This window comes from Cnephaeus nilssonii (genome assembly GCF_951640355.1).
Source record: "Cnephaeus nilssonii genome assembly, chromosome: 8".
Taxonomy (NCBI): Eukaryota; Metazoa; Chordata; class Mammalia; order Chiroptera; family Vespertilionidae; genus Cnephaeus; species Cnephaeus nilssonii.
In genome coordinates this window covers 16,018,655-16,079,602 of record NC_137079.1, presented here as the reverse complement: position 1 = coordinate 16,079,602, position 60,948 = coordinate 16,018,655, and the positions used below count along the sequence as shown (strand labels likewise).

General features: G+C 45.3%; 2 protein-coding genes across 2 annotated transcripts in view; one reads left to right on the top strand and one right to left on the bottom strand.

Annotated features, from left to right (window-relative positions):
• Nucleotides 1-4,381: 4,381 nt before the first annotated feature.
• On the top strand, nucleotides 4,382-49,124 carry LOC307104478 (low-density lipoprotein receptor-related protein 2-like; the record flags this gene model as incomplete). Its single annotated transcript, XM_079779370.1, has 33 exons — nucleotides 4,382-4,463; nucleotides 7,386-7,499; nucleotides 9,621-9,740; nucleotides 10,186-10,383; nucleotides 11,214-11,327; nucleotides 12,310-12,429; nucleotides 15,122-15,247; nucleotides 15,989-16,192; nucleotides 17,073-17,241; nucleotides 17,814-17,982; nucleotides 18,803-19,028; nucleotides 20,352-20,477; nucleotides 21,835-22,059; nucleotides 25,812-26,123; nucleotides 26,787-26,999; nucleotides 28,510-28,704; nucleotides 29,895-30,110; nucleotides 31,686-31,924; nucleotides 32,764-32,893; nucleotides 33,063-33,247; nucleotides 35,056-35,242; nucleotides 35,813-36,031; nucleotides 36,414-36,597; nucleotides 39,083-39,284; nucleotides 39,373-39,537; nucleotides 39,717-39,917; nucleotides 40,687-41,236; nucleotides 41,656-41,781; nucleotides 42,897-43,011; nucleotides 44,464-44,696; nucleotides 46,143-46,614; nucleotides 48,164-48,272; nucleotides 49,095-49,124. 33 exons carry the CDS (start codon nucleotides 4,382-4,384, stop codon nucleotides 49,122-49,124), a joined length of 6,276 nt encoding a protein of 2,091 aa, XP_079635496.1.
• Nucleotides 49,125-58,980: 9,856 nt separating this feature from the next.
• The window catches only part of CLDN23 (claudin 23), a 2,844-nt gene continuing 876 nt past the window's right edge, over nucleotides 58,981-60,948 (bottom strand). The window contains exon 1 of the mRNA XM_079779328.1: nucleotides 58,981-60,948. This exon is cut by the window's right edge and continues 876 nt beyond it. Within this exon, the coding sequence (XP_079635454.1) occupies nucleotides 60,290-60,948 (659 nt within the window). The 3' untranslated portion in view covers nucleotides 58,981-60,289.

Below are 60,948 nucleotides of genomic sequence, written 5' to 3'. Positions count from 1 at the left end.
TCTACCTACCTATGTCTGTCTATCTATTTATCTATCTATCTATCTATCTATCTATCATCTATCTAGTGTATTGGCATGGACTCATTAATCTGAATTTCAGTGATTTGTAATTCAGTACTGTACTTAATGATTTGGTACTTAAATTGTCCCAGATTTGACAGTGAAAGTCATTTTTGTGTATCCCTCCTTCCACAGTGAAAACTTGGTTCCCAGCAATATCAACATGTTTAGCTATTGCTCAATCCTTTAATAAACCTAAAATCGGTTCCAAGTTACTTTTCTATGCTGCTAAAATAAGCAAACCACTAAAAAGGGTTCAGGACTTATTTTCAATCTCCACCACTCCCCCGCCGCCAGCCCCAATGGTCCTTACTTTTCTCAAAAGATCTGAAAGAGGACCAATGTCCACCTTCCAATTTTATATATAAAGTCCAGAGAGGCTATAAAGCTTAATGAATGTTATAGAGCTAATAAGTTGGAAGGCAAGAAAAGTAACTCAGGTCTCCTCATTTCTAGACCCCTGCTTGCTTTCTCCACTTCACGGCTTAGATCTTCCAGGGCAGTGGTTTTTGTTATTGCTCTGTCAACAAATGAATACTGATCTTCAAGCATTACCAGGACAAACCTAAACCAGAACTAAATCAAAACAACAAAAATGACCACCACAAAAAATAAAGAAAAGAAAAGAAGTGGGGTAGTGGGGATGGAGGGAAAAAAAATGTGGTAAATAAATGTTCAAACCATACTTTCCAAACACGTATAAAGTCAGACAGCTCTATCTTTTTCTTAGTCACAATTTTGCAGCATTTGGTAAAAAGAATCAGAGAAAGAAAGCTGCCAAGTAAACCAACATCTATCCTTAATTGGGTGAAGTGGAATATAAGCCGACTTGTGACACATCTGAGACCAGCTACAGAGAAATAAATGGCTCACAAACCTTTTGGCGCTGAGCACAGACACTGAGCACAGACTGCTGAGGCGGGTGTGTGAGAGGCAATGAGGCCGGCGCTGGGGCGGGGCAGCGGGCAGAGCGGGAGGGGCGATGCGAGGGAGAGAAAGCAGGTAGAAGGCGGGATTACAGGTGAGCGTCCTACTGAACAAAGGATTCCGCGGTTAGTGCAGTTCAGAGGACACTCCCTAAGAGCTGTTTTCCTTGTTAGACACTGAATATGTAAATACAACACTCGGACACAGGCGCTGTCCCACACGTTTGGCTGTGGCTCTGAAGTCTTTCTAGGTCTGCCCCACGTGTGGCCCCTAGTTGTGATGATTTCATGCTGACATTTGCCGCTGCTCTTTTAAAAGTCAAGGCTAACACTGCCACACACGAAACACTGATAAGGTGCTGACTATTTTTCCTGCTCTATAACTTCACCATCTTTTACTCTGAAGCTCGGGTGAAGTTCCTGGGACACACTCTTGGGAGAAACACACCGAAAGGAGGTAGGATGACTCGTTTTTACCCGTGACAATAACTTTTTAATGGCTCTTGAGAAATGGAAAGTGCAATGTTTAAATTGAAATCATAAATGACACAGATTTGGGCAGGGAGTGAAAGCAAATGGGTCCATGGAATGGAGAGTCCCCCAGACACATGGCTAGTCATTGGGGAAGAAGGGGGCTGTCACTCAGGATGGGACGGGCACAGCAGTTTCCCGAACGTCTCCTGTCGCACCAGATTACATGAGCAATCTGTTCGTCAGGTGGCACAGACGGCCACCCGCAAGCAGGGCTGGGAAAAGGTGATTTTCTGGTATTTATGTTCAAACAGATGGATTTTTTCAGCACGATTCAGGTGGCCACATTGTCAAAGCAACAGCTAAGAAAATTAACAGACTTGACTTGCTACATAAATGACCTTCTGCAGCGTTTTTCTTTTTTCTAATTGCTGCCTGCATTTTACCTCTTCTGTGAAATATTTCCCGGATAATATCTCTTGGCATATCACCATTCAGCGTTTATTCCCTGCAGCTCTTCGATACACACATGGACACCCACACAGTTCTCTGCTATCTGCCCGAGAGAGAATAAGGTGTTGGTGAATCAACTCACTAATGGAGACGCACATCCATAAATTAGCAAATTTTACAGAGTAAGAAAATAAAATGCATATAGTACCAAAAAAATAATTTTAATATCTATCATTGATATAAAGCTTTATAGCAATTTACCCCATCATTTGTTATTAGCTTACTTATTATGAATTGAACACTTTGGAATTTCTGCCTGCCCACAGCATTCACAAGATCACAGTGTTCATTAGATTACTGTTTAGATGTATGTGCTGTGCTAACTACACGCTCATGTTCTCACGAGTCAATTTTCGTGTGTATTCCATTAACCATGCTCTATTTTTTAGTACAAATTTATGTGTATGACCAAGTGGGATGGATGTATCTCAGGAATGCCAGGTTGGCTGTATCATAAACTCCTGACAATTAACTTTTTTGATTGTAAGTGCCTGACATTGAGCTTTTGGTTGCTGAGGTATCCACGTCAAAGACATTTATCTAGAAAAAACCACCAACAACAGGAATTTCAAGAAAACTTCAGAGCATATGGCATTCTGCCGCCTTCAGAGGGTGGTTGGATGGGACCGGCAGTGCAATGAAGAGGAGGCATGATTTAAAAGGAAGCTGTTGGAGTAGTGTGTTGCAAATAAAATCTAAGCAGGCACTTTGCAATTCACTTCTCTGTTTCTATTTTTTCCTGGTGCTGTATTGCTGCCTTTCATTCCCAAACACTATAAATGTTCCTTGCCAGCTTTACATTCCAAATCCTAACGCCATCGTGTTCTCTCCAAGAATCTGACACCTACTTCTCCTGGTGCATGGGAAAGAAGGTAAGTGAGCGGGTGGGAGGGTGGCCTGCACCTGTGCAAATGTGTCACACACTCGCATTTTTATCCATCATCTCATCCCTAAATGGCAGCACTGGGATCAAATGACCTCTACATCCTTCCGGTCCTTACTGCGATTGCGTTTGGCTCTGGTTTGGATCCATCAGGTTCGACCCATGTCCATGTCCAATTGTTGATTAAAGCATCCCAGTCCAGGCAGTGATTCCGACTGAAACCGGACAACAGATGGATCAGGGCTGCCTGTCACTACTTGTGCCCGCCCATTAAGCAGAGACAGGGTTGAGTCACATATGAGAGTTTATTGCAATACTGCCAGCAGTATGGGAGAGCAGCAGGTCACCCACAAAAATCTGCTCAACCCCCTGCCCCCTACCCCTGACCCCTGGCCCCATAAGCCAGCTACTTACATTGGGTAGAAGGTTACATGGGAAAGTAGGAATTACAGACATGGGAGGTAGGCAAGGCTACATGGGAAAATAGGAATTACAGACATGGGGAAGTAGGCAAGGTGTGATGGCTACAGGTTACAGGCAATGTGGGCCGGGAGTCACAGCAGACGGGCACCTCTGGGACTGGCAACAAGGTTGTAAATCTTTCCAGGATGACAGGCAGTTTTCAGAAAAGGAGACTGGACCGAATTCCGAGGTTACCTCCCATGTCCTGGGGCGTACACCTCCCAGCCAGGTCAGAATGCTCTTTCTCTAATCAGAACAGAACCGCGCGGTTCACAGCATGATGAATATTTGCTATAGCTAGTCCCCACTATTCAGTTTCTGCCCCATCAAAAGGAGACTGTGTGTCTCAGGGCTGTGGTGATGATATCCGTAGTGTGCTGATCACCAAGAGGGCTGATGTCCTAGCGCCGTCCCTGCAGACCCAGCGTCAGGACGGCTGCATTCTGCCTGGGTGGCTGGGAGGACAGGAGGCAGGGGAGTCCCCAGGGGCCCGCCGGCCCAGCGGTGCCCTCGGTCTGGAAGCTATTAAAGCCTGGCTTTTCAAAGGGAGGTCTGAGGACCAGCAACAGAGGCCTCGCCTATGGACCTGTTAGCATCTCAGACCTCCTCTCTCTCCCCCCGATCTGCAGGAGTGGAGCCTGCGTATTAAGAATGAAGATTTCTAGGTGATTCCTGGGCACATAAAAGTTTGAGACGCCTTCAGGTAAGTGTCGCTGACGGGGGCCCTGAATTAGCGGAGAGTTTGCTGTCCCATGGCGGGAGGGACTCGCATCCCTGGCCCTCCCTGCCCCTCCCTGCCACCCGGAGCCTGGGGAGACAGATGGGAGACTCAGCGCGTCCCCGCAGCCCCCGCTCCTTCCCCGCGACGCTCCCCGGGGGCTGCGCGCCAAGCCTCCCAGACCCTCTCCCCGCCCAGCGGCCCCCAGTGAGCGGCGGCAGCGGGAAGGAAGCCCGCCCCGGGCGCCCCCGCGCTCCTCCCGGGCTGGGGTGTCCTCAGACGAGCGCGGCTCCTGCCCCGAGGCAGCGGCGCCCGCGTGGTGCCCCGCGTCCTGTCCCCTCCCCGGCCATGGCCACGGGTCGCCGGGCGCTCCTGCTGCTCCTGCCGCCGGTGCTGGCCGCGCTGGGCGGCCTCGAGGGCTCCCGGGCCGGTGAGTGGGGCCACCGGGAGGGATCGCACCCCGTTCTGAAGGGTGCAGGGTGCAGGGGGCGCGGGTGCGGGGCGCTGCAGGGGCGGAGGTGGAGGGGAATTTGGGGGACCCTCGTTGGATGTGTCCCCCCATGCTCATCTGCTGAGACCTTTATCTGGGGGGAGGGCGAGGCTGGCCGTCGGAGGGGCCGCCAGGTGAGTCATGTGGCCCCGTTTCTAAGCCCTTTACTCCTTTGCACGCCTGCCCGCGGGTGGGAGGCGGGGGCGGGGGACCTAGGGGGGCTCAGGGGACGAATTCGGTGTCGGTGCCGTCCCCTCCTCCGTCCTCAAGCGGAGGGAAAGGGAGCTCACGCACACCCGAGTGGGGGCGCACCCTCGCTCTGCCCGTCCCCAACGTCCAGGCGCAGTGGATTCGCCCTCCGGCCCTGGTCTCCCATGGGTTCGCCCTGGAGGTCTCCCAGGCAGCACCCTGAAACCAGACCGCGAATGAATGGATGGGGGCTGCCTGTCACTACGTGTCCCCAGGTCCCCGGAGGAGGCCGGACCCGGGAAGCGGTGCCTCCCTCCCGGAAACCCCAGGGGGAGGTGTGCTAGAAAGCCCCTTCCTGCGGCACTTGGCACGCAGGTGTAGGCAGAGCCCAATGCAGAGGAGAGCCGAGTCCCAGTCCCAGCGGGACTGCGCACCCACAGTCCCAAAGGTCTGGGCTGGCGGCTTTGGCCGAGTGTAGGAGCTGCCCAGCGTGTGCAGACTCGCCCATCTCTCCTGACAGGTGCTCCTGGGCGGCCCCTGGATGGAAGGAGGAGGTGCCACTGAGCACCCGAGTGGCTTGTTTTCCAGGAGGGGCGCTGGCTAACCATCAGACCTGGGCCCCGCCTGGCGGAGCAGCTCAGCGGTGTCAGGAGCCCTTGCTCTGGGGGGTCTGTGTGCACCCTCCTGAAAAGGGGTTCCATGAGGTGGTGATGACTAGGCGGTGCTTTCCAATGCCTGCCAGCGTGAAGGCATCTTTATCGTGTCTGATTTGGAACCGCACCTGACCACTGTGCTTGGTATACTGACAGACTATGAGAAAGCCACCATAAACTTAATACATCAATTACTATGTCTATAAATAAGTTTGTTGTTTTTTCACAGCAAGCATCTACGTAAATTTGGAAAGTAATATTTGAGAGCCATCTGCAGAGAATGTGTAGAATCTATATGCACATTTGGTTTCCAGACTGCAAGTCACCAGGGCAAGATATTGTTCAAGGCATGACCCACCCAGCAGTGTGAATCTTTGAGGGCTGACTGCAATCCGAATGGGGGTCCTTCTAGAAAGATCTGCGGGAAGAGGGAGCAAAAGAATTGATGCTTTGTCAGTATGTATGTGGTGGATACTGTGCAAGTGGCTTTGTGCCTGTTTAATCCTTGCATCTTCCTTTTAGGAGTACTTACTTACTAGCCTCATTTTACAGACAAGAAAACCGAGGTCCAGAGAGAGGAAGTAACTCACCCAAGTTCCTGGTGTTAGTGGGTGGTCTAACCCCAACCCCAACCTGGGTAGCCTGATGACTGAGCCCGTGCTCCCATATTAGTGGTTGGTAACATCAGCTGCTCTCAGTGTCATGGTCTCGGTCAGGTTAGGTGAGATTGCCTGGGTGATGTGTGACTAGCTGACAAAGTTATCAGCTACCCATTAATAGCCACTACTTCCTGAATCTTCTATTTAAAATGCTTTTTATAAGCTAGCCTTTAAAAAGTCAAACATTGAGTAACTCTGCTAAAAGCACTGTCTTAGAGGGATACATGAAAGACTAAGATGGCCTGTTATCCAAGGAGATATATCTAAGGAATGGCTTCCCATTGTCAATAACCGTGGCATTGCTTTGGGTACCACTTTACATTCCATGTGCATAAAGTATCCCTGGGAGCAGAACTGCTGGGCTTCACTGCATCTTGCAGAGACTCCTACTAGCATGGGGCATGCGGCTTATGTTTTCTGGGGACCAAGGAGTGCCTTTTGCTCTTTGAAAGTTAGGGCAGTGTAGTAAATTAAGTACAGCCAGGCTTTCCTGGGCCTTTCCTCTGAGGACCACATTCTAGACAAGCTTATTTGGACCATTAATCATTCAGGGTTGATAAACATAAATTCATGACTCGAATAAAGCTGATAGTGTAAATCAATCGCAGGCAAATAACTGAAAACTTACTAATTTTGTCACCAGGCTATTAGAGACATTCTTATAAAGATGGTATATAGGACCTAAAACTCTAATCTTATTTTAAGATGTACCTACACATGTCTAGAAGTAAGCTAGACAGTGGAATCTCAGAGGGAATGCAGGGGGAGGAAATGTAGGGGGAGGGGGAGTGAGTGGGAAGTGGTCAACCAAAGAACTTGTATGCATATATGCATAATCCATGGACACAGACAATAGGGTGGTGAAGGCCTGGGGTGGGGGTGGGTTAGAAGGGGTCAATTAGGGGAAAAAGGGGACATATGTAATACTTGCAACAATAAAAATTTAATTTTAAAAAAGGACATATCTGCACAGGTCTAAAAGTAAGTTAGAGTCAAGTACTTTAAGCCTAGACCTCTAAACTTGCAACTATTCATACTCTGAGTCTTTAAGATGGAACCAGAGCTGGAAATATTCGTATCTCTTTAAATAAGTGTAAATCCACCCCAATCTAATAGGAAAACAGGGAGGCAAATGGCAGTACTCAGCAACAACACCAAAACACCAGAAAGCATGGTTCCCAAGGATCAACACTGCTGAACTCGTGTGGGTTTTAGGGCACTGGACCCCCTCTTGTCCTAGGCATTAGCTGAAGGAAGATCTTCCAAAACCTCCTTTGACTGCAGCTGATCATGAAGAGGTGCTCGCTTGTACCCAAGGAAGCCAGGACCTCATGGTGTTGCTTCTTGGTCACCCAATGCAGATGAAGCCCAGTGTAACATGACGAGGCAAGCTGCATGTGGTGACAGATGTATTCCTGTGGCCTGGCTCTGCAACGGAGAGCGAGAGTGCCCCGATGGGACCGATGAGCAGTGTGGTAAGCACCTTCCTCTATTGGGTTACGTACTCGTCCGTGTCTGGCCCTTACTACTACATACCTGGCCAACAGCGACGCTGTCAGTCCTCATAGTTTTACCCTCTTAGGGGTATTTGTAAACATTGGGTATTCTGAGTTGCTGCAGGCTTTCAGTGGGTAAAGCCAGGGATGTCTCTTTAAGTGTTGATACCACTGTTATCAAAATAAATAGGAGGCTAGCTGGGATGGAAAATCCAGCAAAAACCTGGTTCCTTACCTTAAATTCAGGCTTACACAACTATGGCAGTTACTCAAACTGGAAACCCTTGCCCATCCTAGTGTACACAATTACTTCTAAAAATTATTTTTACATTCAGGGTACATTTATTGAAGCTGGGGACAGTGAAACAAGGAAGGGCCTAGGAGAGAAGAAGCTACAGGAGAGAGCCTAGGTGGGGCTGCTTTGGTTCTTTAAAAATGTTATTGGGAAGAAATGACCCTAGGCGGGGCTACCTTAACTCACTGGGAAGTCAGAGAAAAGGGGTTCTTGGGGACAGGTTTGGGGGGTTAGCCTGGGATGAGCTGCCACTGCCCATTGCTCCCCTGGTTGCAAGTCTCATGGGGACCCTTAGCGTTTAGGAGATGCATGGCTGTGGGGGAAGAACAGGGTGGGCATGTTCCCAGGAGGGAGAGCGTCCACAATCACTTTGATATATGGTAAACTAGTTCAACTTTTATGTGCTTAGAAATTTTATACAACTAAAAAACAACTTTGCAAAATAAATACAAAGAAAGCTACAACATCATGGAAGTCCAATTAACCACTTGGTAAATGTCTTGCTGAAATAAGGCCCAAATACTTCTGTGCTGAAAGTGCTCAAAGCCCCAGAAGGGACACATGTGCACCTGTGTACAAGGAGAGCCTCCTAACAGATGCCTCACAACCTGTGCAGTGAATATGGAGGGAGAAAATTCCTCCTTAAAGGAGCAAACCTCCCCACCAAAGTACTTGGTGAGGGTTACATTCCTTTGCTATTCCCCATGCACACATTTCTGGTGGTTACTTACTATAATAATTTAACACAAAACCTTTGATATAAAGATGAGTAATATTACAGGTTAGAATAAAAGTTACACTTGCAGAAATGCTTCACCCAGTTCCCCAAGTTTATATTTATGATAACACACACACACACACACACACACACACACGCACACACACACACACACACACTAGAGGCCTGGTGCACGACATTCATGCACTGGAGGGGGGTCCCTCAGCCCAGCTTGCACCCTCTTGCAGTTTGGGACTCCTTGGGGGATGTCTGACTGCTGGCTTAGGCCCGTTCCCCATGGGGACATCCCCTGAGGGGTCCTTAGGGCTGCTGTCGAGGCAAGAGAGGCTCCCGCCACCACCACTGTGCTTACCAGCCATGAGCCCAGCTTTTGGCTGAGCGGCGCTCCCCCTGTGGGAGTGCACTGACCACCAGGGGGCAGCTTCTGAGTTGAGCGTCTGCCCCCTGGTGGTCAGTGCGCATCATAGCGACCGGTCGTTCCACCTTTGGTCAATTTGCATATTAGCCTTTGTGGACCGGTGCACAAAATTCGTGCACCGGGGCATGTGTCCCTCAGTCCAGCCTGCACCCTCTCCAATCTGGGATCCCTCGGTTTAGGCAATCTGGGACCACTGGCTCCTAACCGCTCACCTGCCTGCCTGCCTGATTGCCCCTAAACACTCTACATTTATTTAAATAAATAAAATAAAATTCAGTTCTTTTGTCGTCCTAGCCAATTTTAAGTGCTCAATAGCCTCATGTGACTAATGGCCATGGTTCTGGACAGCACAGCTATAAAAGGCTTCCATTGTCACAGAAAGTTCTACTGGATACCAGTGTTCTGGGAGAATGATGGGAGAAACGCTTTATTAACTGGCTAGGAGACAGACCCCTGGTGGGGTAAGGGCACAGCGATATCGTCAGGGGTCACATGAAAAGGGCAGGCAAGTTTGGGGTTGACTCCAGTGACAAAGCAGGGATTGATTTTTCCAGCTGATGGGAATAGTTAAGATGAAGCACGGATTTAGTGTCCTGACAAACACCTCTTCTCTCCTGCCTCTTCTTAAACACCTCCTCTGGCCCGCAGAGGAAATATGCCGCGGACATCCCGGAGCCTGGCAGTGTGACGACGGGAAGTGCATTTCTCTCAGCTGGCTTTGTGACGGTGTTGGGGACTGCTTAGATGGCTCCGATGAGGTTGACTGTGGTAGGTGCAACTTAGTCTTACCTTTAGTCATATTCTTTGTTTATTCGCATCATTGATTAACATCCGTAGTGTTGGGTGGAACAAGCAGGTCACTAAATAGCTTTACACCATATGTGCTAAACCCAGGTGTTAATTTGTCTCTGGGGTTACAGGTGACTTTTTACCCACTTCTTCATTTTTCAAAATCACCTGAAATAAAATAAAAAGAGATTATTAGACTTATTGGCTTTTTTGTCTAACTTCTTTGGGGTGTATACAAAGCTGTGGCCAAATCTCCAATGATTAACATCCATTTTGACTCTTGGTTTTCTATAAACAAAATCCATGAGCAAAGCACAAATCCCTAAATAAACAAGGCCGCGGGACAGCAGTGCTGTCTCACAGAGCCAACTCCTGCCTCTAGAGAGATTGACAGCATGTCCAGATCAAAAAGTCCGGTGTCCAGGAAGCTCTGAGTGCCGCGATGCTTGGGAACTCTGTGGTGGCGCTGAGGACTGTGCAGTCGGGTCTGACAAAGCACACTGCCCCCGGGACCATTGCCTGGCCGGGCAGTGGCAGTGCAAGAACAAGGTGTGTGTCATGGAGACCCGGACGTGTGACGGCATCAACGACTGTGGTGACTCCTCGGACGAGGACGTCTGCGGTGAGCCTTGTCCTCCCACTTTTGCTTAAAGGGAAGGTTGTTCTGTGCGGGGGTGGGGGGTGGGGGTGGGGGTGGGGCTGCTTTCTGTAAGTTGTGTTTTAATTCCTGTGACCCAGACTAAAATCCCATATCTAAAAACAGGATGTTTCCTAGCAATAACCTAGATGTAGTTGCCCATAGAAACGTAGAGCCGTACTTGAACAGTAACTCTGCAATGGACACTCAAAGCATTGCCTGGAATGTTTCCACGATTCAGTTATGGCCAATTCCCAGAGCCCCTAACAGGTGCCCCACATCCTGTGTTGTAAATTATGGAAGGGAAAAACCCTCATTAAAGGGGAAAACCCCCAAACCACTTGGCGAGGGCCCTAGTCCTTTTCATAGACCACATGCACAGGGTGGTGGAACCTCTGACTTCTCGGGAAACCTCAATCCCATCCCGTCTTTCCTTTCTAGAGCTAAATCTGCAGTATCAAATATATGCAGATTCTAACATTTCTATAATAAAGTATGGACCTGGTTTCTTAAGATAATATATCTTTTAGGGCTAGTGTTGCCTGGCTTTAATTCCGTTTTAATTAGGAGTGTTTAATACTAGTTCAGTTCAGTTTTAATACTATTTCAATCTGATGCCCAGAGGTCTTAACATCTTTGCTATTGAGTCTTAAGCCCCAATTCCCTGGCAACTTTGCTTTAAAAAAGAAAACTTTCTTTTCTACCTAGACTTGCTTTGGGTTGTAGGCATGTTACCATCTTACCCAGTGTTAGAGGTCTCTATTTCTATTCCCCCACAATGATCAGTGAACAAGAATGCCTCACTTCCTTCACAGCTTCCTGCCCAGAAGGCATGGTTGGCTGTGATAAAGGGAAATGCATCCTGGAATCCCTGGTGTGTGATGGGGAAGCAGACTGTGCTGATGGAACTGATGAGCCCACTACATGTGGTAAGAAACCAATTGCTTGGCTTTATAGGAGAGAGGGGAGATTGAAATGAAGGATCAGTGCCTTAGTCATCATCGGGGTCCACTCTCTGAGAGAATGCTGGGACTGAAACTCCGACACAAGCAATTACCCTTCAGCGATGGATCCCTTGCATTTCACAAATTCCCCTCCTTGGCTTTGGTCTCCTGGTGTGAGCAAATGCTACCTGAGTTACTCCCATGTTTCTCTCTCATTGATGACTTTGCTATTGAGAAGCAAGTCATTTGTTGAAGAAAAATGGCAAATTCTCTAAGGATTTAACAAAGAAAAGACTGGGGAAGGCCCTTTTCAGGGGAGGAGGCTTCTGAGCACGCAGCTCCGGTCTTTAAACCTCTGCTTCTCACTGTAGAAATCACTGTTGCTTTGAGTTGGGCAGAGGGAGCGTGGGCATCAGCCTCCAGGTCACTTTGCCATTTTTTTCATATTCTCCACCCCTTTCCCCAAACCTTGTCTCAGACCTGGACGATGAAGCCTCTTTAGTCCTGTTAAAGGCTACAAATGACGCTTTTTACTAAAGGAACAAAGATACTAAGAACAAAAACAATGGGGCAAATACAGACTTCTGGTCCTGTATAGATATTCACTGGGGTTGGTGCATTTTCATATCACTTCCTAAGGTAAGGGCCTCCAGTTGCCCACAAAGCCTAGAGAAAACAGAGAAGAGGCTGCTGGCCCCTGCGTGGGTGGACAATATACCAACACTTGACCTTGTCCAGCGCATCTGCCTGGAAAGAAACTCTTTGCCCTGCTTCCTGATTCCCAACTTTCCCTTTTCTGCAGTCTTGGCCCGCTGCCTCCGCATTCCTGGGTAAGAGGTCAAGGACAAAAGTTATCCTTAACCGTCTCCAGTCCTCATACACGTAGAGGGTTATGACACATGCGGTTTATAAAATGTTTGCTCTTTACCGTGTTCGGCTGTACTGACCACTGTCCTATCTCCACCAGGTAAAAGCTGCTCTCTGGCCAACGGGGGCTGCGAGGGGCAGTGCAGCGATGCCAGCTGGGGTGTCCGGTGTTCCTGTGGAGCCGGATGGCAACTGCAGCCGGATGGTCAGAGCTGTGGAGGTCAGATTCATTCAGCTCATCTTTTTTTAAAAAAAGTTTTTATTGTTCAAAATACACATAACATAAAATTTATCATTTTAATCATTTTTAAGTGTACAATTCAGTGGCGTCAAGCACACTCACAATGTTGTGCAACCATCCCCAATATCCATTTCCAGAACTTTTCATCATCCCCAGTAGAAACTCTACCCATTAAACAATCACTCCTCAAGCTCCCTTTCCAATCCCCTGATAACCTCAATGGACTTTCTGTCTCTATGAATTTGCTTATATTCTAGCACCACATATAAGTGGAACCATACAGTATTTGTCCTGTTGTGTCTGGCTTATTTCACGCAGCATGTCTTTAAAGTTCATCCATGTTGTAGTATGTATCAGAATACTTTTTTTTTTTTAAGGCCAAATACCCCCTTGTTTGTTTTTATCTCCTCATCTGTTCATCGACTCTTGGGTTGTTTCCACCTGTTGGCTGCTGTGGATAATGCTGCTATGAACATTGGTATACAGGTATCTGTTTGAGTCCCTGCTTTCAAATCTCCTTAGTGTATATCAGAAATGGAACAGCTGGATTATATGCTAAATTCTGGATTTAATTTAACTCTTTGAGGGACTATCCAATTGTTTTCCACAGTGACTGTACTGTTTGACATTCTCACCAGCAATGCACAAGGGTTTCAATTTCTCTATTCTTGCCAATGCTTGTCATCATCCTCTTTTTCTGGGAATTGTTGACAAATAGAAAAACATTGCATTTAGCATCTTTCTTTTATGGGACTTAAGGGTTTTTGCCATAGAATAGATATACTTGTCACTCATGGCCATGCCTAAGGTCTATGGCATGGGCAGCAGGACCGAGTCTGAAGTGAGAGCCCATTTTGTGTTTATCCTTTCTTGTTCCTCCTAGCTGACCTTCTCTAAGTCATCTAGTCCTTCAAGTCTCATTTCCCCGCTTTGTAAAATGGGATTATGATGCCAGAATGACTAAAATAAATGTCATGCATCTTCACAATTCACTAATAATCTGAAAAAGTTATGGCTGTTACTTTGCAGCTCTTGTCCATAAAAATATAGGACAGTATTTTAGGCTAAAATGTGATTAGGAGAGTCGAAGATTTATTGTCTTGATGTTTTGCCTTAAACGGTAGATCAGCCCTGCCACCCTGAACCAGGTCAATGACCCCTGTTCAATAGCTCCCTCTCTCTCCATGGATTCCACCTGCAATCCTACCCACTTAGGTAGAAAAGATGTAAGCGGAAAGGCCCTGGTTTATTAGACAGCATCAGAGTTATATTCAACAATTACTTTTATATTAAGAACTCATCAAGAATTGCAATGAGCCTATTTTAAACAAGACAACTAAATTTATTAATCTCCATTAAAGTATGAATTCTGTATCTGGTCATGACCTTGGAGGGGTCTGGGTTTTACATACACGCCCAGACTACTGCAGCATCCTTCTTGGGTTATAGCTCATTGTAGTGATTGGTTAGCCACTGAGCTTGACTTGTAGTTACATATTGATTATTCTTCCTTGGCCTAGGAAGGCATTATTCTATTTTAGGATCCTGTGGTTTTGGAGGAATAATTTTCCCTATCAATGCCCTCAAGGAACCATATTCCTTCCTGCTTAAAAAAAACATCAAAAACCCTCCTAGTCCTATGACACATACTCTAAAGAGTTCCTGCCATCTGGCTTTGAGGAAATAATTATACCTAATTTAAATTCTGCCAGCTATACCTGTGAGGCTTAAGCCTTTTCCATCATCTTGGATGAGATGTCCCATGGCACAGTAGTTCCCAACACTTGTCATTCTGAATTAAGTTCTGGCTGGCCTGACAAGTGACACATCCCCAACCAAGAATGTTGCTAGGGTAACATAGATCAGTATTCTGTACCAACCAAACATCTAGCTCCCTATATTGATGTTTCTGCTGAATTATATTCATACTAGAAGCCTGGTGCATGGATTTGTGCACTGGTGGGGGTCCCTCAGCCTGGCCTGCGGGGATCGGCCGAAATTGGCAGTCCGACATCCCCTCAGGGATGTAGTAGTGCCAAAGCAGCAGGCAGCCATGGAGGAGCCCAAGCCCAGGCTGGGCGCTGCACTGTGCCGCTCCTGCTCATCCTGGCCCTGCTGCGCCTACTGCCGCCAATGCTAGGTAGGCTTGCTGCCGCTCCCCTGCGGTCTCCGTGCCTGTCCTAGGGCAATACTGGTGCACCCATGACTGAGAAGCGGCCGCAGGCTCATGTCCAGTCAGTCCTGATGCACGTCCTGGTCTAGATGGGGGAGGGGCACACAGGGGGAGTCTCCATGAGAGAGGCTCATGCTGCTGCAGCTGTGCTCGCCAGCCATGAGCCCAGCGTCTGGCACCTGTTCGTCAGCTGAGCAGTGCTCCTGCTGTGGGAGCGCCCTGACCACCAGGGGGGCAGCTCCTGCATTGAGCGTCTTCCCCATGGTGGTCAGTGCACGTCATAGCTACCGGACGACCAGTTGGTCAACTGATCACTTAGGCTTTTATATATATAGATACATGGGAATTCTATAGAGGCAGGGACTGTCTATTCCAGCACCTGGCACAGTGACTTCCACATAATACATGTCCAGTAAGCATCTGAAAAGTGTCCCAAAGGAACAAAAATACTTAAGTGGTTTCATAGGCACTTTCTAACTTTTAGCTCTCTGTCATTAGATGTAGATGAGTGCTCAATGGCATACAGTCCTTGTGACCAGCTGTGTCATAATACACCAGGCTCTTACTCCTGTGGGTGTACTCAAGGTTACCAGCTCTACAATGGCACCCGCTGTCAGGTTATAGGTGAGTTCCAATACGCAAAGCAAAGCCTAGCTTCTGCTCTATTCTCAGCAGTAATGATAAGTAAAAGTGATATAGTCAGTTCACGTTAAGGTTTAGTGTTAGAGATGACTTCATTATTTCTATAAAAAGCTGCTATTATAATATTCCTTGGCCAATTTGAGTGTCAGTTGCTATTAGGTGTCTTTAAAATGACTTATTCCATCAGCTATGCAACTAGGTGCTCCAGAAACCTAATCAATGTAATCTTACTTTGGCCTGTGCTTCTTTAATGATGTGACACTTAATTACTTTGGCTGCTATGTACAAAGATTAGAGAGGACTTCAGTCTAGGTAAGTAGAAGGGCTGAATCTGATTTATTATATTTATTTTTTTTAGAGAGAGATCAATTTGTTGTTCCATTTATTTATGCATTCATTGGTTGCTTTGCTCTGACCTGGGATCAAACCCAGCAAGCTTGGCATATCAGGACAATACTCTAACTGAGCTACCCTACCAGGGTTGAATCTGAAATCAAATAAGGCAGAAAAGTTCCAAAGATTAGTTTTAATGTGCCAGAGTTCAGAGGAGGAGTTGAGACGTATGATGGTCAACTAGATCTCCTTTGGATATACCTTAGTCCAGACTTCAGGGATAAGTAGATGTTGGCATGGGAAATGGGACAGCATCTTCAGTTAAAGAGAATGGTGTGAAAGAAAGGTGCAAAGTAATGTGTCATTACTTCTCTTCTACTTCTATTGCAGATGGTGCTGTGAGAATTCTCATAGCAGCAGATCGAGAGCTTGGTGTCCTGGATCAAAGAACAGGCATCTATGAGACTCTGATACCTATAAAATCGAGACCTACTTCTGTTGCATATGATCTTGAGAGAAGCATGTACTTTTGGGTAGATGAATTCTTAAATGTGTTTGTCCTTGGAAAACCAAAGTCTGTTTCTCTCTATCCAGGTATATTTCTTGATGTTAAGAACCTGAACTTCTTAATGCTACTTAAACATAGTATAAGAGGCATATGCATCCTATCCAGATACCTTCTTCTGTAATTCACTTACCACGAGTCATGATAGTACATAAAATCCCAATTTGGTATAAGACTCTGTAGAGTGTATGTTCTAAAGGAGCTTTGTAGAATTAGACTAAGTTCTGGGACATGGGCTCAGGCCAAGGTTAGTCATAGCTCCCTCTCTAGGTATGTGACCTTGAGTAAGTTGTTAACCCCTTTGAGCCACCCTCCATAAGATGAAGGTAATAGTACATGTCTCACTGTGTAAGCATGGGGATTAAACTAGAGGATGCATGTGAAAAAGAGGTAGAGTTCATGACAATTCACCTGAGACTTCTGATGTAAAAAATGGCTCCAAATTGAAGTCACATTCTCTTGGATTCCTTGGTTATACTTCTGCTAAGGTCTTTCTCTTTCCCTACTACCAAGTGTGTATTGGAAACACCCTTCAGTCACTTCCTGTACCCTAGTTGCCTCATTGTACAGCTTGAAATTAGAAGCTGTAGAAAAGTTATGTCTGAGTCTCTTTTTTAAAGCTAAGATGGGTATCCCTAGCTGGTTTGGCTCAGTGGATAGAGTGTCGGCCTGTGGACTCAATGGTCCTGGGTTCGATTCCGGTCAAGGGCACATGCCCCAGTTGGGGGCTCGGTCCTCAGTGGGGGGCATACAGGAGGCAGCCAATCAATGAGTCTCTCTCATCATTGATGTTTCTAACTCTCTCTCCCTCTCCCTTCCTCTCTAAAATCAATAAAAATATATTTTTTAAAAAAGCTAAGATGGGTATAGAAGAATACAGGAACATAATACTGTCTTCTGTGTCCCCAGAACTCAAAACAGTGAACAGTGTCTCTTTGGACTGGTTCACGGGACAGTTATATTGGGCTAGCAGCTTTGCAAGGGTCATCTGTGCTGGATTAAGTGATGGCAGAGGCTACGTCAGAATCCTGGAAAAGGATCTTGTGCCAGAGCAGCTAATCGTGTTTCCTGTAAAGAAGTAAGTAGTGTTTCTTTGGGAATATATCCAAAATCATTGCTTATCTTAGATATTTAAGTTTACAAGAGAACATTTCTACCTTTTTTTTTTTTTTTACATGATGACAAGAAGAGAATTTAATCTCTCTAATTTTTAAAATATGTTTTTATTGATTTTTAGAGAGAGAGGAAGGGAGATAAAGAGATAGAAACATCTATGAGAGAGAAACATCATGGATCAGCTGCCTGCCACACTCCCCGCTCCCCCTCACCAAGGTCATGTGCCCTGACCAGGAATCGAACTGGTGACCTCTTAGTTCGTGGGTTGATGCTCAACTGTTGAGCCACATTGGCCAGGCCACTTCAACCTTTTCAATCTAGGTTTCATTTTCTCTAAGAAATGAATCAATTTTGAAGTCTAAATTGAATATATGCAGCCAAACTTTTCAAAGTCTAAGAGCAGAAATCTCTAGCGTTCTTAGCAGTGCAATCATATGAGACCTGTATGACAAAGCTGAGGGAGCCGGGCTGTTCAGAATAATGTATGTGCAACTGAGGGGGTTCTCTAACACCCTGTGCTTCTGCTTTTCTCAGGTACCTGTACTGGGTAAACCGAGGTCAGAAAGGCATGTGGACTATTGACACTGCAGGGATGGATGGCTCTGATAGGAAGGTGCTTGCGGTTGTAAACATGGAGGACCCTGTAGGACTGACACTTGACCATGTGACTGGCAGGCTCTACTGGATCAGTGAATATAAAGAGGTATTGTGGAGAGGTCAGGAGGAAGAGGTAAACCCTTTTAGTTGGGACTTGGGATGACTATGGGTAAGTACAAAATTCTCTTAAGTCTCATATCAACTCAGTGAAGCATATTTTGGCCATGAAAACTGAGGAAAACAAGTTATAATTGACCAACATCTTTAGGCAGATCCAGACAGTATCAGCATAGGTTGGGAGATTTAGTGGGACTTTCTTCAACACTCTATAGTCAAACATAGCACTGGAATCTCCTGGTAGTTTAGGTCATGTTCTATGTCATTCCTAGGATACAAAACCTTCAAAGATGACAGACCACTTCTTAAAAGCATACAGTTACTTAGGTACTTCAGTGCCTTGTGCTCATATTTCTAGTTCTTAATGTTGCAGTTCATGTTATTTCATTTTTGGAAGCAAACAGACTAAAAGACATGATGGCTAACGCTTAGGCTTGGGATTCATGTTTTTAAGCCTATTACTTCTGGCTGCGATTTTGCCTAATTATGGTGCCTCATTAACCTCTCTGAAAAGAGATAGAATCCCTACTTCAGAAGGCAGTTGGAGAATGTAGTGAAAAGATGTGGTACAATGTGTGGATGCGGACAGTAAGTTATGGTAGCTTCTTGTACAATATAAATTTGCACAAGAAGCAGTTCAATACACTGGCTTTGACATTCGCCTCTATGAATCTAAGATGAGTTCATCCTTATGATGTTGATATCATGTGAAGATGTTTAATTAGTGTCCAAGAAACTGAGGTGCACTAACATTGTCAGCACCAGTTGCTAATGCTTCCATGCTCTCATGAGACGCTCTAATCCTTCAGTCCATAGAGACGGTGAACGTGGACGGCAGTGGCAGGCACACCTTTCCTGAGATCTTCTTGGAAGATGAAGAACCAGTAGGACTAGCTGTATTTGAGAACTCTTTCATCTGGGCAAATAACATGCAGCTGTTTCATACTTCACCCCACACCCCAAAGGAGAGAGTGGTGCTGCTAAATGCTTCCATATCTGCTCTCTCAGTCCTCCACAAATCCCAACAGCCTAAGAGTAAGTCCAAGGCTTGCTTCTGAAATGCTTATGAACCAGAATGCATACTAAACAGCAAGCAGAAACTACCTAAATTACTATTGTGGTCTGGTGTTGGAACTTGCCATTTTGAGGCAGGGGAAATGTTCTGGGTATGATCCCAGACTTATACAGGACTTCTCATTAAGATGAACTGAACAAAAATGTCTCCTGGGAAACTCATTCCAAGCATGTACCTTGTACTTGTACAGCACAGTGCCAGGTTTTTAATGTCTAAAGCACACAAAACAGGGTAGTAAGCTATAAGTATTTCTCTCTCTTGGACCGTGACCAGCACGGCTAGAGAGCGGACATGAGTCCTAAGTAGGGGGGGCGGGGGATTGAGAAAATGAAAGAGACAGACACAGAGAGAGTAGAGAAAGCTGGGACCGGGTGGGACAGCTGGCCTTCTGATGGAGAGACAGCGACCCAGAGCTGGTACAGCGTGTTTATTTTAAGTTGTATTTTGAACATTCTTTGTATAGTTCAATATCCAATTCCAGAAAGTTTTACTAGTGTTTAAGACAAAAGAAATTATGTGAAATCATGGTTAAAGATCAAGCTGCAATTCTTCATTCTTGTGGCTTCTTTGTAATGATCACTCCTGGCTGAGCCCAGATAATTGCGTCCATTTCTTGCGCGTGGCTGAACTTAGATAATGAAACCCACCCCCTGGCACCTGAGCTAAGGGTTAGGCTGACAACATACCTGCTTCTGGCATGGTATGTTTCTAGGACGTGGCTCTGCCAATGCCAGTGGACTCAGCTGACAATAATTAAAGAAATGCTCATGTGCCTTTTCAGGTGCTCTCTACAGTAAGCTATTCACAGAAGGGCTAGAATAGCTTATTCACTGACAATGTCAACTGATAACAAAAAATTGAACCAAATTTATAAAAAGAAGTCAAATATTCATTGACTAGGAGTTAAAAGCTTTTGTTAATCTGAAATTCTTTTTAATTGGGTCTAAGAAACTAGCCAGAGTAGAGATCCTAGATCACAATTTACTTCTAAACAAGTCTTCCTATAAGCAAGTTAGACAGTCATTTTGTCTTAACACAAGGGAGAAGATGCTGTTTGTTGAAGTTTTATTGGCCTGAGCTTAATATAGATAGGAATTGTCACTATCTGAGAGATAGGAGACCATGGAAGTTCAAAGGTCAGCATACCTAACCTAGATGGTAACAAGCATTTTGGTATTCCTATCATTGTTAAAATGACTGAACTCCCCTTGAGTATTAATTTTTGAACTAGTATGGATAAATAAATCTGAGTTTGTATCTAATCTATTTCTATTTTAAAATAGGCAGATACGGGGCATGTGCTCCAGGTTCTTGTAGCCACTTGTGTCTCCTGTCCCCCGTCCATCCCAAGGGGTATAAGTGTGTCTGTCCAGAGGGAATGTCTCTTTTACCTTCTGGTTCTTGTGGTGGTAAGTATGCTGGATGAAATGGGCTGGGCTCAAGGAGGCATGTTCTATGATAGTCCTGGAAATAATATAGCTTGCATTTTTGTATCAATCACATTTATACCGACAATCTACTTTGGTAATGTTTTGTTATCAAAAGACCTTGCTTAGGTGGGGTTTTTTCTTTGTGCTAAGATATACATAACATAACATTTACCATTTTAACCATTTTAAGTATATAGTTTAGTGGCACCAAGAATATTCTCATATTTGTGCAAACATTACTGCCATTCATTTCCAGAATTTGTCATCTTCCCAAACTGAAATTCTATACCCATTAATTAATAACTCCCATTTATCTCTCCCCTAGCTCCTGGCAACCACCATTTTACTTTCTGTTTCTGAATTTGACTACACTAGGTACTTCATATGAGTGGAATCATATAGTGTTTTTCCTTTTGTGACTGGCTTATTTCACTTAGCATATTGTCCTCAAGGTTCATCTACATTGTAACATGAATTTTTTTTCTTTTTAGGACTGAATAATATTCAATTTTGTTCATTCATTTATCCATTAATGGGTTTGATTAGTTTTCAAACAGGAAAAGAAATAGCTTACACCACTCAGTTTTACATGCAAAACAACAACTAAGTTGGTATAAGAAATAAATCCTCTACGTATAGTCTTATGACTATTATGTGCTCTGACTTACGTTTGTAAAATAGTGTCTACTTCAATATAGTCCTTCATGTTGCTATTCCCACTTTAAATATTAAAGACTACATAATCATTGAACATCTCTATCCAAATTACTTGACTTTTTTCTACAGGACATTGAGATTTTAAGAATAGATAACATAAATGTGTTCATGGTATAATTACCTTTAAGTATCACAATACATAGGTAGCCACAGGATGGAATCCTGGTATAATAAGCTGTTGTGCCAAACTCAAGATTTCAGCTTAAGTTGTATTTTGAACATTCTTTGTATAGTTCAATACCCAATTAACTTTCCTTTACCCGGGCAATAGAGTTTGCAATTCTCTGTGCTGAGACTTGGGTGCTATCAGCAAGGATTTGAGGACATCACCGGATCAAATGGAGCAGGACTCCAGCCCTAATCCTCATGCTTCTTAGTTCACCTTTCAGCAGAAATTCGGAGTCAGTGTCTTGGGAAAGCTGAGGAACACTTTCTTTGCCCAAATGACTCCTTCTCTAAGGAAGATAGGGCAGCCATGTTGCATGTGTGCTTTAGGAGTGAACTTTACTAAGGTCCCTTTCTGGGAATGCCTCAGCTTGAGAGAGGGGCATTGCTCAAGATGGGAGCGTGGGCTTATCTGACATAGGGGGAACAGTAAATCTCTCCTTTTCCCTGGTAGACTTAAAACTAGTGTTTTCCTCTGGCAAACGGCTCTACTTGTTGAAAGTTGGTTTTATGGGAACTGCAATAGAGAGAACCCTAGTTCAAGAGCATCCTAGGAACATCTATCTACTGGATATTGACTGGAAAAGAAACCTCATCTACTGGACAAGTGCCCAGGGACATCTGTTCTGCTCAACTGGCTATTCAGGAAAAAAGCAAGAGATTTGGACAGAGCGTGCAGGTCAGTTGGGATGGCTGTTTGGGATTTGTCCTTTATTATTTTGGCTCTAAAATTACTAAGAACAAAAACAAAAAACAAAACAAAAAAAACCCTACCTGTTTCTGACCTGAATCAACCTTAATGCCAAAGAGTGGTTTTTAACTAATATGAATATTGTGTTTCTGATTTACTCTTCTTCTTATAAGAGGAGTGCAGACTGGTAAAGGCTACCATGGTTTGGGAAGTCCTAGGGTCAGTAATAAGGTTTAAAAAAATTTTTTTTTCTGGCCTTAAGTCTGAGTAGGATAGAAATGAACCTTAAATACTTCAATTTTGCATTACAGATTTTCTTCCACTGATTTAGAAGTAATTTGCAATGCAGATTTCAGAGAGAACTAGCAAGATATTTTCTTAATATGGTAATATATACTTTCTCTCCCCTCCCACACTCCTAAATGCCACTCCCTAACTTTAGCTCCCTGTACTCAGCCTAAATGTAAGCATCTATTTTATAAAGGAAAACTGAGACTTGAACTCTTGGGTGAATCATTTGATCTCTGAATGTGTGTGCTTTTCGTATTCTTCTTTTGTTTTTTGTTTTTCTTTTTTTTCTCTTTGTACTCTTAAGTACCTAGGATATGCTTTAGTGAAAGAAGTGCTGTATTGAACTGCGTGTTACTGTAGAGCAGTAGAGTCTATCCAGAATCCTGTGCGCAGCACAGTGCTGGCACTTAGGAGTTCTAGTACCTGACCCGGAGAACTTTCAGGAGAAACTGAAATGGACAGTAGTCAGTGACACAGCTGATGGCTCTTCGGAAACTCCTATCATGAATTACTTCTTACTTCATTTAAATGCTACCTTCCCTCAGCTGACTAGTCTTTGCTAACTGGTTTTTGTGTTGCAATTATTATATCAAGGAATTGTAAGAGACTAACAATTTCAATTGAGCTCCTCTAGTGTTGAATATTCAGTCTCTGTGGTAGGCAGATGTGAAATTTTACACACACACACACACACACACACTAGAGGCCTGGTGTATGAAATTCGTGCATGAGTGGGGTCCCTAGGCCTGGCCGGCGATCAAGGCCGATCAGGGCCAGGCCAATCAAGGCCTGCTGGCCTGCTGGCCGGGGGGAGAGACACAAGGGGAGGGGCCTTGGGAGGTTTGCTGGCCAGGGGAGATTGGCTGTGGGAGTGCACTGACCAGTAGGGGGCAGCTCCTGTGTTGAGTGCATGTTATAGTGACCAGTCGTTCCAGTCATTCCGGTCATTCTGGTCACTTGGGCTTTTATATATATAGATGTCTCTGCCCCGAGTTTCTGGAACAGAGCTCCTAAGACCTTTTAATTCCTTGAGCCCGTGGTCGGCAAACTGAGGCTCGTGAGCCACATGTGGCTCTTTGGCCCCTTGACTGTGGCTCTTCCACAAAATACCACAGCCTGGGCGAGTCTATTTTGAAGAAGTGGTGTTAGAAGAAGTTTAAATTTAAAAAAGTTGGCTCTCAAAAGAAATTTCAATTGTTGAACTGTTGATATTTGGCTCTGTTGACTAATGAGTTTGCTGTCCACTGCCTTGAGCAATAGAAGCATCTGACACAGAGCTCCCAAATCCCTTGGAATTTGCTGGGAGATAGCATCTTTTGTTATAAGGAGGCAATTTTTGGTGGCTCCTGGATGAGGGTTGGTCATCACAAAGAACAAGCCATGATTAGAAACTTGGAACTTTCAGCCCAGGAAGCAGAAAGAACTTACAGCACATTATGGCCTGTGTGCACTGGCTTCTCTATCATCCATGCCCTGCTACCATGCCTTGCCTATTTGTCAACTTCCTGGTAGTTAACATTTGAATTCTTATTAAACACCCAGGGTGCTCTGGGATATATTTAAAAACTAGCTCTCATGGGGGGAAAAGTGTATGTATATAGACCTACATATGTTTATAATAAAGCTTACCATTAAAAAGAATATGCAATACAACTTACAAATAATGAGATATAGGACATTCTTTATTTTAATTTTTATATAGCCAACTAATTTTCATAGATTGCTTTCTTATTCTGAATTCTGGGATCTTAGCCAATCTCTGGTTGCAGTTCAATCAAAATTTAACAAAATCCAACTATGAATAAAAGCTTGACTTCTGATGCATTATCGAGTGACTGTAGTCTGGATGTGAATGTTGTCTGATACTTGTTTCCAAAAATGAGATGAAAGTGAAACAACGGAGACTTATTGGCATTAGTTCATCAATGACAAGTGACTTATTTGCAGAACTGGATAATAGTTTTCAAATACTAGAAATATATATTTTCTTTTTTTGTGTGGTATGAAAAATGTAATGGCACATATAAATTTAATCTGAAATATTAACATTCTTCTCTGTCATTTTAAGTATAGACCTGGAGTTGTCAACCTATTTCTGTAAAAGGCCACATAGTAAATATTTCAGGCCGGTAGGACACTCCACCATTGTGTCGCCAAAGCAGCCATAGACAGTGTGTGTGTGAATGGCCATGGCCACATTCCACTGAAACATTCAGACAATAAGCTGGTTCAGACAGTAAGGGCCATTGTTCGTTTAGAAAGCAAAACCCAAATCAAACTCCAGTTTGTAGGCTTTGCCAGTTTCTGTGGTATAAAAACTCCCACAATGCCAGATATCACTACGTATGTGACATCACTAAACGTGGAGTTGGGAGGGGATGTGCAGTAGCAGACCTTTCTGTAGTATTTCCACCACACAGATGCAATAGGTGCCAATAACTAAGAGCATAGGTAATCTGTAAGAAAATAATTAAGTGGTGGCTTACATAGTTTAGCTTCAAATATGATTTAATTTACTTTTTAATAGTGGCTGTATTGAACAACAAGCTTACAGAATTCAAGAATTTATCAACTGGCTGTTAAGAGTTTGTGCAAGCTAGTCCCAGCACACTGTTCTAAAAATAATGGACATTATTCTAAGTTTTTCATATGTCTTAACTCTAATTCTCCTAACAGCTTTATGAGAGAAGCACTGTTGCTATCATACATTTGTGGAAACTGAGGCACAAAAATTAACTGATGCCTTATTTTGGAACAGTGTTTCAAACAAGACAGTCTAACTTGCTAGCCTAATACTGAACTTAACCTTTATGCTATCCTGCATCCCATAGTGGTGATATCTAGCTAAGACCCTATTGTACAGCTAGCTGCATTGGGTAGGGTAGGAGTTGGGGAGTGCTTTGCAGATTAGTGCTTAACTCTGTTAGTCATACCTAAAAAGCAACACTTCATAACTTTTATAAACTTGCCCTTATATGATCTGTGCCTTCTAGTTGTAGATGCTCTCCATCCCTTGTACTGATGACCTTCTATACTATTGTTGTGGTGTCACGTTAGCTCAATTTCTACATTCCTATAGCAATTTCAGTCCTAGTCACTTGTCATGTAACTTACTGCTTTTCATAATTAACCTTTGAAGAAGAAGGAATGTGAACGTGAAGTTACAGCTCTGCATTCAAATGCAAGCCTTGCCACTTAGATATCTAACTTATAAAATGCAATGAGCATCTTACCGTGCTAGGTGGTTGTAGGATTAAATGAGCACAGATGACAGACATGGTGCTGGAACCAAAGTAGGCATGATGGGAAGTCATCATGCAAACAAGGTGTGAGGCTTGTTAGAGAATGGTCTTTGCACCTTCCAATGATCTCCCTTCTATCCTTGACCCAAATCTTAAGAAAGGGCATTTGAGTGCCCTTTTTAATTGGGCTTATTTTCCTCCTTACAGTCTGCTCAGCAAATGTGGACATATCAACTGGGAACTTGTTCTGGCTGCCCTGTGACAGAAGTGTTATTCAGAAGACTAGAATTACTGGCCCAGACACACAGACTCTCTACAGAACGAGCAGCATTATACTCCATCTTCTTCTTGATTGGCCAAGGAGGGTGCTCTACTGGGTAGAAAGTGGGAAACACTTGCAAAGTATGACCCTTGATGGCAAAAACAGACAGGAAGTCTGGAGAGGCACCTGGATGGCGGACACTCAAATGACCTTAGACCTCGGCTCATCCAGCATCCTCTGGACCACCAAAGGGCGAGGTAAGCACCACACAACCAGTGCAGTTGGAAGAAGCTGGAGGGGATGAGGGAGAACTTGTGTTTAGTAGAAGTATTCCAGTTATTCTTAGAACTAGGTACACTATAAGCTCAAATTCTGATTTTCATAGTCAAAGGTTGGATACGAGTCACTTACATCAAACTCAGTTCTCATCTGTAAGTTTAGACTTAGGATTTAAAAAAGAAAATTCCATAAATAACATACTTAATAGCTTTTTGCAGTTTTCAAAATTTGTTTCTAGCTCTATAAGAAGTAATGGAACTAAACTTCCATTGCAAATGAAATACAGGTGCTTCAGTAATAACTTGGTAACAGGTACAAGTTACACCATGTAGCCAAATAGAATAGTCTTCCCACTGAAAAGCCATTCGTGAGGCCTGGCAGCTGCGTGCTGATGACCCGTGTTTTAGTGCACACATGGAAGATGGTAAAATCCCATCTGATGTGCCCACATGGCAGACCTACGCTGCTCTCTCTCCTGGAGCTTTAAACACTTTGTTGGACCATCTTTAACTATAAACCAACAAAACTTAATAGGAAGAATCTGTGCTTATTTTGAATTTGGGGTCACCGAACCTCAATCAAATCGTGCCTCACAGGTTATTTGTTCTATATCAGCTTGTAAGAACTTGACTCTTCCCTAGGGTTGCAAAGTCTAAGTCTCCTAAAAAATAGAACATATACTTTGAACAAGACCTGGAGTGACGGCATTATTGCTGCCCATGAGCCTTACCTGGTGACGATGAATGGAGCAGCTCTTGTGCTCTGGAACAGGAAGACACTGGAGCCCTTCTCCATGTCCAAAGAGCCATATGTAAAGAAAATAATCATCCTGGCAGAGAACCAGGAGGTTCCAGGTGAGTCTTCTTATTCTATGAGATCCACTTTACCTGGCTCTTCTTAGTGTTGTGCTTTTTCAAAATATATGTTTATTGAAGGGAGAGGGAGAGAGAGAGAAATATCAATGATGAGAGGAAATCATTGATAGGCTGCCTCCTGCACACCCCCTACTGGGAATCGAGCTCACAAACTGGGCATGTGCCCTGCCCTGGAATCGAACTGTGACTTCCTGGTTCATAAATCAATGCTCAACCACAGAACCATGCCTGCTGGGCCAGAGTGATTTTATAGGATAAAATCCTGGGCATCTTTAGGTTTGTATGGCTGTTGTCCCAACCCCCAATTCAGCAGGCTTTCTCCTTAACTTGTCCATGTCCCAGGAGAGTAAGGATCTAAGATGGTTCTCAAAGTTGCTAAATGACAAAGTCCTGGACAATACTTGGAGAAGTCTGCACACCGCAGCCCCTTCTGAGAATCATCTTGCACATTAGCATATTAGAGCTCTTAGTCTGGCAGTAAAGACAGCCATTGAATTTGCTCTAAAGCAGTTTCCCAAACTGATTTTACTAAGGAACCCCCTCTCTGTATAGGGGTAACATCTTGTGGAGAACCCATGTGAAGCTGCCCTGGGGCTGTGGATACCAACAAAAGCAGCACTCTCTTTCTGTGGAAGCTGCACCTAGTCATTCAGGGTGACCTGAGTAAGGCTGGGTCACCTTTTTTCCCTCATGTAAGCCTTGGACACAGAATCCAAAAGTCTGATCTTGGATCTTGAGGCAGAAGAAGAATTCCTGTCACAGGAGACTGGGGGCCCTGTGGACAGAGCAGCTGGAAGTCCGAAGGAAGAGTAGAAATGAAAAGGGATAGAAGCATTTCCCGTTCATGTATCCAATCCACAAGGTCTCTCATCTCCCTCTTTTGTCTAAACTATTTTACTTTTTGATTCGTTGGTTGGTTTAACCTGATCTTAATAAGAAGCATTAGGCATAGGAACGTATTTCTGAGGTTGTAAAGTGTGTCAATGAACAGTTAACTTTTTGGTAACAAATCCAATTTTGATTAGTCTACTGTGAAATCTGTTGGGTTGCTGTGATAGGTGCTAAAGAGTATGAATTGATCATTTTGCATGGTGTAACTTACACATCTCAACGAGTGTCCACGTTATACTGGCTCCTGTCCTAGACCACAGATGGTATAGCAAGGAACCAAACAGAACAAGTCCCCATCATAGAACTTATTTTATTTTTTGTTCCCAGAATATAGCATTAGGTGGTGAAAAAAATTAAGGTTAAAGTTAATGGACCTGAAAGTGGAAAGTAATTGGTCCAAATTCAAAGCCAATAGATAATGGGCGAATGTCCCACACTTAATCTAAAGATCTAGGCTCAGTTTCACTTTTCTTCCTATGAGGTAGGAAGCTATAGCTACCCAGCCATGACCTGGTTTTCTGGAGGAGGGGACAGCAGAAGCCCATCTCCATTGCTAAAATCTAATAGACTGACTTGCTGAAGCAACTGCTTATTCTAGATCCCGGGGTTGAAGGAGCAGCCACAATCACCCCTCCTACTCTTCCTTCACCACGCCCTCTACTTTGCACCCGATCCTCTGTTCCCTGTCGGAACGGGAAGGAATGCATTTCTCGGGCGTACCTCTGCGATGGTGAGCGTGACTGTCAGGATGGCTCCGATGAAGAGAACTGTTCCCGTTTGTGCAACAGACCAGGTCTGTCATCATCTCCTCTTATCAGTGTTTCATTGCAGGTACACTAAGCAAAACTATGGTATGAATTGCCAGGCTGTTTATTATAATCACAAGGGGCCCAGTGCATGAATTCATGCACCTTGAAAGGAACCATGGGCCGCAAGGCTGCCGAGGGCACAGGGGCAGGTCTCTGCCCATCCTCCATGCCCCCACCTGGCCCCTCCCGCCGCAGCCACCAGTCCCCTCTCTGCCAACAACCCCGCTCCCACCGCTGCCGGCCCCGCTTGCATCCACTGATGGAGCAATTGGGGCTGGTGCCAGCAGCAGCGGCTGCCCTGATCACCCCTCAGGAGCAGGGGGAGGTAGAGAAGCCCTGAGGGGCGATCAGGGCAGGCAGCGGTAGCTCACACCCGCTGACAGCACCAAGCAATCAGGGTCTGTGCCGGGAGCCAGCAGTGGGTGCGAGTGGTGGCTCTAGCACCGGTTGCTGGTGCGGGCAGGGCCAGTGCTGGCAGCAGGTGTGAGTGCCGGACAGGACCGCAACATGCGGGAGCAAAAAATTTTCAGTAACCACCAGAGGCTCGCCCTGATGACAGCGACCGGTGCCCCGCCTTGATCTGGCACCCCTACTCACCTGCTTCACCATCCCGCTGCAGCTAATGCCCGCCATGTTCCACATGTGCCCCCTGATGGTCAGTGCATGTCATAGCGACCGATTGTTTGGTTGTTCGGTTGTTCTGCCATTTGGTCTATTTGCATATTAGTGTTATATATATATATATATATATATATATATATATATATATATATACTTGCTAGATAAATTATCATAGATAAAAGTCATAGTCTGTTTGAATACTGATTCTGTGAGCTTCCATTGCTTCTCTGCTTCCTCAGATTTGCTTGAGTGTTCCAGTATTTGCCTTAATTAGGCTGAGCTATAGTGCCCTAAATAGACCACTTGGTAGTGTTCTAACAAGTCATTAAAATCATGAAACAAATATGAGGCCATATTTAAGCAGCCCAGGCTGGCTTGCTAACTTAATTGACCAGAGCACTTTATTAAAGTTTGCTTATGGATCACCTGAGGTATAGAGTTCAAGTAAGATGCAGTCTATTTACCCTTCAAACTCCAGAATGAGGGTGAGTTCGTCTAATTTTGAACCTTCAGTTTGGCTGAGTGGTGCTAGCTCTCGACCCTTTCCTTTAAGGGGTCTTCCGGTGTCTGGACGGAAGCAAGTGCCTTGAGGAGAAGCACCACTGCGACGGGGCTCAGCAGTGCTCGGATGGGTCTGACGAGCTGGGCTGCTGGAAGCCCACTGAAGACTGCTCTGTGCGTTGTGACAACAAGACCCGCTGTGTCCCTAAGAGCTGGCTGTGTGATGGCCACGTAGACTGTTCTGACAGGGAAGATGAACAAGGGTGTCGTAAGTTCCAGGAAACGTCCTTGGAGTACTTTAAGCTACATTTCAGTGGATTCTCCTTATTCCTGGTAGTTAGGTTCTATAAAGTGGCTGTGGACACTGAATTGGTGGATATGGAATCATTGCTCTCAGAAAAAAATAAGTGAGTGCGGTTTCTACAAGTCTCCGGTCACATGTTGGTCAACCAATCAATATACAACCTTGTTTTACATGTTTCTGTTTAAAGGCAACTTTATATACATTGTTGGCTCATTAATATTGAAGTCACAGCCATCAGCACTGTATCTCATGCTTGGGCAAAGCTCATCCAACACATAATTTCTCCAAAAGGCACACCAAGACTGACTTCTTGCACTTAGGAACACTAGACTGCACTTCAGCTCTCTGCTGGGGGCCATTATCACCAAAAGCAGAGCAAAATCACTAAAAAGCCTAAAAATGTGAAAATCATGACCCTAAAGAGACTGCAAATAGCACACTTATGCACAGTATGAGAAATGAAACCAGAAGATAGAGCGTTGCCTTCCTCCACCTCAGCTGGAATGCATGTCAGACAAGTCAATTTTTTTTTTTTCTGCTTTGCTGTATCTCAGCAAATGACCGTGAAAGTGTGGCAGTCCTGCTTTTGGGGGTTCACAAGTAAATTTAGGCAAGGCGGTAAATGTGCAAACACTGAATCCACAAGTAATAAAGATCGATTGTAGTTACTACACAGTTACCAGACTAAGATGAAAGTTTCTGAGTGAGAGGAACCTTGAAGGTCATGCTATAACTTCCTCTTTCCATGACAAGATTCCCATGAATGGAAATCCAGTCTACTATCAAAATAAAGTATTATTTCTTGTTGCAATAAAATCACCCTCCCTGAAGATTTTAACTTTGGTCCTACATCTTCCCCTGGAATGGGCCATCTCATTTGCTCCCCTCATTTGTATGAGATACACAGTCTTTATATTTATTCTTCTTAATAACATGTTTCAAAGGCCTTAATTGCATGTTGGATTAGGGTAGAAGAGAGAAGGTAGAGAGTGGGTAATGTAAGATGATATATTTGGATGTGGAGGCAGCTGGGTGCCTAGAGGATTTGACTGCACTTGGGCTTACAAGAACATAACGAGGAAAGAGACACAGGAAGGAAGTAGGGAGACATCCAAGGTATAATTTACTTTTTAATACATACTTATAGTTTTGCTGAGGAACTGACCCTTTTCCTTGAACCAAGTCAAGCAACTTCTGTCTATAGAATTTGAGTCTAAGAACATAAATTATAGGGTGTGTTGGATATTATGGGGAAATTTCTTTTTCATGAATGACACTAAGGTCCCAGAGGAGACTTCCACTTTTCCTTCCTATCCCAGTGTCCCTCTGCCATCGTTCTCCAGCATAGGATTTTCTGGGCCAGTTTAGCAGGCCTTGTCTGGCCTAACACTACTCAAACCACCTCTCTGCCCTAACACCTGCTGGGGCTTAGTTCCCAAGATGACAGGAGAAGACCAGGAAGTCTTCAAACCACTTATATGTTCCATCAAATCACTTGTGCATCTTGTTGAGTTCTTACCTAAAGCTTTTGTTTTTCAGTTCATGGAAAATGCAGCATATCTGAATTTAGATGCAAGAATGGCCAATGCATATCTTACTCTCTGCACTGTGATGGGAACCGAGACTGCCTGGACCGCTCGGATGAAGAGGGCTGTCCTGTTGCCTGGCCCCAGCAGTGCCCCTCGGGGGAGGTGAAGTGCCCAAGGAGTGGAGAATGTGTGCTGGCAGAGTGGATATGTGACCACGACTTAGACTGCAAAGATGGAAGCGATGAGAAGGTAGTCGCTCTTCTTCCAGAAAGATAAAATAGACTTCTCATCACAACAGGAACACAGGCTTCCCTGTAGGAAACTTGGGAAAACACAAGAACAGAGAGGTCCACCATGATTACTAACCAGAAAGCCACTTGTAACTACATCAAAGTGTCCAAAGTGTTAACATCCTCCTGTTGAAAGTCAAATCTTCCAAGAGGCAAGTGTTAGGTCTTGGTGTCCCACTCAGAGGTGCGCTCTGAAGCTCTGCTTAGTGGTCACGATGGAGCAACTAAAGCTCCTACTCTGCGCGTGAGGCAGCCTGGGCTTGACTCCTACAGCTTGCACTTGACCTTAAGAAAGTACTTACTCCCTCATGTTGTATTTCCTCATCAGTAAAATGGGTATAAGGTATGCCTTATCGTGTCCGAAGGGTTGAGCGTGGATCTGGGGTATAGCAGGGTCACGATGTCCCTCCCTTCCTCTTGCACATCCTGCCCCAGCCCTGAGGATCCAAGTCAATTAGGTGCAAAACAGCGATCAGCGAGCTGGGGTGTGCGTTAGGCACGGTGGGAGGAATCCCGGGGGAGAGCTCCTAGAGCGACTCTTTTGCTGATGCCTCTTGAATGAAGACTTTCTAATTTGACAAAACAGACATTTCTTCCCACTTCCCACTCATATTTGTGAGCTCCTCGCCTAACCTCCAGCCGGAGTTTCTCCTAATCCGTGTCACCGAGTGTGTAGGCTCTGCCCAGCCTTGTTGCAGAAGGGCCTTGAGGATTGTCCTAAACGCAGGTGTCTTCCTCCGAGAACCCCTTCCAGGGTGCTGATTGCCAGTGTCACTGCATCCCCCTCTGTCTTCACAGAACTGCCACCCCGAGGAGCTGCGGTGCGGCTCCAGGCAGTGGTCCTGTGCCAGTGCCGACCAGTGTGTGCCGGACTCCTGGCACTGTGACGGGCAGCGTGACTGCAGGGACGGCAGTGACGAGGCTGGGTGTAAGTACGAGGCAGAGGGCAGCTGCTTGTGCTGGTGTGAGACAGCAGCTCAGCCAGCCCCTGCTGCAGGACCCGAAACCCTTCCTTCCCCAGAATGGAGGGAAGCATGGCCAGGGGAGGGTGGGTGTGTGGGGGTTTGACCATAAGGGCAGGGCATCGTCCTCTGCAGGCGCCCCCGAGAAGTGCGGGAGTTCTGCGTTCCAGTGCCGCTCCTCTGCCTGCCTCAACCTCAGCCTGGTGTGTGATGGGAAGGAGGACTGTGCCGACGGCTCGGACGAAGGTGGACAGTGCTCGGCGTCAGCATGCAGCCAAGCACAGTGTTCCCACACCTGCTACCCGTCCCCCCGAGGCCCTGTGAGTGCACCAGTTATGTTCCCAGCAGCTCCAAACCTGGTCTAGGGAAGGCCGTCCCTGACTGCTCCGTAAGCTCACAGTCTTAGTGGCAGAGCTGTGCTGACCCACTTGCCGGAAACCAATTCCAGCATGTAATAATTACAAGAGTTCCGTCAAAAGGTTGATGGGACTTCGGGGGCTCAACGAGGGTGAGCCACATATGTAGTTTACCTGTTGGAAACAGCTAAACGGCACTTCCCCCAAACCTGAATAGGATTGTTAACTGCCAGACAGCTCAGGGCATTTTATTGCCTCCTGTTGGCCAAACACCTGAACAGCTGTACGCTATTCCCCAAACTGACAATGCTTCAATATCCTTTGATACCTTACCCTTTGAAGTGTATTATCTCCACCTTGCCTTAGGATAAATCATGTTAATAAAAGCAGGGTCCTGAGTGAAGGAGGAGAGTCTTTAGTTCCTTCAGCTGAAGCTCCTCTGACCCCCAACGTCTTTCAAAATTATCTTTCGTCTCCGGACTCCTTAATCATCTATGCGCAGCCCCTTTCTCCAGAATGCTGAACCCTTTGTAAGGCTGGGAAAAGAACCCCGGCACCCACTCACCAGTGTCCCTGTGTCTGAGCTATTCTGGACTCCTGGTGAGTCCCGTCTCCTTCCTTTCCTGTCTGGTGATTTCTGCAACCCTACCAGCCAGCCTCCCCAAACTCTACCACCACGGTCCTTCCCACCCCAGCTGTGAGCTGGGGGCCACACTTAGGGCTAAGCAAGACGTTTTTGTGGTTGTCCCAAGAACCAAGTAACCATCCCTCATGCTGCAGCTGGGGAAAGGGAGTACCTACCCATACAGAAGTCCTTTCCATGTGAGCCAGATGGAATGTGACCTGCCCTCAAGTTAAGAACTGCCTATGCTCTCGTCTAGCATTATTAGTTGGCTGAACATAGTGACCTTGGTTCTGATGGGCAAGTAGAAGAAAGCGGAGTTCTCGTGCCTGGTCATGGTAGCACCTCTATTGGGAGGCAGCCAGTTCAGTTAGGTCTGCATGCCTCTTCACTTTCTGATTGTGCTGGGGGTCTAGGTGTTCTGTGCTGAACTTGGACACCTTGTTAGCTCAGGACCCGTGGTGGTGGCAAGGGTGTGAGGTGTGTGGCAGGGCTGATAGGAAGAAGAGAGTGACTGTATTCAAAATAAAGTTGGTCCTGCCCTAACCAGTTTGGCTCAGTGAATAGAGCGTTGGCCTGCGGACTTAAAGGTCCCAGGTTCAATTCTGGTCAAGGGCATGTACCTTGGTTGCGGGCACATCCCCAGTGGGGAGTGTGCAGGAGGCAGCTGATCGATGTTTCTCTCTCATCAATGTTCCTAACTTTCTATCCCTCTTCCTTCCTCTCTGTAAAGAATCAATAAAATATATATTTAAAAAAACCCACAAAAGCTGTGACCGGTTTGGCTCAGTGGATAGAGCGTCGGCCTGCGGACTGAAGGGTCCCGGGTTCGATTCCAGTCAAGGGCATGTACCTTGGTTGCGGGTACATCCCCAGTGGAGAGTGTGCAGGAGGCAGCTGATGGATGTTTCTCTCTCATCGATATTTCTAACTCTCTATCCCTCTCCCTTCCTCTCTGTAAAAAAATCAATAAAATATATTTTTAAAAAACCCACACACAAAAAACCAAAATAAAGTTGGTCCTAAGAACCATTTGAGTTGCTGACATTGAATGTATTGCCATGTGATTTTTATAGCAAGATCGAAGCCTTTTTTAATCAATGTTGTACTGTCTTCGGAAAGTCTTAATGCTTTCATCAACCTCTTTCAGATATGTGCTTGTGAGCAAGGCTTCGAGCTGAAGAGCAGTGGCGGAAGCTGTGAGGATGTGGATGAGTGCCGGAGGTTGGCTGGTCGGCCTTGCAGTCAGACCTGTATCAATACCGAGGGCTCCTACCGCTGTACCTGTCACCCTGGCTACTTGCTGGAGCCTGATGGCCACACCTGTAAAGCAACAGGTTAACTGGAGCTGGGAATATCTCCTAGGCTGGGTCACAGCTTCAAGGTCCTAAATCTTCCAGGAATACCAATACAAATCTCCTCCTCAGGTCTCAAATGCTCCTGGCAGCTTTGTCTGTCTTTAGAACAAAATTAGCAGAATTTCAAAACACTCTTTTTTAAACCTCATATTTCAGACTGAATTTGAGTTTGAAAGAGTCTACTAATAAGGCATTATTATAACAAAACCATAACTGTGTCCTTGTACAAAGGTCAGCCTTACCTGAAGGTAGAATAAGTGTCTGAAGTCCTAACAAACACTTTTTTCCTGCCCACCTACCCCCAAATATTTAGTTAGAAATATGATTTTCAACTTAAGCTAACCACACCTTTATTCCAAGTATCTTCAAATGTGGGTATCAGCTTAACCATTACATCAAGGGAAGAGCTACTTAGATACCAGATAGCTGGTGTCACAGCCCTGGCGATGAGAAGGCAAAGACTACTTTGTCCTCTGATTCCTTAGCCAGTGCTGGGGTTTACTGTTCCAACTCCTTAAAACCATACTGAAAGCAGTTCTTATTCAACAGGTACTGAACCGATCCTGCTTGTGGCCATTCAGTGTAACCTGCTTCTCTATGGATTAAGGAGCTTGAAAGAAGATATTCTGGCAGCTACAGACAAGAATCTGGTTATTTTCTCTATTGACTATGACTTACTGGATCAGAAAGTCTTCTGGACAGAGCTTGGTGCAGAAAGTATTAAGTGGATAACCATGGACACAAAGAAGAAAGGGACTGTAGTAAAAGGTATATTCCTTTTCCTTACTACATACACATGGCATGGAAAACGAAATGAGTGGCCATTAACGTTCTAAACATTGGCTTAATTATATCTCCTCAATTAAAAGGGGTCAAGGCTTGCTAGTTGATTGAAATGGAAAGATGCATTGTCATCTCAGTAGACAGGGGAGTAAGCCACACTATCAGCCAGTGACCAATCTGAACAATGGTCATCTTCCTCTACAAATGGTACTTTGGAGCATTTTAAAGAAGACTGCTTTGATGGAAATGCATATGCCAGTTGAAAAATGAATGAACATGGCATGCTAGTCTGATGCCTATGAGCTGAAAGCTAGTAAGAACTATAATTTAACCTAAGTACACATGTTGAATGGTTTCCTCTCTTCAGGAATAAAGGCAGACTGTATGGTGGTCGATTGGATTGGGAGGAATCTCTACTGGACAGATGGCACAGCTGGCCAGATTTTGGCAATTCAGTTGACTGCTGTGTGGCGAGGAAAACCTGAATACACGATTGTCCTGGATGATAACTTAAATCAGCCACAGTCTTTGGCTTTAGATCCCTTAAATGGGTGAGTCCAGGCATAACAGTGTCTGGTCAAGTTCTTTAAGTGTGTTATTCCTCCTTAGTTCTTCTTTGGTGGTGTTCACTCACCACAGAACAAGTGAATTGAAGAAACCTTATCTGACTTTATATTCTACTAGTAGCCCTGCGCATGAATCCCTGCGCCAGTAGCTCTCTGCAGGGCCTGGCCGCTCCGTGCCCACTGCCCAGAAGCTCTCTGCAGCCCAGAGGCCCATCCGTGGCTGGGGTGAAACGGTTGCCTCATTGCCGAGGCGACGAAGCAAGCATTCTGCCAGGCCACTCACGCTGCCCGCTCTCAGTGGCCGCCTCTCCGGGACTGGGGGACTCTGGTGGGGCTGAGAGGACTGGAAACCACCATCTTGTGGCTATGGGTGCTGCCATCTTTGTGACAGAGTGGCAGTTAATTTGCATATTACCCCTTTATTAGATAGGATGGTGATTTAGATCAACCACACACATAGTAATTTTGAAAGCTTCTGGAGAGAGTCCTTTATCTCAGTAAAGTGAGCTGAAAGTTGCTCACTTGGTAGCCCACCTATACTTTCTTTTGCCAAAATAAGCAAATATACCTCTGAGTAGAGAATTTTTATGGCTCTATATTTGCAGGGGGAGGGAGAATGGAACTAGAGATAGTATTTAATTTACAATAATGTGCTTGGGGTTGGGGCAGGATAATTGTGTCTTGGAATTAAACCTGAGTTCATCATCTAGTGTCCTTTCTCCAGTAACTTAGATACATTTCCTACTAGGCAGAGCCAAGTCCTCATTGGGATGGCTATCTATACTAATAAAAGGGTAATATGCTAATTAGACTGGATCAACCAGACATTTTCTGGATGTCCAACTTCCTTCTGGACAAAGCCACGGTGGCAGGGGCTGAAGCAGAGGCAATTAGGGGCGATCAGGCCAGCGCGGGGGAGCAAGCAGTTAGGGGCAAGTTCAGGCTGGCAGGGGAGGGCAGTTGGGGGCGATCAGGAAGGCAGGCAGAGGCGGTTAGGGGTGATCAGGCAGACAGGCAAGCAGTTAGGAGCCAGCGGTCCCAGATTGTGAGAGGGATGTTTGACTGCCTGCAGGATTGGGCCTAAACCGGCAGTCAGACATCCCCCGAGGGATCCCAGATTGGAGAGGGTGCAGGCTGTGCTGAGGGACACCCCCCCCTGCACAAATTTCATGCACCGGGCCTCTAGTGTGCATATATATACTATATATATATATATGATTAATATGCAAAGTGTCCCCTTGGGAGTTCGACCGGAGACCAGGAGTTCGATTGCTCACTATGATGTGCACTGACCACCAGGGAGCAATGCGGAATGAACGAATGCCCCGGCCGGCAGCTGGCAGCCAGGGAAGGAAGGCCACAGCTGGCAGCCAGAAGGCCCTGATCGGCCCTGATCGCTGGCCAGGCCTAGGAACCCTACCCATGCATGGATTTTGTGCATTGGGCCTCTAACATGGCATGCCATTTATTATATATATATATACTAGTATATAATGAAAAATAGACTGGCTGGTGTGGCTCAGTGGTTGAGTGTTGATCTATGAACCAAGAGATCACAGTTCAATTCCCTGTCAGGGCATATGCCCAGATTGCAGGTTTGATCACCAGTAGGGGACATGCAGGAGGCAGCCAATCAATAATTATCTCTCATCATTGATGTTTCTTTTTTGTTTTGTTTTGTTAATCCTTCCCTGAGGATATTTTCCCATTGATTTTTAGAGAGTGGAAAGGAGGGAGACAGAGAGAGAGAAACATTGATGTGAGAGAGACACATCAATTGATTGCCACATGAAGCCTCACCATGGCTGGGGATTGAGCCTGCAATCGAGGTACATGCTCTTGACCAGAATTGACCCAGGATCCTGATGCTCTATCAACTGAGCCAAACCAGCTAGGGCTCATCATTGATTTTTCTCTCTCCCTCTCCCTTCCTCTCTGAAGTCAATAAAAATATTTAAAAAAAAATAAAAATAAAAAATAAGACAGACCAAAACTCAGGATTCAAAGGGAACCCAGATTGGGTATCCTTCCTGTTTTTCTCACCTTTTCAATACCTTCATCCAGGAATCTGTTAATATGGTCCTCAGCAAAATGAAGGTAGTTTTGATGTAGTTAATGGCTTGTGGCTAAGAATAAGGTCTGCAGCACATGTCTGCCCATGGAGCTAGCATACTTTCCAGCCCACAAAAGACTGTCAGGTTTCCTGAATATTTTTCCATGGCTTAGGGACTAATGTATTCCTAGCCTTCTTACTCAACTATCATGATATTTTCCCCACAAATGATGACTAAATCATCACCATAAAATATCAAGAAAACCTATCACTACTTCATAATTTTGCTTAAGGAATAGACCAAGTTTACATTTAAAGAAAAATTAATTTGGCTTCAAATCACTGTTTTAAGGGATGAATTGATGTTATTTTCTCTGAGGTAATACTTTATCCCAAAGCTGACTTTTATTCACATAGGTTAATGTACTGGTCTGAAATTGGAGGAGAACCTCACATAGAACAAGCTGGAATGGATGGTAGCAGGAGAAAAGTACTCATCAATAAAGGTCTTGGCTGGCCAACTAGCATAGTTCTTGACCAGTTGAGTTGGAAGATATTCTGGTCTGATGACAAATTTCACTGTATTGGCTCTGCCAATCTAGATGGCACTGGGATTAGCGTAAGTGTTGTTTTGGTATTAGACTTGTATGAAATGTCATGTGCCTTGTGTAAAACTCATCCCAGAAACCTCACCTTCCCTATTTTAGATGTTGCAGCTAACACAGATCAAGAGCCCCTTTTCAGTCGCTGTATTGGAGGACGAAGTCTTCTGGTTTGAAACAAAGATAAGAACAGTACAGCGTATGAAGAAGATGACAGGCAAGAATAGGGCTGTCCTCATCAAGCGTATTGAACAGCCTTATGGACTCAAGGTCTATAATGTACTCTTCAAAGTGTCCCCCTCATTCTCCCTGAAAAGGCTACATGTGTGAACTGCCCAAAGTACAAACTGGAGTGGCATCCATCTATAATGATTAAAAAGGAAGATTTATTCATCTGCTATTTTCAAGGATTCAATAATGTATAGTGACATCTAGCTGTTTTCTTCCAGATAATGCATGAAGTCCTACAGCCCAGGTCTTCTAATCCTTGTCTGGACACTGGGTGTTCTCACTTGTGCCTTCTGAGCCCACGATCCAAGGGAAGATGTCATTGCCCGGTCGGACTCCTGCTTGCAGATGATGGCATCAACTGTGTCCCTGTCAAGGAGTCTGCCTTTCTGTTCCTTGTGTTGCCCACGGTTATCATACAGGTATTGTCCACAGGTGTCTTCATGGGTCTGTGCTTGGGCTGCATTCTGTTTCAGACTGAGTAATCTGAATTCTTCATGTGCAGTTATAAATAGTAGGGGCTCTTTCCCTTGGAATATTCTTCACACATGACTTAAATTTTAGTATTCACTGTGTGCTGGGAGCTATCATGACCAAAATAAAGTAGCTATGAAATAAGAACAAGTTCTACTTAAAATCCTTTAGGAAATGCTTAGTACATCAGAACACAGTGAGATTCGTTTAATTTAGTTTTAAACAATTTTGTTAAGTTGTCCAAGCACCTGGATAATGAATGATGTAGATTCCAAATACAAACAGGTTGGCTCCATTCTAGCCTGGAGGTGGGGGCAAATACATTTTGTGAGGGAACTTTTCTTAAACCATAAGGAGATAAAAGGTAGTGACAAGCCAGTCACCCCTAACTTCTAATATCTAGAGGACTTGGCATTTAAAAAACAAAACAAAAATTTTGGAGTGGAAGATAGATTTTAGCTTCCTTAAGATCTTAATAGTCGAAGCTCACTTAAAGGGGAGGGCCTTTAACAGAGGAGTAAATCTTCAAAACACCCAAATTCAAGGAATTTAAAGTGCTTGAAGCTCCAGGAAATAACTGCTGTCTGCTTTTAGAAAATAGAATATTTGAAAATATGAATTTAAGTATTTAATATGAATTTAACATTAATACAAAATCCAGGTAACGAATTAGACTAGACTCAACTGGTACCATCCACTTAACTTTTTCCCCCATAGATTTATCTGAAAAATCTAGGAGCTTTATTAGGACAAGCAACTTTACCAGAACATAGGGTACTTCCCTTTACCAATATGAACCAGCTGGCATCAGTGGACTACCTTGTCCAGGAAAAGACACTCTACCTTTCAGAGTTGGATAATGGTGAAATCAGGCTACTGAGGCTCAAAGAATCTGGAAAGCTTTCTTGGAGGAAAATCTTATCTGTGAAGGGGACAATAATCGACCTTGCTGTGGACTGGTTGAGTGGAAACATATATTGGATTGACAGTGAAAACCCGCATATCAATGTAGCTTCATCCAAAGGCCAGTATTCCACTGTCTTGTTCAGCGACAATCTGTCCCACCCAACCTGTGTTGCGCTCCATCCACCCACTGCAATCATGTGTTTTGTGGATCTGGGTTCCCAGGATGGTGGTGGACGTAGTTCCAGCATCGACTGTGCCTCCATGGATGGCATCGGGAGGAAGGTGCTGTGGCAGAAATCCCAGGTCCCAGTGGGCCTGACCTTTTCAGATTCAGGGACCCGAGTATACTGGGCTGATTCTGGTAAGTAATGATTACCTTCACCCTAAGTGGGAGTTTAAGGGACCTTGGCCAGAGTAAAGCAGAAATGTTCAGTGTTCTGGTCTTCAGGCACAACTTCAAATAGCTTTTAGGTCTGAGTTTATATTTTCTGTACCACTTTCTAAACAAATACAATCATTCCCCATCCTGAGTTGCATATAACAGCCCACAGTCATGCAATAGCCCCTTTGTGAAGGCATAAAATTGAGAACTTAAAAAATATGCATGAGCAAATATTTGTGTATTATTGTTAGAGTAGAATGAATGAATGAAGAATTGACCTTCAGCGAATGAATGAAGAGAGTCTCCTCCTGGAGAGGAGGCAAGACAAGATGTAAAGAGTTGAAGGAGAGAGCACAGCTGTTTGGGCTAAATAAAATAAATCGAACCTCTCTTTCTAGGGAGAGGACTCATAGAAAGTATTCAACAAGATGGCTCTAGATACAGAGTAGACCGCAGAGGAATTCAGGGCCTTAACCTCTTTACATATGGCCAAAACATGATGTTCTGGACAACAATTGATGATGGTAGGTCTTAATTCTGTATCTGATTGTCTTTGTGATCTGAATTTACTCCTGGATATCTAAAGCGAATCTGCTACTGCTTAGGACTGATCTCTGCTGGTGTCCTTCTTTTGGAAGAATAGCCGAACAACATCCCTAACATAACATGTATGTGTAACAGTGATTCTGTGACTTGAGGGAGCTTTAACTTTTTTTGGTTATTCTTTGTGTAGTCCAGTTCTGCCTGAGATTTCTGGCACTTATATGAGGCTCTCTGCTTTGGCGGCCACCTGTTACGGTAGAGAGAGAACTGGACCAGAAAATGGAACTAGGTTGTATAACTGCTCCGTCAGTTAGTAGCTAGTAGCTATAACACCTTACCTGTAAAATGAAGACAGTACCTGTTTCAGTTGACTAAATACACATGAAAATACTAGGTGATATATAGAACATCTTACACTTGCAAGGTATTTCTAGTATATTCAGAGAGATTGTCGTAAATCATAGTGCTCTAATATATTACTTCTGGCTGGAATATAGGTTTGCTAATATAGGTTTCCACATAAACTGTGGAAAATGCACAGTTTATGTGTTTAAAATAATGTGTCTCTTTATATTTTCCAATTCTGGTCCGTTGACCAGTTGGGCTGGCCACATCAGAATTTCAAAGACAAATGGTCAGATCCTACCCCAGAGATGTTAATTTATCAGGTATGCGAGAAGACCTTGCATTCTATTTTAAGATTCCCCTGGTGACTCTTGTTGCAGAGAAGCCATTTTCAGAAATGTTCTAGAACAATGTTTAAAATCATTATCCATCAATTGCATGGGCTGCATCTAAGTATCATATATCCTAATTTCCTGTCTTTAGATATCTGGGCATATATGAATGTTCTCAACATAGCTTATTAATACCTGATTTTATTTTGGAGAAAGGCATAGAATGTTTTTTATTTATCTGAATTTTCTTCCCAGAAACATGATTTAAAAAAATACATACCTCTTCTGTAAAGCTGTTGTTACTCAACTGGAGTTTATGCAAACAAGTGACAGTTTTCACATTGAGCAATATTCTTTGCCCAGAAAGTTGTCTTAAAATTTCACTTTTGTTAAGGATTGTTCACTGGCTTTTGTTTCAGCCCAAATCACTAAAGTTTGGTACAGCAAGGCAGAACTTGCAGAAAACCGGTGGTTCCAAGTAGACCTGAAGATTGTGGATTTAAAAGTTTACAGTAAACTTTCTCAACAGGGTAAGTGACTGCAATGATTACAACAGCACTGAAGTCTACTGAATTTCCCCATGGAGGGGATGCTCCCTCCTACATTATCACCTTGAAATATCTTCGAATTTTTCATTAAAATATTTCTCTGGCAAATTCCTATAGAAATACATAATTCGCTTATCTTTATGCAGTTATATACTGTCTGGTTATGGCATATAGCTAGTTCAGTTACTTATCTAGGATACATAGTAGTGGTAAGTGTATTGGACTGGAGTTTGGTACACTTGGGTTCTATTTTCAGTTCTATTATTGTAGATTAATGACAACTATGGCATAATAAAAATAACCCTTTTAGCTCTAAAGTAGAGGGTGTTTTCATTCTACTCATTGTCATTTGTATCTACTTTGATGTCAACTAATCCTTGAAATATCAACTGGTGGTGGTGCTCAGATGTTTTTCTCCACCTTTCTTATGGACAGAAATGGAGTGCCTGCCTGAATTTTTGGGGAGGATGATGATGGGCTTAGTTGAAGTAGTAAGAGGAATTAATCTGTTCCTAGTGGAGATTAACCCCAACAATGTGAGCTCAAATAGTTCATCATACCTACTAGTACCGTGGATGATTGATATACATATTAGTCTTCAGAGAATGCTGCCCCACTGCTTTGTTTTCTAAAGCTAACCTTTCTGGCCGCTATTAGTCATGCTTAAACTCTAAAGTCTTGGCTTTGCAGGATGAACCTTTTAGAATTCTTCAGTGTGATAAATGGTCACATCATAAAAGTGATGATAATCTGTTGCTTAATTCTGAGAACCAGAAGGAGGGTCTCTGTCACCCTTAAAGTAGGTTTTATCTAGACTACATGCATACCTATTCCACAATTCCTGGAATATCTTAAAAGGTAAAACCTCATGTCTAGATATAAGATATAAGCTTTGAAGAATTATGGGACGCTATAAATGGCTGACTTAATCAGACTCTTCTCTCTCTCTCTCTCTCTCTCTCTCTCTCTCTCTCTCTCTCTCTCTTTCTCTCTCTCTCCCCTCCCCAATCCCCCTACACCCTCTAGCAACCACCAATCTGTTCTCTATTATTCTTAGAGGGATCATAGAAACCATAGCCCCCATATTTTCACCTAAAGAGGGCTTTATTTGTAAGACCCTTCTAGCTCCGATCTTGGGTGCTTGGTGTGAGGGAAGAAGAGAAGTCACAATGGGGTTTTGAATGAATCAGAGTTTACCTCAATTTTTCTTAAGCCCATCTGTTGTCTGAACTCGTAGGTTTCTAGAGCCATTCTTATCCATGAAGAAGAATCACCAATCACTTGGTACATAGTTGACTAAAAGAAATTAAATTGATGAGATGTCTCCTGTGGGGAAAATATCTGGATCCTATAACTCTGATAGTCTATTTGCAGAAGATCCTTCTGGAAAAATAAATCTAAATCAATATATTTTGGGGGCTTGGGGATCCACAGGTAGTAACAGCTGCTCAAAAGACAATGGAGGATGTAGCCACATTTGTTTACCAAACCCTGAAGGACAGACATGTAAATGTTCCAGTGGCTACTATTTGGCTGACACAAACAGATGTATTGAAGCTATCCAATGCTCTGTGCCATTACAAGCCTGTAAGGATGGTCAGAAATGCATTTCCATGGATCAAGTGTGTGATGGTCGTGCTGACTGTCTGGATGCATCTGACGAAATGGGCTGTGAGTAGCTCCTATTCATCACCATGACTGGCTTACTTTTAGTAATATCTAATTCCTCAATATTCCTTAGGCTTTTATTCTCTAAACTAGATGCCCGATGCACGAAGATTCGTGCAAGAATGGGCCTTCCTTCCCCTGGCTGCCGGCATCACCTTAGCTCCAGCTGGAGCCACCTTTCTGCCTTCACTCTGGCCCAGAGCCACCTTTCCGCCTTCCTAGAGCGGCTGGGGTGGTGTGGAATGCCTGTGTTGTTGCCATGGTGATGATGCAAGTGTCCTGCCCCTCCCCTGGCCACTCAGCGCCTGTGTATGCAAATCAACCCACCATCTTTTTTGGTTAATTTGCATACTCACTCCTGATTGGCTTGTGGGCATCATGAAGGTACGGTCAATTTGCATCTTTCTCTTTTATTAGTGTAGATTATTACCGCATTATCACTGTACACTCTTTAAACTGAACAATAGGATACTTCCGATAGGGCAATTGGATATAGATTTGAACCTCTTGTGAAAAGCTGATGTGCCTCTGTACTGATTTTAGAACAGGTAATGTGATAGTGAGCTCCGAAGGGCTAGACTGTATGTTGCCTGAAAGAACACTCATTTAACCTAGATTTGACTCAGTACATTTTTGATCAATCACTTGGTAAGCATAGCCCAGGGGAAGTTGGTTAGGCAAACTATTTGTCTTGTCTTGTTTCCCCCTTTTTGTGGAAATAGCACTTTCTACCTCACAGAGGTGTTAAGGAATACAAGAGAATGTGTATAAAGCTGCCATACTAGTACTTTAATGATGACCATGAATGGCTGTTATAGAAATACTGTGCCAAATAGTGCCTTCATGGAACAGCCTTTTCACGGCCAGTCATCTGAGCAGCTATATCTAATTCTGCTTGTAACTGCCGTCCTCCAATTCTATAGCTCCAGCTCCAGTGATATCCAGTGATAAGCTATAAAATTGAAGAGGCAGTGGGCTTGGTACTGAAACTGGTCATAACTAGTAAAGACAAATATTTGGAAAATGAATCTTACAGGGAACAGTTCTCATTACTTCTCAATTTAAATTCTCATCTTCTAAAACCCGACTGGCTGGAAGAAAATTATTACCCCTTATCACTTCTTTTAACTAGGAAAGACAATGGATTTTCCAAGAATTGATTCTATGGTCTTGCCAATGAGGGTGGTTTTGCTGAAAGCCCTGTGTAGGCAGTGACTCTGGGTGGGGAGTGTCAATGAGTGAGACGTTTATCACCCTCATCACCTGGTTTTAAAGCTAAACCAGAAATCTAATAGATTTTTTTATTTGGCCCAAAGTAATAGTAGTGATTTATGATTTTATAAATTCAACCGTATCTGGTTTAGTCCTTTAGAATTCTTGTTCTTCTGAAATATTTCTTAACAGACAAATATGTGTATATACCCATACTCCTACCTACTGTTTTTGTAGGTACCTATCCAGATAAAACCCATTCAACACTTGGAAAGCTAGAGGCTGGAAAAAGGGTGACTCCTAAAGCTGCCCAAACTCTCCAGGCTACCAAGCCCACCAACGCTAGATATCTGGGTCCGGAGGGGACGAATTATCCTGTCAGAAAAACACTGATCCCCTCGATTCCTGATAGAGAAAGCAAGACCTCAGAAACCAACGAAAGAGGGAAGCTTGTTCAGCCCAAGGACTCACAGGGGGCAAAACATCTGCCCTGTAGCAGCGACTTCTGTAATGGGAGGGGAACCTGCACAATGGAAGGAGAGCTGAGAAAATGCAGCTGTCCCGTGGAATATGGTGGAGACTTCTGTGAAGAAGCAGCGCATGGACCTGGCCCGGGCTACATCGCCCTCAGCTTAACCATCACCTTATCAGTTGTTCTGGTAGCCCTGGGAGCATTTGTGTATTTCAGGAAAGAACGTGAACTAAAAAGGTGAGCAGCTCTTAATGTCCTGATGGGAGAGTTTTATTCCAAAGAAGTCACTTCTAAAATAAGATTAATGGGGTTGGAGGTAGGAGTCCACTCCAGAAATTTGTCCTCTGAGAAAGGCTTGAGGTGATGAAGCAGCCTCCTCTGTTGGATGACCTGAAAAAAATAATAATTGGGACAATCTTCTTGAGTGATTTCTGGGGCAGATAAATCTGCCTCAACAGTTGTCAGTGGCACAATCTCAGGGATGAAGTGAAGAGATTCCCCACCAATAAGGCAGAGCTGGTGCCAATGATTGTTCGGAGGAAGAATTTGTTAGGAGATGTGTATTAGTTTGCTCGGGCTGCTATAACAAATACCACAGAGTGGGGGTATTAAACAACAGAAATGTGTTTTCTCACAGTTTCGGAGGCTAGAAGTCTGGAATCAATGGCTCAGTGGGGTTGGTTTCTTCTGAGGCTGAGGGCTGGTTTCTCCTTGAATTGTAGATGCAGGCTGCTGTGTGTCCGCCATGGTCTTTCCTCTGTGCATGTCTGTGTCCTGATCTCCTCTTCTTGGACACCAGACATATTAGATTAGGGCCCAAACTAATGACCTCCTTTTAACATAATTACTTCTTTAAAGACTCTTCTTTGCAAATATGACTACATTCTAAGGTAATGGAGTTTATGACTTTGCCATATGAATTTGGAAGAGACACCGCTCATCCCATAACAGGAGGTGAAGCAAAGAAACTCAGGAAAGATTTAAAGCAAAAACATTGTTTTGTCAAAGAGCTAGAGAATCACTGGATTAAAGAAACAAACAAGAATAACAAAAATCACGATTTAAATGGACACAGACACTTGGGCGGTGGGGGCTTGCCCGAGGTGGGAATGGCTGGGGGTGGGGGTGGGGGTCAATTGGGATAAAAGAAGACATATGTAAAACTTTAGACAATAAAAAAAAATCACGATTTAGAGTAGGAATGATGGTAAAATAAGGTTCAGAGTAGGGAGCTATAGTAACTGAAGAAACTGATTAGATAAGTAGACATTAAACAGCCTATGTATCAAGGAATATAGAGATGACAAAAGTTGTAAAAGTTACATCTCTGTCCAGCCTTCACATTACAGACTGAAGAAAAGGCCAGGAGAAGCGATTTGCTTTTGCCCAAGGTAGCACTGGTTAGTTAATAGCTAAGTGGTTACTATTAAAATGACTGAGATCCTACCATTGGGGTCTGATTGTCACCACATTAACTTGTCGCTTGTGTCCAGGTGCCACTTACCTGTCCTTGGATTCAGTACCCATTGACTCCCTTTACCTCGTTCCCCTCAACTGAGTCGATGTATCATTTCAGAAGTTAAATGGATGCCTAGTAACAAATAATAATTGACTCAAGAGTTGCCCATTCTAGGTTGTTTGTGTTGCTAAAGAGACAATTAAAACTGCATAGTTCCTTAAAACATGACCTTGACTAGGGCACAAGTTGGCCCTTTCTAAACATTTGCCAATTCCATCTTACTATCTCAAGGAACAACTCTTTTGACTTTGTTTCTTTGATGTCTAGAAATAGTACAGCCTCATCAAGAAATTTGACCAGCCGTCAAGAACATGACCAAGAAGAAGAGAATCTAATGAGCAGTGAGACTTTTGTCAATGAAGCCTATGATGAACAGGTATGCCTGGACGTGTCTTTGATTCTTGAGAGGTAGTTACAGAATGACCCTTCTGAAGATCCTAGGTGGATGAAAGGAGGCAGTGTTAACTAGAGAAAGATGCGATTATGTATATCAAATGAATGGTCAGGAATTCTTTTGTCTTTAGATTCTGTTCTATCTTTAGTTATTCAAACCGGAGTGAAACTTGCATGAAATAGTAATCAAGAAATTCAGCTTTTGCCCTAGCCAGTTTGACTCAATGATTAGAGTGTGGGCCGGTGGACCGAAGAATCACAAGTTTGATTTCCAGTCAAGGGCACATATCTCAGTTGTAGGCTTGATCCCTGGGCCTGGTCAGAACACATGTAGGAGGAAACCAATCGATGTATCTCTCTCACATCAATGCCTCTCTCTCTCTCTCTCTCTCTCTCTCTCTCTCTCTCTCTCTCTCTCACTTTTTCTCTCTTTCTTTCCTCCTCTTCCTCTTCTCTCCCTTCCCACTCTTTCTAAAAAATATATATATATATATATATATATATATATATATATATATATATATATCAATGGGAAAATATATTCAGGTAAGGATTTTAAAAAAATAATTAAATAAATAGATTGTGTTTTAAAAAATTAAAAAGAAAAAGAACTTCAGCTTTTGGTGGACTTCCACAAGGAGTTCAGTCCTGTTGTGGGGTGGGCTGTGGGACGTTATCAGCGTTAGTTGGAATTACTCCTGAAATTTATAGCTCCCTGTGATTTCTTCCAACTTCTGTATAGCTCAACCATCTCTTTGTTTTTACGTAGCACATATTCTCTAATTTGAACTCTCTTTTCTTACAGGAATTGTTGACCTCTTTGCAAACTGATTAATCTGATTTTTTTAAAAAAAGGAGCGGAAACATCTCAATAAAAACTGTTTATACATTTCATTGTGTACTGTTTTAACTTCTGGAACAGTTTGAGGCCAATGGTAACTCCTTATTAAAATAACTGCTTTTTCTTTCTTTCTTTTTTTTTTTTTAAGGGCAGGAAGAGACTTTGAGAGGTGATGAATTATGTTGACTATCTTTTATTTTTAACATATTTTTATTGATTTCAGAGAGGAAGGGAGAAGGAGAGAAAGAGAAACATCAATGATGAGAGAGAATCATTGATCAGCTGCCTCCTGAACCTTTTGGGGATCAAGCCCAAAACCCGGGCATGTACCTTGACCTGAATCCAAGCCAGGACCCTTCAGTCCGCAGGCAGATACTCTATCCACTGAGCCAAACTGGCTAGGGCTAAAATAACTGCTTTTTCGATCAAAGGCAGTCATCTGGTTTTGTTAGCCGGTGTTGATTTCAGTATGATCTTCATGTTACTTAGGTCACGGCTTATCAGCAAAAACTTTCTGATCCCAGTACCCGCCCAGAACTAGTCAGGAGTTCTGGATTTGAATCTTGGCTCTGACGATAACTTTGAGCTACTTAATTTCTCTGAATTTTTTTCTCCATCTTACAAGAGGGAATGATTTATCTTAAATCTTTACCTTTTAGGGTAGAGGTCAGGTTTCTGCACTGCAGTAAATGTAAAAGGGTTAGTTCCCTACCACTCCCTCTCTCAAATTTTGTTGCAAAGTTGTACTCACTTTTTCTGGAAATTTGTAAAATCTGCATTTTTCTTATGCTTCCATATGATTCTAAAACTAAGTACAGGTGAACTACTTTTTAGACGTAGGAACTCAGATTAATGATTTGTCTGACTTTGAAGTGAAGTGGGTGGATACTGCGGGCGCAACATATGGAGTTACAGGTCTGGACCAGGACTCACGTCAACTAGCTCTTGCCTGCTGGGGAACATCCAGATGCTCCTTAGATCCCACGTCCCTCTGACAGCTTGTACCTCAGCTTGTCTTCCGGGATCTATTCTATTCACACCCCACATAAGGAATCAGGGACATTGACTGTGATAGGAGACAGGCAACCAAGCAGGAGTATGGTGTGAAATTCGGTAGGAGCAACCTTGGGCAAATCACTTCATCATGAAACTGTTTTCCCAGCGATTAAAATGGGATGAACAGAACCTACATCAGGCCAACTGGGCATCGAAAGAAAATGCCTGTACGCTTAGCATAGTACCTGAGTCTGATAACATGAGTCCCAGTGATTATAAACACAACTTGACTTGGAAGACTTTTCTTGCTTGGATCTTGTCTAGACTACTCATATTTAGTTTCTTGCAGAATGAGTCTAATGGGACTTCCAAGCCTAAAGAGAAGTCCTAGGCTTATGACTGAGGGTGTAGTACATAAAATAAATGGTGCTTTGCAACCACGTGTAAAAATCTCCCAGTAGGAATCAACCTGACCTGAAGGACAAATTTTGGGGCTCCACCTTCCTGGAGGCTGGGAGATGCAGCAGCAGCATTAAGTTCCCTCAGGGGCTCAGCTATCTATGAGAGAAACCATTTCAGCACCATCGTTCCTTCCACCCCTTCTCACCCACAGGGTGAGTCTTAGGTGTATCTTGCTACCCCCTCCCAAGAGCCATCCTCACTGCCAAGATTGCCCTTGGCAGGGCTGTGCCTCTCTCTGTGCAAAACTGCATAGAAATGACAGAAAAGAATCCAAGCCAAAGGCACATGTGAATGATGTACAACGGTATTTCCACTTTCTGGACACGCTTAAGCAGCTGCCGATGTCCCCCTTACTAGTAGCCCTTGAGCTCCACCAGACTTCCAGGCCTTTTGTTTGTCTCACTAGCTCAGCCTACTTTCACATTCCAATTCCTCTCAGCCCCACCCATCCAGTCTGCAAGCCCCAGCCCCGTTTCCTATTTTGCCCCAGAAACAACCCCCATTCCTGTTCCTGGGAAAAAGAAAGCGGACTGCAGCCGAATCTTCTAGTAGGTTATGTGTGTAGCCTTCTCACCTGCTGCTTTTTTATATCTTTTTCTATTGTTGGTTTCTTATGAATGTTTGCCTAAGTTTCACCCTACCTAAATCTGCGTAACACACCCTGTTATGCTTTCCTTATTCAAGAATTTACAAAACATACCGAATGTTCTTTTCACGGGAAGGACTTACTTTCATAAATGGATACTTAAGTTTTGTGTGTTTTTTTTGTTGTTAATCCTCACCAGAGGATATTTTTTCCATTGATTTTTGTTTGTTTTTTTAGAGAGAGTGGAAAGGAGGGGGAGAGACAAAGAGAGAAACATTGATGTGAGAGTGACACATCGATTGGTTGCCTCTCACACGCACTCTGATGGGGTGAGGGATCAAGCTTGCAACTGAGGTATGTAGGTATGTACCTTTGATTAGAATTGAACCCGTGACCCTTCAGTCTGCAGGCTGACACTCTAACCACTGAGCAAAACTGGCTAGGGTGGATACTTAAGATTTTATATCTAACTATAGAATCCATGCAATGGTGGGGTCCCTCCGCCTGGCCTGCTCCCTCTCGCAATCCAGGACCCCTCAGGGAATGTCAGACTGCTGGTTTTGGCCCAATCCCCACAGGCCAGGTCAAGGGACCCCACCGGTGCAGGAATCCATGCACCAGGCTTCCAGTATGCATATAAGGTCCTTGGTTAATCTCCTCCTACCCTCCCCCTCCCCCTTTCCCTCTGAGATTCATCAGTCTGTTCCGTGTTTCCATGCCTGTGCATTGAGCATCTGCTCCCTGGTGGTGAGTGCGCGTCATAGCAGCTGGTCAAACAGTCGCTTAGGCTTTTATATAGATAGATAGATTAATAACCACCCCTATCCTTTAATTTGTAATATGTCAATTTACCTATTTGGAGCAATGACATGTTTTCAACTTATAAGAACCTTCCATTGCGATAATCCCATCTACTAAAGAGGGAATGTGCTAATTGAACCTCATGCCACAAAGATGGTTGTGCCCACAGCCAATAAGGAGGGAATATGCTAATTCACTGCTCTGCCCTCAAAGATGGTGGCGCCCACAGCCACAAAATGGTGGCGCCCAGTCCCCTCAGCCCCCCAGCTGCCCAGGGCCAACCCAAGGCACAGGCAAGCCTGGGAGGTGGCTGCCCAGCTGATGCCCAAGGTGCAGTTAAGCCTCGGATAGCGGCTGCCCAGCCACCCAGGGCCGCCCAAGGCTCAGGTAATCAGGGCCGGCTGAGGCTTGTGCTGCCGGCAGTGGCAGCAGCAGAAGTGTGATGGGGGCGTCGCCTTCCCCTGATCGCCAGGTTGCCTCCCGCCCCTGAGGGCTCCCGGACTGTGAGAGGGGGCAGGCCGGGTTGAGGGACCCCCTCCAGTACATGAATTTTCATGCACCAGGCCTCTAGTCTCTTTATAAGATGTTAATTTCTTACTTAATTTCCCTCCACCTAATGGATGGAGCAGTAAGTCTATAGCAGACATTAAACTTGGATTCCTTATAAAACCTCAGGTATGGATGATGGGAGGGTGTACGAAGGTCCTCCTATTTTAACTACTGGGAGGTTTATGAAATTCAGAGAAACCTAGAAGTAGATCATGGAGTTTGTTGCTATCAGACCAATCACTAATTTTACAGATCAATCCGTTTCCCCAGCTTTCACTGTTCACATTTCATGTTTCTCCTCTCAGCCCCATCTAATTCTTAACCTGCACTCTCAGAATATTACATTTAGACAGGCCCTCTGCTAACATCCAATCCAGTCTTCCCAGTTGTACAGGTGAGAAAACTGAAGTTCAGTGAGGGCAGGTCTTAGGCTGTTAGTGCTACCGACAGGAATTGGGCCTGGAGTGGGTCTGCCTCAGGCTGGCCTGTAGTGTGTGGGTTCTTGACTTTGTGTGGGAAAAATTTCACACTAGTCTCCCTTTTTAAATTTATTTTTAGAGCTTAAAGTGAAAGCAAATTTATTAGTGAAGCAGTGAAACCAAAGTGGCTATTCCACAGATAGAGCATCCTCGCTCCCTCTTTAATTTCTCTGCTGAGTATCTGACCACCTTCCCTAAAATATCACCCTTTTCTCCAGCCCTTGATCCTCATTTTTTATTCATGTTCCTTATACACATCTCTCACACTAGACCGTGTGAGTTCCATGAAGGTGGGGGCCTGAAATAGTTTGTTTTCCAGGGTATCTACCAAGGTGCTGACAAAATGACAGGCGCCCCACAACTTAGGAGATGAAGATCTAGGAAATAAAGAAGGCGGTGGTTGCCATAACCAGTTTGGCTCAGTGGATAGAGCGTCAGCCTGCTGACGGAAGGGTCCCAGGTTCGATTCCGGTCAAGGGCATGTACCTTGGTTGCGGGCACATCCCCAGTGGGGGGTGTGCAGGAGGCAGCTGATCGATGTTTCTAACTCTCTATCCATCTCCCTTCCTCTCTGTAAAAAATCAATAAAATAGATATTTTTTTAAAAAATAAAGAGGGCGGTGGCTGAAGCATCTTTGACAGTTCCTCCCACAGCCTCCCCAAGGGATGGACAGTGTGTGCTAAAAACCTCACCCCTCCTAAGTGAGGGCATGCAGCCAGCCAGACATGCGAACAGGTAGAACAGGCGCTGAGCTGATGCAATGTCGGCTCTACTTTCACATTCCTCCCTCCTCCAGGCATAGCTTGAGCAATCTTGAGAAGACTTCACCCATTCAATGAGAACACATACTTTGTATGCAATTAGGATTGTTAAAAATGAGTTGCGATGGCATATGATAGGTGTGAAGGGCTTGAGCAAGGTGGCTGTGCTATTTCCCATCATTGTCTCCACTGTGGTGTGGTTGCTAGGTAGCTGGTATTAACTTTAGGGTGAGTTCGACAGCAACTCCTGAGGTGCTGGCCTCCTCCAGCATCTTCAGTCTCAAACTCATCAGTTTCTGTGCTGTGGCAGAGAATGGCCCTCAGGCCCAAACCAGACCAGGCCGGACGCAGGAGTCTCTTTCCATGCCAGCTTGGATATTTTCAAGAGCAAAAAAAAAAATCTATGAGGGGGGTGGGGGCTGGAAGGGGTAAATGGGGGAAAATAAGGGGACATGTACTTTTGATAGGGGGGACCTACAACTTGATAGGTAGAGCACCTGAATTAATCTGAAAAGTAATCATATTATCTTAAATCTTAGAACACATACATTTATGTGACTAGGGGGTTAAGTTTCTTATATGTGAACGAGAGGCCCAGTGCACGAATTCATGCACAGGTGGGGTCCCTCCCCCCCCCCCGGCTAGCCCCAATAGGCCCCAATTGGGGCCAGCAGGCTGGGAGGAGGGACCACAGGAGGTTGGCTGGCCATGGGATATTGGCTGTGGGAGTGCACTGACCACCAGAGGGCAGCTCCTGCATTGAGCATCTGCCCCCTGGTGGTCAGTGCGTGTCATAGTGACCAGTCATTCGGTCGTTTGGTCGCTTAGGCTTTTATATATAGAGAATATAAAGATTAGTCAGCTCAGATAGCCATAGCAGAATATCATAAACTAGAGGTCCGATGCATGAAGATTCATGCAAGAATGGGCCTTCCTTCACCTGGCTGCTGGCACTGCCTTCACTCTGGCTGGAGCCGCCTTTCTGCCTTCCCACGCTGCCCAGAGGCCCGGAGCGGCTGGGGTGGTGCAGAATGCCTGGGTCGATTAGCATGTTACTCTTTTATTAGGTAGATTTGTTTGGCTTAAACAACAGAAATGTATTTTTTTAGTTCTGGAGGCTGGAATTTGAGGTCAGGGTACCAGCATAGCATCATCCCATACACCAGAAAGTGGTGGATTGATTGCACATGCCCAGGTTGCAGATTCAATACCCAGTCCAGTGAGTGTGGGAAACAATGGAACAATGTCTCTCTCTCACATCAGTGTTTCTCTCTCTCTCCCTTCTCTCTGAGATAAATTAAAATGAATGATAAATAAACAAATAATGTTCTATAAGTATGGTTTTAACAGGAAAGACATTAGTGAACTATGAAGTGAAAAACACGTTATAACACATATATACATCATGACCCCACTTAAAAAAATATTTATTGATTTCAGAGGAAGGGAGAGGAAGAGATAGATAAAAACATCAATGATGAGAAAGAATCATTGATCAGTTGCCTCCTGCACCCCCTGTACTGAGGATCAAGCCCGAAACCTGACCGGGAATCAAATCATGACATTCTGGTTCATAGATCGATGCTCAACCACTGAGCCCCACCAGCCAGGCCCCATTTTTATCAATACCAGGCACATGAGGTACATTGGCAAGGTATCACTCCTAGATGAAAGTCTGAAATTGCCCAAACTCCTTTGCAGCTAATAGGTTTCTGGATATGAATTTGTTTCCGCTGATTGTATGAACTTGCACAATATTTCCACGGCAGAAGTGGGGCAGAGGCATCTTCCCACAGTTTGGGCTGTTTGCTGCTGGTGTCATGTTTGCGGAGATGTGGAGGGTTTCTGCAGCGGAATCCAGGCTGTGCACAGGCAGTGGTGGCAGAGGCAGTGCCCAGTGACCTGTTTTGTGGGAGCTGGAGGGCACTTGCAGGGGTTGCAGCTGTGCCAGAGTGTCCTAGATTCAGTTGTGGCTGAGGGGCAGCTCCTCCCACTGACCAGGGAGTCTTTCCTGGGGGCCCAGCCTAATACCCACTCCTCCAGCTTTCCGATGATTTCCCAAGAACCAATTACAGGTGCTAAATTCTTTCCTGCCTAAAATAGCAAAGATCAGAAGACATTTTGGATCCTCTACTTTCAACGAAAACAATACTGCCCAGGGTCAGGTCTGAGAAGTGGGTGAGGTGTTGCGGAAGGCTCCCTTCTTTGAGTCTCAGCTTCCTCTTCTGTAGAACGGAGACCAAAGATTATCTGTTCACAGTTACTGAAGACTGTGGCATCTGTGTTTCCCAAAGATGGCCACAACATTCCCCATCCCTCCTATGGCCTTGCCACTTTCCGCCACGTCCTCTCTCTTGAAGCCAGGCTGACCTCTGACGCCCTGGTAGCCAGTATACTGATCACCTGCAGAATTCCAAGGCCAAGGCTGAAAAGGCGAGGGTCTGCAGCCCCACCCACTCCACCAGGGTTTCCAGCTCCAGCCCTGCCCACGCCGCTCTGGGGCTCTGGCTGGCGTGGGGTCTTGCCCTCCCTGCTGGCTTCCCCTCTGTCGGCTGTGCCACCCTAGCGCCTTGCTGTGCACCATGGCCTGCCTGCTGCTGCTGGGCCTCATGCCTCCTGGCTCCTGGGCGCCGCCCTGAGCTCAGCCGCCCCACTGCCCCTATTCCTGGGCTGCTCCGGCCAGGGCCAGATGCCCAGCTGCTGGGACTGCAGCAGCCACCAGGCAAGCCTCCCCACCCCATCCCTGACTTGGGCACCCTGATCCCGGGTCCACTTCCACCAAAGGAGAGCTTTTCCCGCACAACTGCCCAAGACCGAGAACCTCCAAGGTCCCTAGACCCCAAATTTCTGCTAGCCAAAGCTGTTGGCCGGCTGACCCTGTCTCCAATCAGAGTGTTGGAGGCGGATTGGGATCCAGGCTGGATGAGGATGAGGTGGGGGGTGGGAGGCTATCGGGGCCCAGATCAGACTGGTTGGCTGCCACAGTGCGCGTCATAGCCACTGGTCATTCTGGTCATTCTGCTGTAATGGTTGCTGGGCTTTTATACCAGTATATAGACTAGAGGCCTGGTGCATGAATTTGTGTATTGGTGGGGTCCCTCGGGTGGCCTGCGGGGATCAGGCCCCAGCTCGTGCCCCCAGCCTCGCAGCCCTGCAGCCCCACCTGGCACCCTGCCTTGGCCTGATGCTGCCCCCTCACCTGCTCCACCATCCCGCCTGCGGGGTGATCGATTGGGGCCGGGCCCCCCCGCCTGGCTCCTTCAGCCCCTGGGAGCCAAGCGGCGGCACCCCCCAACCCCCTACTGCCACTGGTCACTGTCTGTGGGGTGATCGGCAGGGCAATTGGGCCCCCGCTCACACTGCCTTGGCCTGGTGCCGCCCGTTCACCTGCTCCACCATCCTGCTGTGGTCCTGCTCTCATGGGGGCCCCATTGGGGCTGGCAGTGCCTCCACTGCCACCCGTTGCCAGCACCGTGTCCTGGTACCTGCCATGTCCCACGCTGCCCCTGGTGGTCAGCGCATGTCATTGCGAGCAGTTGAACTCCCAGTCTCCCGCTCCAACTCCTGGTCCAATGACTGTCTGAGGGGACAATTTTTTACATTAGGCTTTTATTATGTAGGATAGGAGGTTAAGTTTTTCTTAAAGTTTCCTTTTCAAGGCCTGTGCAAAGCAATTGAGGAGGTGACTCGGCTGTGAATCCAGCAAGCAGAACCGATAAGCAGGGTCAGGCCGACCCATCAGGAGTCAAAACATCACCTCATCAACATCATCTCATCGCCTGATGACTAATTACCATAGCTGATGTCTGTGGACCCTCAGCCTTGCACGTAGCTGCATTCCTCACCCCAGTCCCTTCCCCGTTATAACCCTGTCCTTTGAATCTTGCTGGAAGGCAGGATTGGATGCTTGTAAGCGCCCTGTCTTCTTGGTTGGTTAGCCTTATCAGAAAATGCCTTATATGATCCAACCCTGCCTTCGTTATTGGACACAGCGACAGGCAGACTGAGCCCAACCTGAAGTTTCCCGGGAACGCTTCCTGCAATAAAGATTTTAAAAAAAACAAGAAGTATGTAGTTTTTAAAGTGAGTTTTGGTTTCATTTCTGTTGGTAGGGCAAAAATAGAGTTTTCTTGGCAGCTAATCTTAATCTCCAGAGAGGAAATATTTTGAATATAAGCCAGTGGATAATTGGGGAGGAAGGAAAAGTAAAAACATACAAAACACCAGTTTGTTTCTATCAGAGCTTCCCTAGAAATATGTGGCATTATGATAAAGAAAGAATTCAATGAATTTGGCACTTGCCAGAAACCCAGTGTCTTTATGTCATCTGCTAGATCCTGATTTCTCAGGTGCCTAAATCCCTTTTTAAAATATATTGTACTGCTAATTCTTCCCTTTTGCCCTCCTCTTCAATCACCTCCTCCTCCTTGACCTTGGAAAATTCATAACACACTGTTAAAACAACCCTATGCAGAGAAAAGATTTTGGAGAGAATCACTCCTCAAACTACAAGAGTGCTAGTCATTTTTTAAAATCCTCACTCAAGGAGTTCGTATATTTTTTTTTAATTGACTCTAGAGAGAGTGAAGGGAGTGGGGAGGGGAAGGCAGGAGGGTGGGAAGGAAGAGAGAAAAACACATCAGATTGGTTGCTTCCCACACGTGCCCCCACCAGGAGTGGGGATCAGACCTGCAACCCAGGTCCATGCCCTTGACTGGGAATTGAACCTGTGACCCTCCGGTGCACAGGCTGATGCTTCTAACCACTGAGCCATGCCATCCAGGGCTCTAATCCGCTTTTGAAGTGTTAGCTGAAAAAAGCAGTGCTGCCTTTTCTCCATCCTGCCTCTGTTCCCTAGAGGATAGCCCTTAACTCAGCGAGAGGGCAAGCTCTCAAAGGTCTGATTATGTGCTGCCGTGGGACTGAAATCTGAGTGAGGCCCAGGCCCAGTGAGAGCCTGGCAGCCCCACGTGGCGGCCAGGAACCATCAGCCTTGGCATCTCCGGGGAGATCTTAGGAAATCAGTTTCAGGTCTCACTCCAGACCCATTAAATTTGCATTTGAAAAAGATCCCCAAGGGATATGCCTGCACTTTAAAGTTTGGTCACAAAAAGATAGAAACAGGTAATTCCAGTACAAAATGGCAAAGGAGGTGAATCTGTATTATCCCTCCCACAGGTACTGAGCAGCAAGAGCTGTTCAGTTAGTTCTCTAACACTGTTATCCCTGCTCGCTGAACTGATCCTTCCTACCTCTGAACTGGCTACCAAGGGCAGGTTTTAAAGATGAGATTCGGTGCAGTTAAAAGCACCTTGAAATCAACCACTTGGAAATGTAGTCCTGCTCATGAACACATGGCTGCCCACCTGTGACCAGGCATCACTGTTACAAGAGGAAAAGATTTCTAGTCGCACCTCGTGTGGAAACTGGTGCTTGTAGTTTTTTTCAACAATAGACTTGGCTTTGCACAGACCACAGCATGAACCTGGAAATAAAGCAGCCAGGCATTGAAGTGGGGCCCGCTGGCACCTTTTGGTAATCTTATGCTAAGAGGTGCGGAGATCTGATGGCTGGGTTTCAGCAACAGTGCCTAGGCAGCCAGGAACTTGTTGAAGTAACGAAGGCTTGAACTCCACAAGGTTGTACTGGAGACAAAAAACATCTGTGGGCATATTGAAAGTCTTACTTTCAAATTTTATTTATAAATGAGAGATATATAAACACGTGTACTTTAACCGAATGGGATCAGCATGTTCCGTTCTGCACCAGTGTTTAATCCCTGGACTTCTCTCTCTAGCGTGAAAACTACATCATAGCGTTAGTCCTTTCATTCTTCTTTGGCTTCTAAAAGGGAAACTCTGGTGTGACCTCAACTTTCACACCAAAAACAAGACATAAAAAAAAAAAAAAGGTAAATGCTAGGTGTACATAAAGAAATGCAAATATAGGTTAACCAGGTCATTTCATTCCATAAAAGCCACTAACGCTGCTGGTATTTGCATGGCTCTGCGTTTGTTTTTAAGAGCCTCATTCCTACATAGCCAGACACACACGGGCCTCTGAGAGTTTGCGTGAAAAGCCATGATACAGCAGAAAGAAATTAATAATGTTTAACTACATTGATGCAAAGTTCATCGGCACTTCAGAATGTTGTTTCCAGGTGTCAAATAGTTTTGGAGCCTCCATTTGCTGGTTTGGACTTGTTGTTGTCATTGTCCCCGGTCAACACGATGCCAAGTCGCTACATGTCCTTCAGCGAAAAGTAGGCAAAGTCTGTCCCTCTGTAAGAGGCCCCTGGTCCCTCTGGAGAGAAAAACTAACCTCTGTACCAAGAAAACCCAACCCAACCTGAATCAACCGTCCAAGGAGTCCCATTTGACCGCAGGAAAGGACGATCACCCTCCAAACCATCTACAGGAACAGGAAAGGGGTCCAGGGCTCCGACTCCCAGCCAAGCTGTTTCCAGCGGCTCAGAGCCGGACGGTGGCGGGGCGAGCCCTCCGTCCCGGGCTGGCGGGCGCCGCCTACAGGTCGGAGTCGCAGGGCAGGGAGCTTTGGCAGGGCCGGGTGCTGCGCGAGGAGGCGCCCTGGGACTCGGCCCCCGTCTCCCCGTCGAGCACGTCCACGGGGTTGGTGTAGGAGGTCCTGGGCGGCGGCCGCGGCATGGGGAAGCCCACCTTGGGCTTGGCGGCGGCGGCGGGGCCGGCCTCGGCGGGCCGCGGCCGGTGCTGGCCGTCGCTGTAGTACTTGATGGCGGGCGCGAGCGCGGGCTGGGGCCAGTCGACGTACACGGTGCTGATGCTGGGGTGGCGCGGGCCGGGGCGGGACGCCTTGCGGCGGCGGCGGCAGCACTCCTCGCACCAGGGCGCAAAGCTGAGCGCCAGCGAGAGGCCGCCCAGCAGCAGCAGGCAGCTGCCCAGGTAGCCCAGCACCAGGCTGTAGCTGACCTCCACCGTGACCGGGCTGGCGGGCGCGGGCAGGACGGCGCGGTCCTGCAGGAAGTGGTTGTACCAGGAGACCGGGATGAGGCTGAGCAGGCCCGCGGCGAAGAGCGCCACGCCCGAGGCGCCGGCCAGCGCGTAGTGGGGCTCCTCCTCCCAGCAGCGCACCCCGAGCGACGCCAGCAGCAGCCCCAGGCCGGTGACGGCCAGCGACGTGACCATCAGTCCGCGCGCCACCAGCA